The sequence below is a fragment of the Panulirus ornatus genome, chromosome 9, assembly GCF_036320965.1.
Source record: "Panulirus ornatus isolate Po-2019 chromosome 9, ASM3632096v1, whole genome shotgun sequence".
NCBI lineage: Eukaryota > Metazoa > Arthropoda > Malacostraca > Decapoda > Palinuridae > Panulirus > Panulirus ornatus.
In genome coordinates, this window is record NC_092232.1 from 50,162,557 (window position 1) to 50,234,645 (window position 72,089).

Genomic DNA, 72,089 nt, shown 5'->3' on the forward strand with positions numbered 1-72,089 from the left:
CAATAATAATGATAAAGAAATACAATGATAATTATCATCATCACTTGTCATTCTGTTAACCAGTTTTTCCATCAATTCCTCTGAAATATCACAGATTTCCTTTTTCAATTTTTGCTTGCAGTCACCTTCGTACGACCGTGTGTGTTCCTTCCCATGCTCTGAGGGTTATATAGATCATGCACGCTGTCCATGGCTCCTTCAGGTGTCTGGTGCCATGTACGGTGTTATCATGCATGTCTTCCCGGAGGAGGTGTAGGGGGGGTTAAAGGTCTCTCCTTCCCTCCACTCTCGCTTGTGAAGGAAGGAAAGAAGGAAGGAAGGAAGGAATTGTGAAGTCTTTGTCATGCGTTGGATACCTAGTGCATTCGCTGGGCTCGCGCACGTGCGTGCATGCGTGCATGCATGCAACAGCACGGGGGATCCAGGCTGTATGTACAATGTGTGTGTGTGTGTGTGTGTGTGTGTGTGTGCGATCACAGCACTGTCGTCGGAAGGGAGAGAGAGAGAGAGAGAGAGAGAGAGAGAGAGAGAGAGAGAGAGAGAGAGAGAGAGAGAGAGAGAGAGAGAGAGAGAGTAACAGATGGGCAGACGTACGGTCGGAAAACGAGAAAAAAAATGAGAGAGAGAGAGAGAGAGAGAGAGAGAGAGAGAGAGAGAGAGAGAGAGAGAGAGAGAGAGAGAGAGAGAGAGAGAGAGATGGACAGACGGACGGTCGGAAAACGAGAAAAAAAATGAGAGAGAGAGAGAGAGAGAGAGAGAGAGAGAGAGAGAGAGAGAGAGAGAGAGAGAGAGAGAGAGAGAGAGAGAGAGAGAGAGAGAGAGAGTGGGAAAGGGAGTGGAGGAGGGGCGGGTGGGCGGGCGGGCGGAACAGAACTGGTCACAACACGTGAGAGGAGTTGGGTAAGCCACACGTCTGGCACAGATGGTCGACCAACAAGGCCAACACCTCCGTAAATCAACCTCTAATGCTCGTAAATTATCCGGAAATACGAGATGTTGTGGGATGTACAACACACGGAGACCCAGCCCGGGAGAGAGAGAGAGAGAGAGAGAGAGAGAGAGAGAGAGAGAGAGAGAGAGAGAGAGAGAGAGAGAGAGAGAGAGAGAGAGAGAGAGTAGTGGGAGAGGACAGGTGGGGGGGAGATGTGAGAAGTGGGAAAGTAAGGTAGAGTATGAGGGTGTGTTAGGTCAGGACGCTTAGGGAGATGTGAGAGTCCATGGAAGGGGGCAAGTAACAGGACAGATGATGGCTCGTAATAAGATAATTATCTGTTGATAAATATAAATAATTAAGACTGATAACAGATGAGGAAAAACAGAACAAAGTGGAAGGCACGTGCTTATTACCCACCTCTCCCTCTGGCTCAACTGTCGGCAATTACATGATGTGAAATATTCCATCCAGTACTGTGGTCATAAGATACTGCCATGGGAAGTTTATAGGGAAGTAAAGACTGGAAAAGAAAAGAAATTTCCTTATCAATTTGACGATATAAGTTCTGCAAGCTGGATTATGAAAAGATAGATTATCAAATCCATGGAAAATGGTTTTTTTTTATTGATAATTAGAAAATGTTTTGTGAATTATCTGTCCAACTTCGATTTAAAAGTATTTATCAACTTTGCATTGAACACACTGGGAAACAGCTTAATCCAGCGCTCCATCGCTCTATAGGCGACAAAAAACGCTTTTTTCGCTCACATTGGTACTATATCTCCTTCAGTTTCATCTTTACACCGATATTTCTGGTTAGCGAGTCTTTGTTTAGGGTGAAGACATTTTTCCCAATGACGTGTTACTGAAATTACTTAGTACATTGAACACTTCAATAGTTCAACCTCAGAATCAGTGCTTCTTGAGAGAGATTATAGTGCTACAAATCAAGTCTTTCCTCATAAGGCTGATTTCTGAGTGAAGTGGCTAGTTTGATCGCTCTTCTTTGAACTTGTTCGAATGTCTTCTCATCCTTCAACAGTTTCGGTGCACAGAACTGAACGGTGTAACTCAAACGAGGTCAAACCAGGTGAGTATTTAGAATACTCTATTTTGTAGTATACATTTCTAGCTATGGAACCCAAAACCTAATACTGGTATTATTATATGTAGATGGGCACTGTTTCCCATATTTGAGGTCAATATTAATAATCACTCCAAAGTCCTTTTGATCTCTATTTTTTTGCACTAAAGTAAATAGACTGGCATTTGCCAATATTGAAAGCCAACAGCCATGACTCTTTCCACCCTCGTAATTCATCTGAATCTTCAGAATCTTCAGGTAGTCTCCCTTTGAGTTGGCTGTGTTTCACAATCCTGTGCCGTCGGAATATTCGAAGACCTTGCTGGTGTAGTCTTCTCTCCAGGTCACTGAGGAATCTAACTGAAGATTTAATGGGGTCTCAGGAGTGAGTCTTGGGGAACTCCACTTAGACCCTTGAAGCCAGTTAAATGATTTCCTCATGTGATACCAGACTCTGCTTCCGTCGAGCAAGCCAATTCGCTGTGTACACATAGATTCAGTCTCTCTTGCCTTGAGATTTGAATCTATTTAGCAATCTCCGGTGTGGTACTTCATCAAAAGGTTTTACGAAAGTGAAAGTGTATAACATCAAAAGGGAATTTCGAGTCCCACTTGGTCATATACATGTATAAAACTCCGTCACTTTCGTTAAAAATGACATTTCATTTCGGAAACCATGTTGATGGTCGGTAATGAATTTATTTTCCTGTCGGAATTCAATGATTATGTCTCTGTTCTTTGTGATGGTTTACCCAGCGCGAAAGTGCGGCTGATGGAGCACTAGTTCCAAGCGCATTTTCTGTCAGTCTTTAAAAAGTTGCCGTTGCTATAGACGGAGGCGAAATAGTAAAGCAGAAGGCTCCTCCCTACCCACCATTCCCTCCGGCTCACCAGCGTACAGGGGAAATAGCTATGAAGCAACACCATGTAATATCGAGAGAGTGTACTGACGTGGGAAGTTTATAGGAAAGTATGAATGGAAAACGTTCTAATCTACTTACAGCCACCAATTACCCTTAAGAAAGAAGAAGTTCAACCATTAAACTGAAAGGAAACAAGAGATACGTACATATTATCTTGTTAATCTTCACCAGGGCTTATCAGACACGATTCGTTTCTTAGTCACTGATAACGGATATCATTAAAGTATTTGTCTGACTGTGTTTTAAATGCACTGATATATATATATATATATATATATAATCTTCACCTTGGCAAACATCATCTGGAGGTAGTGTAAGCCAGGGTTCTATAAAGTTATCGCTGTAAAAACGTTTGCCAACGTTTATATGACGTATTCTTCTTATCTTATATCTTTAAGTCATTATGTCTCTACTTGACGCAAAAAGGAAAGTGAGTTGCTTTATCAAAATTAGTTTGTATTTTGAGAAATTGTATCAGATCTCAGAGTCTGTGCAATCTTAAAGATAATATTTGATGCATGAGTGTTTCTTCAAAAAGATTTATTTTTTTATTTCCTGGGGGACGAAATTAGTTTTGTTCCGCTGTTCTGTATTTCTCCTAGTTTTTCTCCGTCTTTGGTAAAGGTTAGTATCCAGGAATGAACACCTTTAAACGCGATCTGACTTAGGCATTCTAAAGGTTTAAAGTATCGAGTCTTTTATACCTTATGTACATATCTCTGGAAAGCTTATTTCATCGTATGCAAAATGGCGTCGCTTCGTAAATTTTAAGTCACCATTGACGTCCAGGCTCAGTTATCATGACTGACCCCTATTCCAAGCTCTTTCTCCAACTGTGTTTTGATGGTGGCTCATCAGACATTTCATATCCGCATTTGACCTTAATATCTAACATCAGAAGTCAATACCTCGTATTTGTCCACATCGAAGTCGTGTTTCTGTCCACACCAGCTTGTCTCTCCGTTTCTAAGGTGAGTTGAGGTCAGGTAGGGAGATATAGACGGTAAGGTAGGGAGGGATACATTCAGGGTGAAGGCAGACGGGGTAGTAGACGATAAGGGAGATGATAAAGAGGGGTGGGGTAGTTACAAAGAGGGAGATACCGAAGCGAAGGGAGGAGAGAGGTAGTTAGCTGGGGGTGAGAACAAATGGGGAGATACGAAGGGTATGGGAGGTTAAGGTGGGGGTGGGATGAGTCTATATGGGGTGATACAGAGGGTAGGAAGGAGAAGGAGTGAGGTTGGGTGAGGACACTTACCTACCTAGTGGGGAGGTGTATTTAAGGTCATTGCTGATAACGCGCTACAAGTGACCTTTTCTTATCTTGTAGTCGAGGTCTGGCCAACCATTTTGCACGTACGACATACATATTTGGCACCAGCGAGCACGAAAGTGCACGTGTCTGCTTTGAAATGCATCTACCGTGTCCCCGTCCACTCTACCACCTTGTCTACATCCGTCTGAGTCTCCTGTTGTCTACTTTCGCGTCGTTGGCAAATTTCGAGGTTCTGCTAGCGAGGGGAGGGAGTGTGAGGCTAGATGAAGACAGGTAAGATGTTCATCACAGGGAGGAGAGAACGCATGGTCTGGGTATAAAGGAGAGTGAGGGTAGACCCGCGGATGTGTGTGTGTGTGTGTGTGTAACGGGGCTGTGCTCAGAAGGGTAGGGGAGGCGGACGGAGGGTTGGAGTGGTGTGCGTAAAGCAGGACAGCACACAGTAGAGAGGGACGATGTATTCATGGGAGATCCAGTGCACGGGGAACAGGACGGTGCACTCGGGGCGCGGCGGTGTTCACTCGGGGCGTGGCGGTGTGCATCCGGGGCGGTGAGGTGCACTCGGGGCGTGGCGATGTGCACGGGGCGGGGCGCTGGGCATGTGTGCAATATCAAAAAACTAGCCACAGAGGACACCCAGTCTCCCTCATTGTGGCTGACGAGATAAATGATCATTCGTAAACTGAGGTTTAAGATATTTTTTTCTTTCTTTCCTGTCTCTCTTATCTTGGCCCCGGTACTAACGGCAGGTGGGTCCAGAGTCCGGGGGTGTCGAGGCTTGCTAGGGTCCAGAGTCCGGGGGTGTCGAGGCTTGCTAGGGTCCAGAGTCCGGGAGTCGAGGCATGCTAGGGTTCAGAGTCCGGGAGTCGTTTTTTGCTAGGGTCCAGAGTCCGGGGGTAGAAGGTTGCTAGGGTCCAGACCCTGGGGGTCGAGACTTGCTAGAGTCCAGAGTCCGGCGGTCGAGGCTTGTTAGGGTCCAGAATCCGGGGGGTCGAGATTTGGTAGGATCCAGAGTCCGGGGTCTCGAGGTTTGCTAGGGGCCCAGAGTCCGGGGTGTGTCGAGACTTGCTAGGGTCCAAACTCTGGGGGGGTCGAGTCTTTGCTAGGGTCCAGACTCTGGGGGTCGAAGGTTACAAGGATCTAGGGTTCTAGTCCACACTTCAGATATTACGATGATCAAACTTGCCAAAATATGCAACCATACAATCGCACAATACAGAGAAAATTCTACACTCGTGGGGGCTCAGTGCTTAAACTATATCCACTATCACAGACCTATTTAAACTCCTATACGCCCCCCATAGGTCACATACTCCCACTTTACTTTATCCTCGCCATCCACCCCATCCCATAACAGTCCCATTGAACATCTATCCCAACAAGTCTCTTGTTCTAAGTTCATGTTAGGTCCTCTGGTTGTTCCATCCCCACATCTGCCCGAGTTTCATAAAGTCTTATGAAACTGGTTTCGAAAATGAGAGGCTGTGATCAGATGACCCCTTACTCTTCTCTCCTCCATGATGGGCAAATTTAAGGCCTGTAAACTCGCTCTGTAATTCACCTCTCTGATTTCTGGTGTCATCTCTTTGTTACTCTCCTCTGGACCTTCTCTATTAGCTCACTTGTGCTTCTTTAAGTGCGTTGGCCAAAGTGAGATGGGCATTCTAGTTATGGCTTTATGTAAGCTATGAAGAGCTTTCTTATCCATATACCTGAATGCTGGTCTAATGTGTGTGTGTGTATGTGTGTGTGGGTGAGCGTGGTGTGTAACCATGTACATATAAACACATAACAGGAACATAGACGCTAGTGATTCCCCCCCACAACCCTGGTCGCTGCCACAGTCACCCCCAGTGAGCTCATATATCCTTCGTTCTGTGTTATCACCTGATAAAAGTATGACGGCAGACAGCACTGAGATAAAAGAACAGAGCCGTCGCCAAACCTGAACGTTTTTTAGTTGATGAATATCTGAGGAAAATTAGAGAGATGTTATGCTAATGTGAGCAACATCTTCTTTAGCCCGGGGTCGAGCGCATAGGTTTGATAGGGAGCTGTGGTTTCGGTGCATTGTACATGACAGATAGAGAATGGATGTGAGCGAGTGTGGCCTTTCGTCGCCTGCCCCTGGTGTTACCTCGCAAGCGTGGGAAACGATGGTCAAGAGAGAGAGAGAGAGAGAGAGAGAGAGAGAGAGAGAGAGAGAGAGAGAGAGAGAGAGAGAGAGAGAGAGAGAGAGTGTATGTGTGTGTGAATGTATGTGTATACAATGGTCATAATTCTTAACATGGTTAAACAAAGCATTTGATTCTCGTCCTGTTCTTATACTGTATTTATGTTGCTTAAGTCTAATATAAAGAGCCCTACCAGTCTGCCCAACATAAAACATATTACAGTTTTTACAGGGGATTCTGTAAACACAGCCAGCAGAGTTTTCTGGTGAGTTTATGATTAAGATATTCTTCATAGTATTGTTATTGCTGATGGCTACATTTCCATTAAAGGATTCAAGCAACCTGGAATGTAATGTAAAATTATCACTACAAGAGAAAACTAAAAGATTCTTGGTATCAAGGGGAGGTTTTGGTTTAACTCCATAAAATGATTTTTATGCCAACTTAAGAGATTTGTCAGTGAAAGATCTAGGATACTTTAACTTGGATCCGATAAAATATATACCTTCTCAAACCCATAATTAATAAATCATTACCACTGTATTGAGTGGAGTAACGCTAATTCAGTTATCAACTGTAACTCCTTTACCACGAGAAATATGATTGATCTTCTATCATTATGTACACAACGAACTGTAACATTGATATTAGATGATCTGGATAGCTTTATCATAGGCAAAATTTGTAAACAGTTTCCTCTCTTGTCCACATAATAAGAATTGCTATGATAGGCATGATGCCAGGCTCGAACACTACCATCCCGCAACGTTTGTTTACCAAAGGCGTCTTAGCAACGTCTCTTCCTTGTATATCAACTGAATGTTCTACGTCTTCTCTCTCATTCTTGTATCTCCCCTAGACGATGTGATCATTACACGAAAGTGCACTTGGGAACTTATCGTGTTTCATTTCCCTCGTGGGTTATATGCCTACACTTGATCACGCGCACCACTGTGATCTTTTGCAATATATATGTATATATATATATATATATATATATATATATATATATATATATATATATATATATATATATATATATATATATATATATATACTATCACCAGATACCAAGGCAAAGGCTATCGATACATTCAACTCCTGGTCGAACAGACACTTCAGTGATAACAGATATCAGTGAACGAGGCAGCTAATGTCTTTTTAAAATGCCTGTGCGACAATGTCAGTATTTGAACTGTTTATATATTTTACTCAGGAGCTGCTGAATCAGTGTCTGTCTTTATTCGTTCCTGTAAAGTAACCTGTAAGATATTTCTGCAATATATGTTGTTTCTTTATTGATATTTCCCTGTCTCCATCTATAGTGGTGGGTGGGGAAGGAGCCTTCTGCTGGACTATCCTGTCTCCATCTATAGTGGTGGGTGGGGAGGAGCCTTCTGCTGGACTATTCTGTCTCCATCTATAGTGGTGGATGGGGAGGAGCCTTCTGCTGTACTATCCTGTCTCCATCTATAGTAATATGTCCTCGTGGACAATCATACTCCATCCGTCCATTGACTATGTTGCAATCTTGCTGAAGGTGTGAGCAACTCTAGGCGGAGTTCGGTAACACCAGATTACATATATATATCAACAAGCAGTTAAGATATCATTTGTTTACCTCCATGTGGAATCTGGTGTGTAGTGTGGGTTGATCTGGGTGGGGTGTGGTGTGAGCCGTGTGTGGGGTGTGTGGTGTGAGCCATGTGTGAGGGCAGGGTGTGGTGTGAGCCGTGTGTGGAGGGTGTGGTGTGAGCCGTGTGTGGTGTGAGCCGTGTGTGGTGTGAGCAGTGTGTGGGGGTGTGGTGTGAGCCGTGTGAGCCGTGTGTGGTGTGAGCCGTATGGGGTGTGAGCCGGGTGGTAGAGGGGATCTCACGCGTGGAGTGGCAATATTCAGGGACCCGCATGTTGTGTAGGCTACGGCCGGGATCATGTGGGAGGCGAGGCGGCCAATCATATCGCTCCTCGCTTGGGTAATTACTACTGCCGTTACTGTCCTCGTTACTACCGCTGTTCCTGCTGCTGCTGTACTGCTGTTACTACTGCTGCTACTACTGTTACTACTGCTCCTCCTGCTGCTGTGTTGTTACTTCCTGCTCCTGCTATTATCATTGTTGCTGTGTTGTTACTTCCTGCTCCTGCTATTATCACTGTTGCTGTGTTACTACTGCTCCTCCTGCTGTTCCTACTGCTGCCGCTGTTACAGCCGCTTCTGCTGTTCCCGCTACTGCTTCTCCTGCTGCTGTTTATCTATAGCAACAGCTGTCGAAGCTGCTACCCTCCTCACTACAGTCACATGACCCTCACAACTACTGTTCTTCTAGCTAACTCTCCTCCTCCTCCTCCTCCTCCTGCTGTTCTCTCCTCCCCACACACACACAGCTGGGCCTTGTTGCTGCTGCTAAACCCATACACACCCCCACACACCCACACATCCCAGCCTCCCACTCCCACAGCTGCTGTTCAACTCTCCCTCCCCCCCCAGCAGCATCACTGTTCAACAGACTCGACCAACAACGCGAGATGAAACCTTTTAAATGACAGCTGTCGTCGTGATGCTGTGACATGCTGTTCACACACACACACACACACACACACACACACACTCTCTCTCTCTCCTCCCTCCTCCTCTCCACTCCCCTTCCCTCTCCTCCCCTCCTTCCCCTTCCTCCTCTTCCTCCTCCTTCTCCTCTCCCCTTCCCCCCAGACTTCTGCTCCCCCGTACGGGCAAAACTCACCATTCACCTTGAGTTCAACCAATGTTCAGATGGCATGTGTTGAACTCGTACGCCCATGGCCGTCTGAGAGGGGGGGGAGGGGGGGTAGGGGTCTGGGGTGCTTGTGTGCGTGTGTGTGTGTGTGTGTGTGTGTGTGTGTGTGTGTGTGTGTGTGTGTGTGTGTGTGTGTGTGTGTGTAGTCTACATTGCATAGGGGGGTGGGTTAAGAATGGAGACCAGATGACTGGTTAGGATGGGCTCATTCCCCCAGGTAAAGTCCCACTCCCCCAGGTAAAGTCTCAACACCCCCAGGTAAAGTCTCACTCCCCAGGTAAAGTCTCACTCCCCCAGGTAAAGTCTCACTCCCCAGGTAAAGTCTCACTCCCCCAGGTAAAGTCCCACTCCCCCAGGTAAAGTCTCACACCCCCAGGTAAGGTCCCACACCCCCAGGTAAAGTCCCACACCCCCAGGTAAAGTCTCACTCCCCCAGGTAAAGTTTCACTCCCCCAGGTAAAGTCTCACACCCCCAGGTAAAGTCCCACTCCCCCAGGTAAGGTCCCACACCCCCAGGTAAAGTCCCACACCCCCAGGTAAAGTCTCACTCCCCCAGGTAAAGTCTCACTCCCCCAGGTAAAGTCTCACTCCCCCAGGTAAAGTCTCACTCCCCCAGGTAAAGTCTCACTCCCCAGGTAAAGTCTCACTCCCCCAGGTAAAGTCTCACTCCCCAGGTAAAGTCTCACTCCCCCAGGTAAAGTCTCACTCCCCCAGGTAAAGTCTCACTCCCCAGGTAAAGTCCCACACCCCCAGGTAAAGTCCCACACCCCCAGGTAAAGTCTCACTCCCCCAGGTAAAGTCCCACACCCCCAGGTAAAGTCTCACACCCCCAGGTAAAGTCCCACACCCCCAGGTAAAGTCCCACACCCCCAGGTAAAGTCCCACTCCCCCCAGGTAAAGTCCCACACCCCCAGGTAAAGTCCCACACCCCCAGGTAAAGTCTCACACCCCCAGGTAAAGTCCCACACCCCCAGGTAAAGTCCCACACCCCCAGGTAAAGTCCCACACCCCCAGGTAAAGTCCCACTCCCCCCAGGTAAAGTCGCAGGGGTCATTACTTGGTGACGGTCAGCCAGTTGTTTATGTGGAGGGCGTCACCGGTGCGTGACGCCACCGTCACACGGGGGAGGAGACACCATCACACGGGGGAGGGGACACCGTCACACGGGGGAGGGGACACCATCACGCGGGGGAGGGGACACCATCACACGGGGGAGGGGACACCATCACACGGGGGAGGGGACACCATCACACGGGGGAGGGGACACCATCACACGGGGAAGAGGACACCATCACACGGGGGAGGGGACACCATCACACGGGGGAGGGAACTACAGCACACGGGGGAGGGGAACACACGGACCATCACGGACCCACCTGGATTGAAGAAACCATTAGCTAGGGCCCGTGATGGTCTGAAACTGGAGTAGATAAATGTGAATATCGAACTTCCGTGAAGTGATGCGATCTTATTATCATTACAATTATCATTATCATCATCATTATTATCATTGTTATCATTATTATTATTATTATCATTATTATTTTTATAATTATCATCATTATTATCATTGTTATCAGTATGATTATTATTATCATTATTAACTTGGGTATAACAAATAAGATAATATTTGAATATTCACGTAGATATGTTAATATTTGAATATTCACGTAGATATGTTAATATTTGAATATTCACGTAGATATACCATGTTCCTCTCTCTCTCTCTCTCTCTCTCTCTCTCTCTCTCTCTCTCTCTCTCTCTCTCTCTCTCTCTCTCTCACGTGGCGTCACAGACAGTACTAACCCCCCCCCCCCCCCGTCGTCCGCACGCGCGTTCCGTAACGCTCGCGTAACGCACGCTTGCGTGAGGTGGGGGGGGGAAGGGGGGGGTGATCGTGACGAAAGGAGGAGGGAGGAGGGAGGGGCGTCCGGCGTCTGGGGTGAGGTGAAGGGGTTAGGGAGGTGTGTGGGGCGCCCCGGGATGGGTGTGGGGGCGCCCCTGGGATGGGTGTGGGGCGCCCCCACACGGTCAGGGTGGGTGTGAGAGACGTGTGTATTTCCGACACATGGTTAAATGTCTGGCTATAGCGCACCAGCTCGCTCCCGACTCCCACGTGGCGGCCACTTGGCTCCCCGCCCGGCCACGCCCACCGCTCCCTCTCCGATTCCGTGAACACGACTTCGAAAGCATATATTAATCATACCCGTCCATCCGTACGTCTTGATTTTACCTACTATACCTCAATTTTATTATAAAACTACGTTTCTAACTGTAACAAACATTTATTAATAAGAGTAACGCGTCAAGGATTTATGAGATCAAATATAATCAAGGTAATCAACCAACGTGGTAGGAATCGGACGCCCCTGGCTGTTTTCAGCGCGTCAGAGGGGGCGGAGTCTCGTTATTTATTCGACCAATAGGATGCACGCCAGCCTCACCTGCGGGGTTGCTGAAGGGAATGATGTGCAGAAGGTGTCATTACGCAGACAAATAGCAGGTATTAGGTAACGACGGCGGTGTTGTGGGGCGCACTCATGTGTGGGGGGGAAGAACTGCCTCTGTTTATTGCCCGGCCTCACGACCGCCTGGCACGCTAACCCCGACGGGCCTCCTCCTCCGCCTCCGCCTCCGCCTCCGCCTCCGCTGCGCTAAGTGATTCCATCCACCAACACTGCCTGACCACCTCCTCACCACCACACCCGACCCCCCTCTGCCCTTCTCTTGCCTGACGCAACTGCTTCACGTCCCATGCGTCATTTTTGCATGACCTGCGAGGCGGCAAAAATGGCTCCTGGTAATTAACTCTAACGATGAATAGTTTTATCGTTGCGCTCAAGATGGCTTCAACTTATTACCTGTAAACAACAGATTCTCTTTTTCTTTTTTTTTTTTTACACAGGAAGTATTTTCCTTCATTATGATATCATCAAATCACACATTTAACAGTCCTTCAAAAACACACATTCAACAGTCCTTCAAAATCACACATTCAACAGTCCTTCAAAACACACATTCAACAGTCCTTCAAAACACACATTCAACAGTCCTTCAAAATCACACATTCAACAGTCCTTCAAAATCACACATTCAACAGTCCTTCAAAACACACATTCAACAGTCCTTCAAAATCACACATTCAACAGTCCTTCAAAATCACACATTCAACAGTCCTTCAAAATACTCACCCCCATCACTTCATCACTACCTGTTACCATTTCCCCCCATTTATCTCTCCCTCACCCCACCACCGATGTCCTCATTTGCAAGAGAGAGAGAGAGAGAGAGAGAGAGAGAGAGAGAGAGAGAGAGAGAGAGAGAGAGAAGGGGAGAGAGACTATACGATACGAAACGACTGGATCGGAGGAGGGAATATATGGGTATTAAAGAAAAAACGCATGTGTCTACTACGTGTGAGGGGCGTTGCACAGGACTATGGTTAGCGTGTGAGCCAAAAGGATTAGGCGACAATGTGATCCTGCGTGAGATGCAAATACATCCAAGGTAATTCATGAAGACAGATGAGAATGATACAAGGATAGACCAGATGTCAGAGACGTTGGTGCTGTGGGGGGCTATTAGGAGTGACAAGGATGCTGTTGTGATGAGGCATATGATGGTGCTTATGGTAGATAGAGTTACTCAAAATCACACACACACACACACACACACACACACACACACACACACACACACACATGTAGGAGGAAACTGAGATGCGTAACGAAGTGAGTGTGTTTTGTTCAAGAATATTTTCTCGTTCTTTATTTTCCACATCAAGGCCGGGCCTTAATTGAAATATAGAGAGGATTATGAAACGGAAAAAGACAAAGGAAAGTATCAACGAATGTTTGAAAAAGTGAAAAAACCTGTCTTTTGAAAAGAGACAGGTCAAAGTTATTGGGAAAAACATGAGATGGTAGAGAGTTCCAAAGCTTGGAGGTGTAGGGAAAGAAACAGGTATCAAAACGGCCCACTCTTGAGTTGCTAATGAGCCATACAGTAATCATGTCACGCAGTTGCTTACCGAGTATTGCGTGGTCTAGCTAGTGGTGGGGGGCACACAAGCAGCCAGCTCTCGGGGGCAAAAACCAAAATAATACCTATAGAAGAGGGGAAAGTGAACCAACATTGCGGCGTAGGGCAAACGGGGTCAAGTTTTGAAGTAAATATGGGAAAATTTATAAGTCACTCATCTGCAATCTTCCAGTACGGTACACACACACACACACACACACACACACACACACACACACACATATATAGATTTATATACATTTTCCAGAAGAAGGAACAGAGAAGGGGGCCAAGTGAGGATATTCCCTCAAAGGCTTAGTCCTCTGTTCTTAACGCTACCTCGCAAACGAGGGAAATGGTAAATAGTATGAAAAAAGTATATATATATATATATATATATATATATATATATATATATATATATATATATGGGGTTGTTAGGGAGGTGAATGCAAGAGTTTTGGAAAGAGGGGCAAGTATGAAGTCTGTTGGGGATGAGAGAGCTTGAGAAGTGAGTCAGTTGTTGTTCGCTGATGATACAGCGCTGGTGGCTGATTCATGTGAGAAACTGCAGAAGCTGGTGACTGAGTTTGGTAAAGTGTGTGAAAGAAGAAAGTTAAGAGTAAATGTGAATAAGAGCAAGGTTATTAGGTACAATAGGGTTGAGGGTCAATTCAATTGGGAGGAGAGTTTGAATGGAGAAAAACTGGAGGAAGTGAAGTGTTTTAGATATCTGGGAGTGGATCTGGCAGCGGATGGAACCATGGAAGCGGAAGTGGATCATAGGGTGGGGGAGGGGGCGAAAATTCTGGGAGCCTTGAAGAATGTGTGGAAGTCGAGAACATTATCTCGGAAAGCAAAAATGGGTATGTTTGAAGGAATAGTGGTTCCAACAATGTTGTATGGTTGCGAGGCGTGGACTATGGATAGAGTTGTGCGCAGGAGGATGGATGTGCTGGAAATGAGATGTTTGAGGACAATGTGTGGTGTGAGGTGGTTTGATCGAGTAAGTAACGTAAGGGTAAGAGAGATGTGTGGAAATAAAAAGAGCGTGGTTGAGAGAGCAGAAGAGGGTGTTTTGAAATGGTTTGGTCACATGGAGAGAATGAGTGAGGAAAGATTGACCAAGAGGATATATGTGTCGGAGGTGGAGGGGACGAGGAGAAGAGGGAGACCAAATTGGAGGTGGAAAGATGGAGTGAAAAAGATTTTGTGTGATCGGGGCCTGAACATGCAGGAGGGTGAAAGGAGGGCAAAGAATAGAGTGAATTGGAGCGATGTGGTATACCAGGGTTGACGTGCTGTCAGTGGATTGAATCAAGGCATGTGTAAGGGGGTGGGTTGGGCCATTTCTTTCGTCTGTTTCCTTGCGCTACCTCGCAAACGCGGGAGACAGCGACAAAGCAAAAAAAAAAAAAAATATATATATAAACGTGTTACGTAAACCTTAGGAGATTCGAACTAAGGTATCTTCATCTTCCTTGATCTCTCTCTCTCTCTCTCTCTCTCTCTCTCTCTCTCTCTCTCTCCCTCTCTCACCTGTGTATATCTCACATGTCCATCTCTTTATCTCTCACAATAATGTTCTCTCTCTCTCTCTCTCCCTCTTTTTTCCTTCGTTCACTTTTGGTCACATTCTCCGCCTGTGGTGTGTGTGTGTGTGTGTGTGTGTGTGTGTGTGTGTGTGTGTGTGTGTGTGTGTGTGTCCCAATCACCAGATCTGGTACCAAAACAACCACACCCTCTGATCAAGCTTGTGTGACTTTATATCTTTATATGTACTTATTATACAATGTGGGTTTGTTCTTTTTTTTTTCTTTAAAATGTGAGAAAACTCATTTTCGAAAAACACGACGTTCACTCACTCACCTCACTCACCCAAACTTATAAAAAAAGCTTCGCCACACGACTATATTGCTAGCAAGCTTTATATGTATAATTCCCCCTCCTCCCTCCTTCCTCTCCTTCACCTCTCTCTCTCTCTCTCTCTCTCTCTCTCTCTCTCTCTCTCTCTCTCTCTCTCTCTCTCTCTCCCAAGCTTCGTTTTTACACCCTCTCCTCTGTACCTGTTGGTTCACTGGCACTCCCTCACAAGCCCCAGTTCTCTGGCCTACATCTCTCTCTCTCTCTCTCTCTCTCTCTCTCTCTCTCTCTCTCTCTCTCTCTCTCAACCCCTCCCCCCCCAACACTCTTGGACTTCCAGAAATCAAATCCGGGTCTCAGCTCTGCTTCCCCTCCACTTCATGCCCCGGCATATGTGGACCTCATGTGGACCTCATATGTGGACAGCATATGTTACATGCTGTTACGCGTTACATATGTGTACTACTTGTGACAAGCTGGGTTATATATATATATATACATATATATATATATATATATATATATATATATATATATATATATATATATATATATATATATATATATATATATATATATATATATATATATATATATATATATATATATATATATATATATATATATATATATATACACATTTCCTTGTTTATCGCCACACTTCTACTTTACCTTAAGTATACATCAACATCACATTCTAACCAGCGACTTACCAACGCTTACTTTTTCCTTTTTTTTCCCTTTGATATTCCTGTTTGACGTCATGAGCCTCATGCCAGGCAGCCAGCCAACCAACCTGCCCACCCTTGCTCCCACACCCACCTGAACTAGTCCAGCACCACAAGAGATACAGTGATAATATCATCAACTCAAAAATTAATCTAGGGATCAATTTTTAAAGAAATGTTTCCCTTTTTTCAACAGTTTTTGAAATATGTTTGTTTTTTCTCTTTTTCAACACAGTTTTGATACATGTTTTCAAAATGTTTTTTCTCTTTTTCTACACAGTTTTGAAATGTATTTTCAAATTTTTTTTCTCTTTTTTTTCAACACAGTTCTGAAATATCTTTCAATTTTTTTTCTCTTTTTCAACACAGTTTTGATATATGTTTTCAAAATGTTTTTTCTCTTTTTTTCAACACAGTTTTGAAATATGTTTTCAAATTTTTCCCCTTTTTTCAACACAGTTCTGAAATATGTTTTCAATTTTTTTTCCTTTTTTTTTCAACACAATTTTTAAAAAAAAACATGTCATGGGTAATACCCTGTCACATTGTCACATTGTCATGTCAAAAATCTTATGCCAGTGATTCTGTCATGGGCATTTCTTGTCAGTCATGTGGTTCCACAATGAGATAAACCTTCGAGGCTTCGAGATATGATAACACGAGATAAACCTTCGAGGCTTCGAGATATAATAACAACACGAGATAAACCTTCGAGGCTTCGAGATATAATAACAACACGAGATAAACCTTCGAGGCTTCGAGATATAATAACAACACGAGATAAACCTTCGAGGCTTCGAGATATAATAACAACACGAGATAAACCTTCGAGGCTTCGAGATATAATAACAACACGAGATAAACCTTCGAGGCTTCGAGATATAATAACAACACGAGATAAACCTTCGAGGCTTCGAGATATAATAACAACACGAGATAAACCTTCGAGGCTTCGAGATATAACAACAACACGAGATAAATCTTCGAGGCTTCGAGATAAAACAACAACACACGAGATAAATCTTCGAGGCTTCGAGATACGACAACACGAGATAAACCTCCGAGGCTTCGAGATATAACAACACGAGATAAACCTTCGAGGCTTCGAGATACGACAACACGAGATAAACCTTCGAGGCTTCGAGATATGACAACACGAGATAGACCTTCGAGGCTTCGAGATATGACAACACATGATAACCATGGAATACATGACTTAATCACGACACTCCATAACAACCCGATTCATAATTAGGGCTTCGGGTAATGATTAGCACAATATATTCTCTCACCTCCCCTCACCTCTTGATTTCTCTCCTCTTCCTTAAGAAAGAAGAAAGAGAAGGAAGGAATGAGGAATGAAGTAGATCAAGGCTGTATAGAAAACACTCCATGTTTTTTTGTTTCAGTGTTTTTTCACTAAGGAAATGAAGTTGTCCAAAAAATAATCCATGTGTTTCTTTTTTGTTTCAGTGTTTCTTCGCTAGGGAAATCAAGTTGTCCAAAAAATAATCCATGTGTTTCTTTTTTGTTTCAGTGTTTCTTCACTAGGGAGAAAAATGTATGATGTACACAGGTCAATACCTTCGAGAAAGACCTCCTCCTCCTCCTCCTCCCTTGCACTCGAGTCTCTAATATATTGTGGTCAATATTTCCTTCCTTGGTTAACGAGTCCTTTAACTACCTCGTCATTCGGTTACCTCGTTAACCACACGGTAAACAAACGACTTACTGGCTATTCTCTCCTTCTACGATTAATATCTTCTTATCATTTCATGTTACAGATGTTTCGTGATTAAGATACCAGTTCTGATTCTATTCAGGCCTATGGTTGGCCTCTTTGCCACTTCGATCCTATGGTGGGCACCATTTCCAGCGTTCGATCCTATGATGGGCGCCATTACCAGCTTTCAATCATATGGTGGGCGCTATTACCGACGTTCGATCCTATGGTGGGCGCCATTTCCAGTGTTCGATCCTATGGTGGGCGCCATTTCCAGCTTTCAGTCCTATAGTAGCCGCCATTACCAGCGTTCGATCCTATGGTGGGCACCATTTCTAGCGTTCGATCCTATGACGAGGCACCATTTCTAGCGTTCGATCCTATGACGAGGCACTAGTATGAATGTTCAACCCCTGTGGTGGATTGTGCATGCCCCGGCCGCCCTTTCTAAATCCCTTAGTCTTCGATCTTATAGCTATCGCCTCTATCAAGCGTCCGATCCTCCTGTGATCGCCAACTAGAAGGTGTTGGATACCAGTACTTAAACCTCATTTTTTTTCTTATATTTTTTTTTTCCCCCGCCTCTCCACTGCAGTACCAGGATCTCCCTGACACACCCACCACCTTTTACCGAAATGCTTAAAGGAAAACTTTGACCCAATCCTTGATCTTGTGTTCACCCGCTCGCGTGGCACTTCTCGTGCGCGTTTTTCTGAACGGGTCGTGCCTTTAATGTGGCTCCTTCCTCACGCCTTACCATCATTAATCACTTCAATTTTACTTCGCGTCTTCCAGCCAAACTTCGTTGAAAAACGAGTTTCTTGTCTTATAATTCGTGTTTTTTCTTTCTTTTGAGTGACGGAGGGAGTGAGAGAGGGCTGGCTACCAATCCTTCCGAATATATATGTATATATCAAAGATGAAACCCCCTCACTGATAAAATCCTGAAACTTGGACCTTCCTGAAATTCTGATGAACGAAGTCTTATATTTTGATAGTTCCACCACACCCTTCCCTCCCTCCACCATTTTACCATCTCTCTCTCTCTCTCTCTCTCTCTCTCTCTCTCTCTCTCTCTCTCTCTCTCTCTCTCTCTCTCTCTTTCTCTCTCTCCACCTGCAGCCTCCCACGCTAATCAACACGCCTCCTCTGTCCCATTCCCCCCCCTCTCTCTCTCTCTCTCTCTCTCTCTCTCTCTCTCTCTCTCTCATCTACATACAACAATCGTAGGATGTACACCACAATTTCGAAAAGTTCAGAAAAAATAAAAAAATCGCTTTTCTTTTTTTTCTTCTTTTTCTTCCCCTTGATTTGACCAGAGATCAAATTCTCGAACAGCCGCCGACACCAGCGCCTTCGGGTATTACCTCATTATAAACCTTAAGATTATTATAATTCTTGTTGTAAAAGTTGTCGTTTTTCTCTTTATGCTTAAAGTCTTCGCGTCGAAGAAGAGGGAGGAAGGAAGGAGGAGGGAGAACACCCAATCTCTTTTCGATGCTTTCATATTCGTTCAACCGTGCGTTCACTTTGTTTCCTCCACACCTGACTCCCTCTCCCTCCCCTTAACACCACACTCAGTGCCTCTTGTCTTCCCTCTGTGTTATCACTGTTCTTGCCAGTTACATTATATCCTCCGCCTTTCATCCCATCACCTCAGCTACACCAAGCCAGTGCCCCCATTCTCTCTCTCTCTCTCTCTCTCTCTCTCTCTCTCTCTCTCTCTCTCTCTCTCTCTCTCTCTCTCTCTCCAGGGCTTCAAGGAACATCTGTCCATCTGGCATGAACCTTTCATCCTCTCTAGTAAAAGAAAAAACTATAACTCCTTACTGTGCATGCTAACTATTCTTCAACAACTGATTTACTTCACACCAAAAATAATTCGTTTGTCTTCTCAATATGTTCATTCTCTTGTATTCCGGGTTCCACAAATCCCATTCTCCAACATTTAATCTTCTCTTTTCGTATATTCTTCTTTGTTCTTTTCAATTCAAACTTTTCTGGAATATAAAGTCTGCACCTCTAAAATCTTATATGGCATCTAATCTTTGTACATCCTTATTCCACTATGTTGTACCCTCTAGTCCAAAGTCAGTCCTTTCATTTCTATAGCCTTTTGAAATTCGTGTTTTGTACTGTGTCTCATAACCAATTACCTTTCCATCAGCTCCCTCTCAGACACCCATGTCTACACATTACTCCTCTTGTTCTCGTCTTATCATCATCCATATTTGGCTTATTTACACGACCAGTCTTGCGCCAGCTAAAGTAAAATTCATCTTATGTATCATCACATAAAGATGTGTAAATCCCCAGCGACATATACCCTTTATTGTCCTTATACTCTACACATTACATCCCATGTTCAAACATATGAAGGCCTTTTATTCCCATTTTCTACTTGTACGTCATGTTTAAACATCATTCGTATTGAAAGCCATATACTTAAAATTCCATTATCAACAAATGCTTTTGTTCTATGCATCATTCTGGCATCATCATTTCCAACTTAGACTTCATAATAACCCATCTTTCTCCCTTTCTTCTTATCTCCTGCTTATTTATCCTTAATCCCCTATCACAGGTTCCTTCTCCCTTAAACATCTTGTTTACGATCTGCAACCAAAAAGAAACCCCTAACCTCCTTCATCTCTCTCTCTCTCTCTCTCTCTCTCTCTCTCTCTCTCTCTCTCTCTCTCTCTCTCTCTCTCTCTCTCTCTCTCCTTGCATGGCGCCAATGTAGATCTTATGGTGAATATAAAGCTAAGGCAATTATGCCCTGTATTTAACAACTTAGGTATCACATATTTCCGTAAGCTACAATCTTTTTTTTACGAATTCGTCATCGTTCTGTAGAAGTCTTATGCCCTCTATTTTACAATCAGCTGTACCTTGCAAGAAGCTGAATTTCACAACCTCTACGACAGGCCAATCAAAACCTCACAACCTTTATCACAAGCCAATCAAAATTCACAAACTGTACAACAAGCCAATCAAAACTTCATAACCTTTGCCACAATCGAATCAAAACTTCATAACCTTTACCACAATCCAATCAAAACTTTACAAACCTATACCACAGTCCAATCAAAACTTTACAACCTTTACCACAACCCAATCCACATGTCCACATTACCCCATAACTTCACTTCACACGCACTTCACATGCACACACACACACAACCTTTGTTGTATAAATCTACCAGCTCCTCTCGCTGGCATATATCTTTTTGTCCCTCTTCCTTGCCACTGACAACAACACGAGTCATAACATGTTGTGGAGGTGGTTGTTGGTAGGCGATCGAGTACATCCCAGCCAACATGAAAGTGATGTGGAGACTCATGTTTGTAGAGTTGGGATCATTAAACTTGAAGGCCAGTCATTGGCGGAAACAGGGACTCCAAGAGGTTCAATTGCATCTCAAACACCTTTTCAGACTTTCATCTTCATCTTCACATTCACACGAGAGTCAGAATCCGTATAGAAATGCGACATATATCCATTTTTCTATGTTATTTCGGGAAAATTTCAGACCTGTGTATCTTTCTTTTTTCCTTTCGCTGGCCAAGGTAGCTATCACGGAGGTCGCTCGCGTTCTTATCTGTAGCCATAACAGTCGTGGGATGATCAGTTTAGACTCGTCCAAAGTCTGTTCCTACCCCAACGTAAATGGCTATCTTTATTCCCGTCTGTTTTTAACTCCTCTCTTTTACGAGTTGCAGACGACACCATCAAAATCCCTCCCCGCGCCCGCTCTCTCTCTCTCTCTCTCTCTCTCTCTCTCTCTCTCTCTCTCTCTCTCTCTCTCTCTCTCTCTCTCTCTCAACAACTCTAGAGCCATCTTTTCCCCCCCCCTCGACTTGTAACCCAAATCTTCCCGTCATTCTGATAGCATCTGTGTGAACCAGATATCATTTCATTTCGTGCTTGAAGGACCCCAGTACACGTAGGAGCCTGAAGGAGAGCCATCTTGTGCCCTGTGGTTGGCGAAAGAGCCTATGAAATGCACATTAATTCTGACAAGGGCCAGAGGAAGTTACATGAAACGCTCTTAATTCCACATATTCTTTAAGTTCCAGATGTGTTACATAAACATGGATATAAAAAAGAAAAAAAGAAGGTACTAACCTTCGCTGCTTCAGTTTCAGTCTTAATCACAGTTGTTAAGATACACGTATGATTTACGTTGGCGAGTTCTTTGGCGAGGACTTAAGCGCAATTGTGCCGTACGGAGCCTGGTCGTGCAGTATAATTGGTAGCCTAGTATAGCCTAGTGGCGTAGTGAATGAACGAAAGCTGGTCAGTGAGTTACTCCCTCATCAGTGTGTCTTTAATGTCATAGACATAAGTAAAAAAAAAGCATTTCAGATCTCGAGTACATGTTTACAACCTACCCCTAACACTGTTGTCACGTGTGGAAGCTATAGGATGGTGATACCTATGATTCAAATGGAAAATATCCGACGATACATTTTTAAAAAGTACGCTACGGTCAAACCGGCTCCTACCCATAGACAATATCATTTCCCTGGTTCTCTTTACGTGCTCGAATGTCACGTAGCGTTCTGAAACGGTAGGAAAAAAAAATGATTAGTGTATTTTTCATAGTGTTCATACAGCTCCACGCCCCAGACGTTAACATTAACAGTACACAGAGAACACAGTACACTGAGGTCACTCTGAAACTCGTGGACTGCGATGGGTATCAATAGAATCAAAAACTCCGCTGAGAGGTTACTACTCTCTCTCCATTTTCTATATCAGAGTTCTATGGATGGTAAACTAATCTTTTAAGTCTTGTTAGTCTTTGTGTGGCAAACATCACAAGCTTGCATCTCTTCAGGTGGCCTAATTTCATTTTGGCATGTGTAAGAAAGACGTGGTAAACAAGACGGAATTGGACTGAGAAAGACTTGCAATAAGGCAAGTCTAAATGGGCCATAGAGAGTGGGCGAGGGGGTGGAGGATACTCGGAGAAACACTGCTTGTACGTGGAATGTGCTTGAATGTGCGTATGAGAAAGAGCAGTCAGTTGTGGAAGGAGAATGTTGAATTGCTGGTAGAAAACAAACAAAAAAAAAAAAAGTTGACGAGGCAGTATCTGCAGGGAAGGAATGCGAGTGATTGGAATTATACAAGGAAAAGTGGCAGGTCAAGAGAAAGGAACGCTGGCTGAAAAAAAAAGAGCAAAATGAGAAATGAGATGATGGCGTACTGATTAACATCAGGGAGAATAAGAAAATGTTTCGGGAAGAATGTGATTAAGTTGATGGAACAAAGGAACAAACGGGAAGCACGAACTAAAGGAACAGTAAAGAAAATTGTAATATGCAAAGGATGTGAAAGACACAGAGAGAATATTCACAAGAGCTCTTGAATGGGTTAGATGACAGGATGGCTAAATGTAGTATGTCCAGGAGGAGGTGGTATGCAAAGCCATGAAAAATAGTTTGGTGAAACGAGAGGAGGTATTGAACCCCTTACGTAATAGGAAGTGAGGCAAATCGTCAGTAGTGGATGGGGATGAACTTGAGTTTCTCCTGAAAGGTGGTGACAGTGTTACTGACTGGTATGGTTCACGGTGAGGTGTCTTGGGACAAGTAGAACACTTGGCAAGGGAAAGATAAATGCAGATGCTAAAATCACAGAGCTAGACCACACAATATTAGGCAAGCTGCTGCGTCACATGTTTACTGTGTGGCCGTTAGCAACTCAAGGGTGGGCCGTTTTGATAATTGTTTCTTTCCCTACACCTCGAAGCTTTGGAACTCTCTACCCTCCCATGTCTCTCCCAATAACTATGACCCGGCACATTTCAAAAGACATGTTTATCATTTCCTCCCAAATTCATAGATACTTTTTCCCTTTACTCAAACCCACTATATCTTCATTAAGGCCCGGCTTTGGTGTGGACTTTTGTCCACGACCAGAGCCTCCAACATAAGAAAAAAAAAAAGAAATTTGTTGTATACGTGGTAAGTTGTGTGGGAGAGTAGTGACAATGAATGTGACTGTGCAGAAACAATGGTGGTCTCAGGTGTGGTAGAGGATGCGTGGACCAGGTGTTTCTTTCAAGAATTTGCTTGAGAGAGAAAAAAAGAAGTGATTCCTAAATGGTATTTATGGACTGGGAGAAAGTGTACGTTAGGGCTGACAGAGATGCCTTGTGGAAGGTGCTACGAATATAGGGTGCGGGAGGAAAGATGTTAAATGAAGTAAAGTGTTCTAAGTGTGGAAGGAAGGCGTGCGCACGAGTGGAAAGATAGGAGGACGAATGGTTCCAGTTGAAGATGGTTCTACGTCAAGACCGAGTGTTATCACTATTCTTATTTAATGTATTCATAAACGAAGTGGGCAGCAAGAAGTTTCTTCTCGTCTGGGACCTTTCCACTCCACAAGAGTCCATCATATCCCTACTGCTGATTGCTGCTCACCTTTGCAGAGTCAGGAGCCACGTGAAAGGGGCCCTGAGGGCATATCATTGATTCATATACAGATGCTCGGGAAAGTACTTCTGTCCTGTGTGAGAAACATTTACCCGATGCCCAGAGCTATGCCCACCTTACACACACCAGGTTGAGGCGCCTCGTCTTACTCTCCGTCTGCTCAAAGTTAGACTAACAAGTCAGCTTTCAGCATGCAACCGATGATATAGCCAGTCTAAGAAAAATGGCAGCCAGCGAGTTAATTACTGTCTCACCGCTTGGACTTCTACCACCGTAGGAGTCCTTGAATCTCTCTTGGTCTTTCTTTAGGCATCTTGAATCGTACAGTCGTCTGTCGCATCGTCAGCGCTGCCTGTCGTAGGCAAGATCCAAAGGTGATATCCTTTTTTCGCATGATTAAAGCACGGTCTTTCATAGACTCTGATGGTCGTGAGTTTTGAGATTTTGAGAGGCTTTGGAAGGGTTCTGACATGAGGGACTGTTCTCCAAGCGCCTCTCACTCCTCTATCATCTCTTACATCAGACTTTTCTCTCCGATCAGTTCATCTCTGTCGATGGATCATCTCCTCCTCCTTCCTCCCAGTAAGAGCGGCGTGCCGCAAGGTTCTCCTCAGCTACCCACCCTGTTTCTTCCTCTCGTGAACGATCTCTTTGCAACGGTGATTGATCATAACTTCGTCATTGATGACTCTGTAATTTTCGACTTACTTTAAGTCTCTTTCATCATCGCCTCTTATTGCTACGTCTCAAGTCCGCTACTTCGAGCAAATCGAATTTGGAGAAAGAAAGATTTCTTAATGAATAGATATCACCTCGTGATGGCTTGAAACTTTTCAAACTCAGTTTCTCTTCCAGGAAACTCCTCACGACCTCCCATCTCACCGGTAAAAAAAAAACATCCTTGATATCACCGTAAAATCTGATGTATTTCGAATCCAACTCATTAAACATATAGCCAAGTCTGGCTGTAAAACCTTATAGTTACTGCATCTATACAGAGGACAGGTCCGTATAGAGTGTCAGATCTCATCTCTGGAACGGCTCTATACCGCATATCTACCCTACACTGTTATGTCTCGGGTGATACCACTTATTAAGTCTCCCCAATCAGGGCTCAAAACTCGAGATCCTCCTCTTTCCTCCCTTATACTTTCTTGGTTCTATTTCTATCTCCTGTAGACATTATTTCGGTCTCGACTTACGAGTGTTGGCTGCTTGCGTGTCTCAATCGTTTGCAATCCCAAGTAATATCTGACAAAATCCTTCTGTATTATTGCGATAATTGCTGAAGAGTGGGTCAGACTTGCCGACCAGCAGCGAAGTGCACCAGGGAGATGACAGCGTTGGAGCAGATCGTCCACCGAGCGACGACTACACCAGCAGGATAACCGGTAATGGGATCGGAACTCACGATTGTCACTTGTTAACCCTATCAGCTCAAGTCCTTCATCTATCGTGTAGGGTCACAGAAGGTCAAAACCCAGCCGTAACTCCACTGCTACCTCTTGTTTTCCTTTGGGAAACTGCATGTACCAACTCCTCCAGCCACTCTCCCACATAACTCCTACAGATAATTTTATGGTAGATCCTAACGTTAGTTCCTCCACTTAGTATACTGAAGGATCTTCTTCCGATGGTTTCTTCAGGCAGTTCACTCTAGTTGCCCCAAGACTATTCACGCGAGCCACTAACCCATTCGATAACACCAGTTGTAAACCCGGAACTGAATCCACCACTTAACTTCTGCAAGTGGCTAGTCAGTCAAGAAGAAGAGGCCTCAAGCTGTCTCAATTTTTTTTCTTGGTAGGGAGGCGTTGGTACGGCGAGCACTATGCAGCTCTCCAGTGTCCTCTGGCTTGACTTGAGGGCGTTCGTCAGTCACAGTAAGAGCATCTTTTAACTTTTGCTATCCACATCTGCCGTCTAGAATCGGGTGTTCGTGCAACGTATGATTCTCGAAAACCATTTGGGAGGAAGAAAAAAAAAAAAAACTGAACCCTTACACCTGTTGTGGTGGTGTTCACTGTGGAGAAAATACAATTTACTTTTTTTTTCCTCTAACCCCTGGCGATTAAATGTAATTTATTTTGCGCAGCAAATGTCGGGTTATCTGACGAAGGCTGTGAATTCTAACAGTAAGTGTTGAGGTATCTGACGAAGGTTGTGAATTCTGACGGTAAATATTGAGGTACCTGACGAAGGCTATCAACCCTAGCACCAAGTGCTTAGGTACCTGACGAAGGTTGTAGATTCTGACGGTAAATATTGAGGTACCTGACGAAGGCTGTCAACCCTAGCACCAAGTGCTTCGGTACCTGACGAAGGTTGTAGATTCTGACGGTAAATATTGAGGTACCTGACGAAGGCTATCAACCCTAGCACCAAGTGCTTAGGTACCTGACGAAGGTTGTAGATTCTGACGGTAAATATTGAGGTACCTGACGAAGGCTGTCAACCCTAGCACCAAGTGCTTCGGTACCTGACGAAGATTGTAAACCCTGGTAGTAAGTGTTAGGGGTACCTGACGAAGGCTATCAATCATAACAGCGTCTATCTATGTGCCTGACGAAGGCTGTCAACCTTGACACCAAGTGCTTAGGTACCTGACGAAGGCTGTGAACCCTGGCAGTGAACGTTAGGGTTACCTGACGAAGGCTGTGAACCCTGGCAGTGAACGTTAGGGTTACCTGACGAAGGCTGTGAATCATAACAGCGTCTGTCTAGGTACCTGACGAAGGCTCGTAAGCCCCTGAACGAGCTTTGACAGCGAGCATCGATGTACCTGACGAAGGATGGAGCGTCATGATTTGGATAACGTATAGTTAAAGGTGTCGTCCATCTTATACACGTTAAGCTTGGAAGTTGTGAGTTGTGAGTGGGCGAGGATCCAGCCTCCGCCGTGAACTAGGTCACCCAGGGTGAGGTAATGCAAGAGGCGGATGGAAGAGTGAGAGAGCGCCACTGGGGGAACGTAGAACACAAGCAGAAGTAGATATCTGTGTGAATGAATCTTTTAGGATTTTCTTGTCCAGCACACTCGAGGACGCTACACCACGGGTGTGGGAAATGAGGAAACTCATGACTGGAAGCCAGAGTTAGAACATGTCCTTTTTTGATCATCATTTTGGGGTTAATACTACTTGTGTCAATATCTTGCCCCCACCTTGATCTTAAGCCCTTTCTAAATCAGGTAACTAGTTACTATCATGATCTTAAGCCCTTTCTAGATCAGGTAAGTAGTTACTATCACGACTTCCCAGTTTTGTAACATCCGTCATACCTCACCTGTATATTTTCAGACGAAATTTTTCTATCATTATCATTATCATTATTATCATCATTAACTCGAGGGATGCCATGATGATTGTGAACGTATTGTAGCAATCATAACCATCCAATGGCTTGTTCACGTGGCTGGTATTACTGATTACTTCATCTTTAATGACTCCCTTTCCTTTGATGTAGATACTGCAGTAATTTCGTAGGTTTTTGAAGTGATTTGCATATCCGTATGAGGTAGGAGCGCCTTGAGCGTACAGGTGAGGGGGTTTGGAGTATAAGGGAGAGGGTGTGTGGTGTGTTGTGAGGCAGTTTTTCGTGAGAGAGGTGAGGGCTGGCAGGAGGCAGGTGCGCCAGCCAGCATAAACTGCCACACCTGACACTCATCGCCTTCTTGCATACCGCCCAATAGCACCTCACACACACCTCACTCCTGTGCCTCACCCTGCCCATCTCTGTGTCTTATACTCGCCCGTCACTGCTGTGCCTCACACCATGACACCATGCTGGTGGTAGCGGAGATTCCCCTGAGGCAAAACCCTTGGCCTGGGAGACACCAGCAGGTCCCCCTGAGACAAAACCCTTGGCCTGGGAGACACCAGCAGGTCCCCCTGAGGCAAAACCCTTGGCCTGGAAGACACCAGCAGGTCCCCCTGAGGCAAAACCCTTGGCCTGGAAGACACCAGCAGGTCCCCCTGAGGCAAAACCCTTGGCCTGGGAGACACCAGCAGGTCCCCCTGAGGCAAAACCCTTGGCCTGGGAATGTCTGGAGGATCCCCCTGTCTCGCCTTGCCTCAGGCCAGGTCGACCCAGGTAACCCATTAAGCGTAACCAGCTGCGCAAAAATAGGGCAGAGGAAGGGAGGAATGCGGTGGAGAGCGAGAGAGAGAGAGGGAGGGAAGGTTAGCGAGGGGGTGTGGGATGGTTGGGTGGGAGGGCTTGAAAGAAGGAGGAGGAGGAGGAGGGAAGGTTGAAGTGGGTGGGAAGGGTGGGTGTCAGGTCAGTGGTCTCCAGTGTGTGTTACTTCCTGCTCGACCCGCTCGTACCATTAAGCGTCAACCAACAACCCTCGCTGAGGTAGTTTTAGGTCACAGATCCTTCGACGTGGTCCTTCGACGTGGCCCTTCGACGTGGCCCTTCGACGTGGTCCTTCGACGTGGTACTTCGACGTGGTCCTCAACGTGGCCCTCGACGTGGCCCTCGACGTGGCCCTTGACGTGGTCCTTCGACGTGGCCCTTCGACGTGGTCCTTCGACGTGGCCCTCGACGTGGCCCTTGACGTGGTCCTTCGACGTGGCCCGTGGCCCTCGACGTACCTTTGACTCCATCTGATGTACACCGAAGGCGAGATGACGCAACTGGATGAACCCACCGCGAAGCTCGTCTCTCGTTCTAAATCACACGAATCACGTCGTTACACCGAAGGTATATCGTTAGCGGATAGGGTAAACGAGTCTAACTGGTCTGTTTATGGATTTCGACCAGGTGGAAGGTCGAGGACGAATGTGGGTGTCGCCCTTACGAGCCACACTCCAGTAACAGGGCATCTCAACCACCCAACCCCCCCACTCTCTCCTGGATTTCCATATCAATCACACGTCAACTGGAGGAAGAGAGAGAGAGAGAGAGAGAGAGAGAGAGAGAGAGAGAGAGAGAGAGAGAGAGAGAGAGAGAGAGAGAGAGAATGCGCTATGCGCGGCATCATACGCAATCTCTCGCCTGTCCTACGAAGCGTTCCCAAGCGTAATACGCCTATTTACCTGGAAGGTGTAACAGCCCGTAATGGCTTGGGAGAGGGAGGGTGTCCCTGTAGGAGAGGAGGAGGAGGAGGAGGTGAGGGCAGCTGACCTAGTTTTTGCCCCCGCGCGTAAACAAGTGACGATTGCCGTCGACCGCTCTCTCTCTCTCTCTCTCTCTCTCTCTCTCTCTCTCTCTCTCTCTCTCTCTCTCTCTCTCTCTCTCCGACCCCCGTTACGGTGTGACGCGGGAACCCTACGCTGGTGAAATGAGTCGCCAGCGAATTCTTCCCAGTTTATCGTGATGTCAGTTTCTTTCTTTTCTTTCTTTCTTTCTTTGTTTCTTTCTTTTCTTTCTTTCTTTCTTTCTTTCCCGGCGTACGTTTTTCACAGGAGTTTAAGTGAATGCTTGATATTAACAGTCTCATCAAATGTCTTACTTCATTCAAAGCAATTTTCCTTCGATATACAAACTTGTATTTGTGTACAAAAATCTTCTCGTAAGTCTTCAAAATGTGATGAATTAAACAGATAATCTGAGTATATAGATTTTGACGTATATATAATATAAAAAGATATATATCCCTCACTCATCTTTCCTTCACGAACCACTCGAATATACGTAGAGAATTGGAGAAAGCTGATGGCGTATGAGTTAGCCATGCACACACACACACACACACACACACACACACACACACACACACACACACACACACACACACACACACACACACAAACACAAACACACATACATACACACAAAACCATAGAAATTACATGGAAATTACATAGTCCTCAACAACATCTATAGCAAAGTAAACTGGGAAATGGAGTACTGGAGCAGAGAACCAGAGCAGGTGAGGTAAAAGGAGCAGAGACGTTCTACGAGGTTGGCAGTAGAAATGTAAACACTTTTAGCCTTAGAGACACAGGAAAGAACTAAACATGAAGATTCATTAACACACAGAAAAACTGTAAAACATTTATATAAAACTGTAAAACTGTAAAACTGTAAAACTGTAAAACATTTATATAAACAGTAAAACTGTAAAACTGTAAAACATTTATATAAAACTGTAAAACTGTAAAACGTTTATATAAAACTGTAAAACTGTAAAACATTTATATAAAACTGTAAAACTGTAAAACATTTATATAAAACTGTAAAACTATAAAACTGTAAAACATCTATATAAAACTGTTAAACTGTAAAACTGTAAAACATTTATATAAAACTGTAAAACTGTAAAACTGTAAAACATTTATATAAAACACAAGACTCGAGTCTTCCACACAGATTCCACATTTGTTTTACTCGTTGCTCAACAACCACCATGGCCATGATGGCTGGTGTGGCCACTTGGCACGTGAGGTGTGGCCACCAGCAGGACACACACACACACACACACACACACACACACACTGGCCACAACATCTCCGTCACTGAGGATCTCCCGCCGCCTCTCCCTGACTTCTACAACCTCCTGCCTATCCCTGACCTCTACAACCTCCTGCCTCTCCCTGACTTCTACAACCTCCTGCCTCTCCCTGACCCCTACAACCTCCTGCCTCTCCCTGACCTCTACAACCTTCTGCTTCTCCCTGACCTCTACAACCTCCTGCCTCTCCCTGACCTCTACAACCTCCTGCCTCTCCCTGACCTCTACAACCCCCTGCTTCTCCCTGACCTCTACAACCTCCTGCCTCTCCCTGCCCTACACACACACCCCTCCCTGCCCTACACACACACCCCTCCCTGCCCTACACACACACCCCTCCCTGCCCTACACACACACCCCTCCTCTCCCTGCCCTACACACTCCTCTCCCTAGCTCACTGGCCAATGTACAGACCACAACAGCACCATACTGTACTGTGCTCTCCATTACATACAACATTAAGAAACGTCTTACCTTTGGTCATGACAGTAATCCACTGGAGACCCTCACTTGGGCTGTTTAACTATCGTCACAACCTCATTATGTTTACCTCTTGGCCATAACAAGTTGTTCTCTCTTCACTTATCGTTTCCAAAATATTTAAAGTAAATTTCTGCCCCATGTCTTTGCTGTAATCTAAGCAGATCATGAAGGGAAAACAGAGGTTTTGGTCTACCACAGCACTAACACTGCACAATATGAGGCCACACAACACTGTAGATAAGTCATTACACTCGCGGGTCACACACACACACACACACACACACACACACACACACGCGGGACACCAACGCTAACCTCTTCCTGCAACACTATATCATGACCCAACTGACGCTGCACTGCTGGCACGGGCGGCCAATAGCCTCCCTCACACAGGTCCAATACAGTCAAACGACCAGACGAAACTATCAACAAGCAGTTACACTCCCGTTGTTACTTCTCCTACCGCTACCCTAGCCTATCCTACCTCACCTTTACCCTAACCTACCTTACCCTTACCTTACCCTACACCTTCCTGATGAATGTACCCTAACGTTACCTTAATGTGTCCTCACACAACGGCGCATCATGAGTGAGACAGTTGGGAGGTAAACAATTGCTTGTTGGTCATTCTCTGTATACAGGCGGGTGTATGGAGGAGGCGAGCAGTAGTGTGGGAAGACTTGGTGGCTGAAGTAACTTCATATGATTACTGAAATCAATAACAACCAGGCCATTGGTTAAAATATACCGCAAAAAATTTTAGACATTTAAATAAACGTAGATTTTAGCCAGTAAGTTTTAATGCCCGAATGACTTTGGCATTTTGTATGAATTTAGGTATATAACAGAATTCCTGATTTAAGATATAAGGAACTATATATATATATATATATATATATATATATATATATATATATATATATATATATATATATATATATATATATGGGTTGTGAGCACAGAAAAAAAAAGTAAGTAGTGTGTGTATGCAGTGTGGAAGTTGTATATTGGACATGAAAGGTTTTGTGATATGCTCAAAAGGTTTTGATAATGTTGGGTATACGGGTTTCGTTTGGAGTGCAGAAGAGAAGGGATAACGCTTTCATGTCTAGGGGAGTGAAGTTCAAATGGACGTACGTATTTCTGGTAGAGTGACGGTTCGATTCTAGGCTGAGAAGGGATAACACTTACATGTCTGGGGAGTGAAGTTTCTAATGGACGTAAGTATTTCTGGTGGTTTAATTCAAGGCTGAGAGGGCAGTTGCCTTGTTCTTGGCGAATCACTTGGATATGGATGTGTTCTGTTATCATTGTGTTTACCTCGGGATGGTGGCTCTGTTGAGTGTTGGTTCCTAAAGTGTGAGGTAAACCAGGGTGAGGTTTACATTTCCACCTCATTCCTGGTGGTTAGCTCTGGCGAGGCTTGGATGACAGGAGTCTAACTGATGTTGCCAAGGTCTGAGGGCGATGCACATTCAAGTGAGACTGCAATGGATGCAGGTAGCTTTGTGCCTGTTGGGAAGGTGCTGAAGGGTTGCTGGGCAGCCGGTGATTACTCTGTGTGGTTTGCAGATGTAATGGTTTTTGTTTGTGAAACGGTGTGTGCGATCAGATTGGTGAAGAATGATATAGTGTGGAGGAATGGGTTGGAGAGGACACTGAGGAACTCTCTTCCTCGTCCAGATCAGGGACTGAAAAGGGTTCTAATAGCATTTAGGTTGTTATTGTCTTCTGCTTTGAGGGATCTAATAGCATTTAGTTTGTCATTGTCTTCTGCTTTGATGTCTATGGTGGGGGACGTGAATGTCGAGTGTGTTTCCTGTACGGTCGGTGTTTGAACGAGTGTTAACAACTCTCCCCCATTCAAGATCAGCCAAATTAACCAGGTAACGTAAGTGACAGAGAACAGCAGTTTCACTTACATCTACTACTTCCAGCTGTCGTGTATAACGAAACGCAAGCCTAGGATGTAGCTGTCGCGTATAACGAAACGCAAGCCTAGGATGTAGCTGTCGTGTATAACGAAACGCAAGCCTAGGATGTAGCTGTCGTGTATAACGAAACGCAAGCCTAGGATGTAGCTGTCGCGTATAACGAAACGCAAGCCTAGGATGTAGCTGTCGCGTATAGCGAAACGAAACGCAAGCCTAGGATGTAGCTGTCGCGTATAACGCAACGCAAGCCTAGGATGTAGCTGTCGTGTATAACGAAACGCAACGCAAGCCTAGGATGTAGCTGTCGCGTATAACGAAAGGAAACGCAAGCCTAGGATGTAGCTGTCGTGTATAACGAAACGCAAGCCTAGATAGGATCGATTATGGTATGTTTCGGTAGAGCTACTCACAACGTCTGTGGCAAAGTTGGGCATGTGAGGTGAGGCATGGATGAGGGGTAGTGTGTGTGTGTGTGTGTGTGTGTGTGTGTGTGTATAGTGGTGGTGTAGGGGGGGGGGAAGGGGGCTTCTTCGGTGGCCGTCCACCCACCCACTCGTGTCACAGGGGAGAGAGGGAAGGAGGGAGGGAGGGTCGGGGCGAGGCGGAGGAGGTGGATGGGTGGGTGGCTGGCTAGCTGCACTACTGAGAGAGAGAGAGAGAGAGAGAGAGAGAGAGAGAGAGAGAGAGAGAGAGAGAGAGAGAGAGAGAGAGAGAGAGAGAGAGAGAGGCGGGGCTCAGGCTCTGGCTTCAGGTATTCAGTTACCTGTATAACATCTCATAGTACAGAGAAGGAGATAATTACAAGTGGATTACCTCACTGTTGTTTTGACTCCTTCCCTCGTTGTAATTGATCCACTGTGTGTCAGTTGTGGAGGTGAGTGCGTTTTGCGGAGTGCGTGCGGCCCTCCCCCATGAGTGTGTGAACTTGAGTGCAAGTCTATGTGTGTGTGTGTGTGTGTGTGTGTGTACTCTACATGTGCACATACCTGTGTGTGTGTGTGTGTGTACTCTACCTGTGCACATACCTATGAGTGTGTGTATGTGTGTGTGTACTCTACATGTGCACATACCTGTGTGTGTGTGTACAACTGAGTGGATGCGGGTACCTCTGCCTGTATTAGCCATTGTGTGTACCTTCTTGTGTACACGTTTACTGACGTTCACACATGCCAGCTGCCCGTACACATAAAAACGGCCATTTCCCCAAGCTTATTTCTATGTTAGCTAAGCTTTTAGGAAGTGCTTGTGCTTGTGTTTATTTACGTACGTCTGTGCTTGTGTGCTTGTGTTTCTACATGCTTGAATGTGCTTGTGAGTATGTGAGTTTGCACTGATTGCATACATTCATTCATCTGTGAGTACGCATTATTTTTTTCTCTGTGTGTTTTTAATGTTCGTTCACATATATCGGTCGGATTTACATATGGGTTTATGTAAATCATTTTTCTGAAGTTGACTTTTTCCTGTGAAGTTATTTGCCACAATGTGTCTGGGATTCCTTATGTGTGTGTGTGTGTGTGTGTGTGTGTGTGTGTGTGTGTGTGTGCGCGTGAAAATATGGTATGGTGTTCATGTATGCAAGTGTGTTTAATGTTCCCCTCTTATTAAAAGCATTACACCCGTCTTTCTAATGCTTCTCAAATCCTTTTTGTCAAATTCGTGCACGGCTTTCTCTCTGTCCCCGAGTGTACAGAGACCATTACTCTCTGTACAGCTGTGGGATCCCCTAATATGCATGTACTGATTGTACATTCCGCCGCTGTACAGGACCGTCTTCCAATAAGTGTCCAAGAAAGTGGGGTCCGCCCACCTCGGGCCCTCACCTAGAAAATGGATTTGTGTAAACCCTAAAATTTTTAGGACAATTGAATACGACCAAATTCGAACAGCAACCTCTCTAGTTAGAGGAGTGGGGTCGTAACGAGGGTGTCTGTGTGATAGAGGAGAGAAGAGCGACTCATAGATCAGTGTGAGGAGAGTAAAAAGAAAACACATTTTTTTTCGTATATTTAGGTGTTGATGATAACCAGTCGTGGATCCTAAAGCGAGGCATTGATCATGTCTATCCTTACATGTAGCTATGGTATTGCTTTCAACTAAACCCTGAACCATGAGTCGTTTTATTTGTTAACAAGCCCATCGATACGATTGTTTACGTAGATGATTTGTATCCTTAAAACCAGCGCCTAATTTGAATACATATGTAGTGACCCAGTTGGTCAAACTGTCAACATGTTCAGCATATGATTTGAATACAGACGCAATGACCCAGTGTGTAACAATGTTAACACATTCATACTGATGATATATGTCCAGATAGATGTATGTTGTATAGCATGTGTATCATTCACAACTAGGAAGATACATATGTGGAAGATATGTGGCTCAATCAGGGGTTCTGTAAAAGGAGAGCGTGTCAGTAGACCACAGGAGTATACATATATGTATTTCAGTTGACATATGACATGTTTTTGTGATGGATCCTCATTTGGGAGTGCCTTTCTAAGTCAGTTGTACAAAATAAGTCTTTTCTAATTTCGTGTCCACAGTGTGTGTGTGTGTGTGTGTGTGTGTGTGTGTGTACGCTCGTCTAGGTACGACACACACACTGTTTTTTTCACTGGGTATACACGTAGCCACAGTGGGTGGGTGTGTATATTCCTTGACCTCCAAAGAGAGAAAAAATATGACCCCTTAATGTTCACCTTCCTTGTTAAATATCCTTAATTACCCTATAAGACCTTAAGCTCCTTCCCTTATTCTTTATATCCTCGCTCTCTTTTTTTTTTCCCCATCTCCCGTGGGAGAACCAAGGTCAGGTCAGGGTGGGGGAGGGAGGAAGGAGGTCATGTGACCTGGTGTGACCTAGCCTCGGTCCGGGTAGTCACGGGAACCTTCTCACAGGATATCTGACCTGTAGTTAGTGGAGCAAAACGAGAAGCGGACGAGTGAAACCGACCTGGGCCAGTCGGAGGAGGAGGACCCCTCCCTCCTTCCTCGACGGAGGTTTGCAGGAAACGAATCTTTTCAGAACTATTTTTGACTTGGAAATAAGCGTATTAATCTCACGAGAAGACAAGGGAAATAAAGCCGTGAATGCCGTGAATGCCGTGAATGCAGTGAATGCACAATGGGAGCTCCCGGGGAAAGGCAAGACGCTGTGGCCACCTTACCTGAAGCCAAGGTCTTTGTGTCCAGTTTTTAATGTTTTCCGGAGGCCAGACGGACGGACGGACGGGCGGTGAGTGAGTAGACCGAACCTGATCTATTGTGTCCAGCGAAGGCAGAACCAGTGAGCCACCACCTCCATATATCCCCCCTCCCTCCCCCCTATCATAGGTCACCGCGTCACATGCCAGGTCAACTTGTTTTACGATAGACGGAACTGGCGGGGGGGGGGGGGGGGGAGACGGATCCCATGCCCTTAGGGGCCAGACGTCGGGCCCGCACCCCTGACAGTTGTGTGTGGTGGGGGGGGCGTCTCCCAGCGACCCCACTCGCTCTACCTGTAGAAGTAGTGAGAGTTGAGGTACACTGCATACCAGGTCTTATAGCAGTGGACAACACACATACACACACAAACACTCACTCTACAAGGATATCCCCCTTCGAATCTCACCTCACAAAGATGCGACCGTTTCTCAATTCTGTATATTTAACCGTGAAGACTCCACAGTGAGAGCGAGAGGGGGGGGAAAGGGAAAAAGAGGAGGAAATCCTCCAACTCTCCACTTGTGAGCGTCGGCCACAAAGAACTATTAAGTTATCGTCGGGCAAGTCAAGAGGCAAAAGAAGGTCCATGGAGCAGAAGGAGTTTAGGGCTATTGCCAGGATGTTTTAGGTCAGTTTAAGGGCGAAAAGGACGTCTTTTTGAAGGGCCCTCTCGGATCCTATGATGCAAGCCTTTCGTCCCGTCCTTAAAACTGTGGAGGAGGGATAGACAGAGGTCGAACTAGACGTCAATAGAGCGAAAGAAATGATCACCAAGTTTTAGGAGTGAAGTATATGGTCTCGGCGCACATACTGTGCGACTGCCGAGTGAATTCTTGTGGCGCGCTAAGCGTCCCGTGATGGCTGAGGAAGGGCGATGGAAAATGAAATCCGGAAGACATCACTGGCGCCGTCAGAGCGGCCTCGCAAAGACCATCTGGTGGGCCACTTGGTCCTGAACCTTTTTAATGCGTGAGCGGCGGTCCACTGATTGTGTCGGGGCAATGGTCCGCACTTCCTCTCTCTCTCTCTCTCTCTCTCTCTCTCTCTCTCTCTCTCTCTCTCTCTCTCTCTCTCTCTCTCCTCCACCGCGCGCTGCCAGCGACGCCCCAAGACCACTCCGCTGGACGCCGGACGGCCCAGGTCCCGCTGTCGTAGTAGGGGAAGGAAGGGGACGCCTCTGGACATACCGGGTGGGTAGCTGGCTGCCTTGGGCCAAGCAGCGCCGCGCGAGTGAGGCGGGCGGCGGCGGTGAGGGAGAATCACCATGCACAGGTTCCCTCCCAACGCCTTATTTATTACGGACCAAGGCGACAGCTATTCTGGAAGGCGCCACGAAGACCCGCCTCCCGTCTCAGGACCTGGGCGGGGTCCGGTCCTATCACTTAAATATATGTAAGTTTAAAAAAGTTCATCCACAAAGCGTTGGATGAAGTGCAGACATTTCCCTTGTCTATGTCTGTTCAATATGCGACACAGAAATGCGTCCGCAACATATAATCAACTGCAGATCTGTTCAATATGCGACACAGAAATTTTGCCTACGACTTACAGTTTTCTGCACACAAATCCCTTGACTAGATCTGTTCAATATGCGACACAGAAATGAGTCCGTAACAAACAATCAACTGCAGACGGATCCCTTGACTAGATCTGTTCAATATGCGACACAGAAATGCGTCCGTAATATACAGTCAACTGCAGACAGATCCCTTGACTGAATCTGTTCAATATGCGACACAGAAATTTGCCTACAAGCTTACACTGAACTGCAGACAGATCCATTGTCTTCGTCTTGTTCAATATGCGACCCAGAAATTGAGACAATTCATTAACCACAGAACACACGCACAATGGCAGATCCCCTCTGACATGTTTTTCTGCTCAGGGCAAGCATCGCCAGTGACTGAGGGATCTGATGTGTGCATCCAGAAATAGCTGACGGGGTAAGAGGAAAAAAAATGGGATGAGGGAATGAAGAAAATGGATGATTATAGTTGAAGTTTGTTGATGGCCATTATCTGAAAGGAGATGATGGTAAGATGGTGGAGTGTGCGGTAGAGTGCGTTGTGGTAGGGGGGGTATAAGGTGCATTAAAGTGCGTTGATCTCAGGGAAGAATAGCTGTGAGTATACACCAAAAAAGAAAATGGTGTGTTAGAACACGTAGTGGTAAATAAGGAGAAGGTGCGTTCTTGCAGAGTGCGTTGTAGGGAAGGAGAATGCGTCTTCCAGTCGAGTGCGTTGGAGCGAGTAGAAACATACCCCCCCCCAAAAAAAAACCCCACACACTTCCACCATACACCTGTACACACTTCAATCCCCTCTTCCATTTCAAACTCTCCCTTCCCGTTCCACCTCGTCTTCCTTGCCTCCAGCCATCCCTTTTTTTCAAGAACCAAAGTCTTACTGAATCCTTTCCTTCCCAACACGCACACACACACACACACACACACACACACACACACACACACACACACACACACACACACACACACACACACACATACACACTCACACTGGAGGTACGATGACTGATCCCTCTTCCTCCCGCCACACGCTAGCTGAAAACCATACTCAGTTCATCTTCCATCACTCCACACCCACTGATGGTAGCCACTGCTGAGTTCACTCACACTAGAGAGAAGCCCTGATTTTTTTTTTCCACAGTTCCATCACACAGCGGATGGGGGGGGGGGGGGGGGAAACCTTAAGGGGTGTTGCTCTTCGCCACCCCACACACACACACACACACACACATACGCACACTAAAGGGAAGCCTTATGGAGCCCAGTTCGCCCCACAATCACTTCAGGGAATCCCTACTAAAATCCCTGTTTCAACCCCCCACACACTCCCCTGTCACTATCTAAAATGTTATTTCTTCCCTTTTGGTGTCAGCCTCGTCATCCGGTGTTATCCACCACACAACAGCGGCTACGAGAGGAGGTGCAGACGGAGGGAGAATGCAACATCATCATTCCTTGGATGCATCTCACACGATCCCTCAAGATGCGCTCCCTCTATACTGGCCCTACCCAACTCCCTCCGGCGATCGCCCGGGCCCCCATGCAGCAGTTGGTGATGAGGCTGGTAAACACCGTTGCTCGACGACACCATCATCTCCTCCGACACCTGAGATCCCTCGTCCCTGAGTTGCAGTTCGACACCATAATCGAACAGCCACTGGTGTTAACACCTCTGGACAACGTCAAAAAGTTAGATTATATGTATATTACCCTTGGTCCATGCCTGCTTGGGCCCATCTCTCCTTTCCATATTCCAATATTTATGTTCAATTTTGTCAGGGTAATCTAAGCCTTCGGCTACAGGGAATTCGTTACACCTTCTTCCTCATAGTAGCTGAACCAACAGGGGTAACTCAATACCCTAAAAAAATGGCCGTCTTTTTTTGTATGGGTAGATTGGATGGAAGCCTTACTGACTACCCCTTTACCCTACAACCTCTGCAGGAGGAGCCCCTGCTAGGGTTTCTTACCCACACACACCCACCCACACACACAGAGGAGAGGGAAACCTTACTCACCGTCTTCAACCCCACACCCACTACAAGCAAAGCCTTAATGAACCCTCCCCACGCCACACACACTAGATGGAACCCCTGATGGACCAACCCTTCATCACCCTATACACACTAGGTGGAAGCCCTGATGGACCGATCCTCCCCACCCAATACACACTAGGTGGAAGCCCTGATGGACCGATCCTCCTCACGCCATACACACTAGGTGGAAGCCCTGATGGACCGACCCTCTTCACACCACACACACTAGAGGGAAGCCAAGTGCTCTTCCCAAACGCACACTAGAAGGAAGCCTTACTGACCGCTGCGCAAACCAGTCAAGTATGAGGGAGAGTCTCCTGAACTCCTTTCACCCTACACACACACGCACACAACACACACACACACACTAGACGGGAGTGTGGATAAATCTTCTCCTTCACCCTAGACACACTAAATGGAAACCATACTCCGTCCTCTTCAACCTACAGGCCGTCCGCACACTTGAGAGGTCTCAGTGGATCCTCCTAAGCCTATACATACTAGAGGGAAGCCATATTGGGCCCTCACTATCCCATGCATACTAGAGGGAAGCCATATTGGGCCCTCACCATCCCATACATACTAGATGGAAGCCATATTGGGCCCTCACCATCCCATACATACTAGAGGGAAGCCATATTGGGCCCTCACCATCCCATACATACTAGAGAGAAGCCATATTGGGCCCTCACCATCATATACATACTAGAGGGAAACCATATTGGGCCCTCACCATCCCATACATACTAGAGGGAAGCCATATTGGGCCCTCACCATCCCATACATACTAGAGGGAAGCCATATTGGGCCCTCACCATCCCATACATACTAGAGGGAAGCCATACTGGACCCTAACCATCCCATACATACTAGAGGGAACCATACTGGGCCCTCACCATCCCATACATACTAGAGGGAAGCCATACTGGGCCCTCACCATCCCATACATACTAGAGGGAAGCCATATTGGGCCCTCACCATCCCATACATACTAGAGGGAAGCCATATTGGGCCCTCACCATCCCATACATACTAGAGGGAAGCCATACTGGGCCCTCACCATCTCATACATACTAGAGGGAAGCCATACTGGGCCCTCACCATCCCATACATACTAGAGGGAAGCCATATTGGGCCCTCACCATCCCATACATACTAGAGGGAAGCCATACTGGACCCTCACCATCCCATACATACTAGAGGGAAGCCATACTGGGCCCTCTTCACCCAACACGCAACTGAATGAGGCCCCACATAGCCTCCCTCCCCTCCCCAAAACACGGGAGAGGAGGGACCTATTGAGCCCCTCCCCCCTTCCCCCTACACCCCATATTTTTTTCCTCTCTCCCCAGGACGGTGTCCCTCACCCCACACCCTCCCTCTCTTCCCCACCAGCTATTCACTCCCTCTCACCAGAAACTGACCACGACACCTACGCTGTTCATATTATCTTCCTCTCTCTCCCCCCCCCCCCCCCCCCCCCCCCCCCCCGAGGAAGCCAATCTCCTCTCATCCGTAATTGATTCGATTCTCTGCATCAAATCTCATTACACACACACACTTTGTTTTAGGGTTGATTTACTTTTGCATATAACGACCGTCGCCATGCACTGCATGCAACACAGACTAACTATTATAATGAAGCGTTACTGTATTTTTTTTTTCTTTTTGCCCTTTTTTTTTAGGAGGTTTAGCTTCTAAGGTTTCAAAGGAAGTGCGATAACCTCGCCTCGTCATCCACTGATAGGTACTTTCTGGTCTTTAGCTTAAGGGCGTCGCTAACTACTTAGCGTCGCTCTACCTTTCCCTCACTTTACCGTTTTCTGATGGTACTATAGCTGTCTCTCCCATTGACAGAGTAATTCTCTTTGGTTCCCGTTCCTCCTCTAACTCCACCTTGGATGACTCTAACATTCCTTCATCCTCTGATGCTCCTCTTTCTTATTCTATGCCTCTTCCCGTAATCTCTTTTCAAACTCTTCGAAAAACGCTTTTTTTTTTCTGTACACAATCAAGACTTATGGTCCTGATGACATCCATCTCCGTGTACTGAAAGAGTGTGCCTCTGAACTTGCACCTGTGCTTGCTCATCCGCTCCTTTTCCTTCTTGGAAACATGCTTTGATACATCCCATCCCTAAGAAGGGTAATGGTTCTGACCCTTCTACTCTATCTTCCTATTGCTTTGACATCTACCATTTCCAAAGTCTTTGAAATCCCTCCTCAACTCCCACATCTTTGAACATTTTGAAAATCACGGTCATCTAGATCACCAGTATCGCTTCCGTAAGGTGAGATCCACTAGTGATGTTCCTTCCTATCTAACTAATGTCTGGTCATCATCCCTGAAAGATTTGGGGGGAATCATGTGGAGTTGCCCTTGAAATATCTAAGACTTTTGACAGGGTGTGGCATCGGGGTTTCATCTCTAATCTCCCCTCCTTCACTTTGCTCCTTCATATCTAGCTTCCTCTCTGGCCGATCTATCTCTGTGGTTGTTGATGGATCGGCCTCGGTCCTTCTTCTCCACCAACAGCAGTGTGTCCCTCAAGGTTCTGTCCTGTCCCCTACACTCTTCATTCTTCTTTCAACGATTTCCTCTCCTCTACAAATAATCCAATGCACTCATGCGCTGACGACTTAACACTGCATTCATCCACATCCTTCAATTCTGCTCCCTCTTCTCTCACTTGATTTACATCTCGTCTCGACACAGCTTCCTCAATAAACTCAAGACTTGGACAGGATATCTCAGTGAGGGTACACAAACTCTTGCTAAGTTGAATGCCTCCAAAGACCCAATTTCTACCCATCTCTCTATCGAAAACTCCTCACAACTCTCATCTCTCCATTGTATGTGGACTTTGATCCGTGGCTGGAGCCTTGAACTTCAAAAAAAAAAAAAGGAGAAAATACTCCTGAAATACTTATTCTGAACGTAAATAAATGATGCATGGTTCATATCATCATCATTATCATTATTATCATTATATGTTGCCTTTGCATATATCTCCTCCCCTCAGAGTGGAGCTCTGAAGGTGTTTTCCAGAAACACACACACACACAGGTGGCAGCCTTGCGCCGCCCGCCCCAACGACACCTCCAGCAGAATCCTGGACCATCTTTCTTCACACCTATTATCCTCCTTATTCCTCTCCTCCCTGGACATTAAACCTCTCATTCTTCCTCCCTTGTCCGTCTGGCTTCCTCTTTTCATCTGTCTGCCGTCCCGTCGAGACCGTCTCGCGAGGCCGCCGGCTCTCGTTAGCTTCTTTGTTGTTTGGCCAACCTCAGGGGCGGCTGTGGCCGGCGCTACACACACACACACACACACACACACACACACACACACTCATAGACACCATCTTGCCTCACGTTTTTAGTGTTCATCTGCACGCAGGCCGGCTGAATCTGACTGTTCACTAAGTCACACACTCTCTCTCTCTGTCTCTCTCTCTTAGATCTTCCTTTTCCACTACCGCCTTTAAAAGGTCGTCGTGGTCAGGGCCAGAGCAATCTCCCTTGAACGCCCTTTTTTTTTTAAGGGCCCTTGAATCCTCAGGGTTCATACCTTTGTGTTCAGTAAACATATCGTCGTCCAAAACTCTATGACACACGTCTTTTGGCCTAAGATCTGTCGTCTGATTACCATTGCTTTTCCCATGTTTCCTCTCCTGCTTTCATATAACGCTATACACCAAATAATTTCTTTCCTTTGATCGACGATGTAAATTTCTGCCATAAGTCCATGGCGTCTCCTCATCCCCTCTTAGGCAACAGTTTCCACAACTCTGGAGACCTCAACGTAAGGGAGAAGGGAGTGGTCGAACTCCCTCGCCTTCCGATGGCTCAGGTGGCACTCCACTCTTCACATATTCCCTATCTTAATGACCGGGAGTAGATCCCTACCCGCTCTAACCCACACTCCCGACCGTCACGACACCCTACACTCTCCTCCCCTCCAGCACCACCGTCACTCTTGTCTTTCTCTTACCTGTTGATGTTCGTGTTGTAGGTAGACAGACAGACAGACTCTCTCTCTCTCTCTCTCTCTCTCTCTCTCTCTCTCTCTCTCTCTCTCTCTCTCTCTCTCTCTCTCTCTCTCTCTCTCTCTCTCTCATATATATCTCCCCAGGATGTTCATCTGACCACACTCTTTTGTCAAGCCTCGTTCATTCCGCGCGCGCACCTTCTCCTCACACTGCCTTCACTTGGTATCGCTACTGCCACTCCTGATAGAGCAAAATGGACTCATGTTCGATATTCTTCTTTTGGCTTTCCCAAGATAGGTTAGGTTAGGTTAGGTTAGGTTAGGTTAGGTTAGGTTAGGTTAGGTTTGGTTAGCACCTCTCCTCTGGTGATGCTTCCGTCTCTCCTAAGTGGAAACGGAGGGAAATGAATGTTCAGAGAATTGGAGTTTGTGACCCCTTATCCTTATTAAGCAGGATAGAATTTGAAACCTACATCTGGGGAGGTTGTAGCTCTACATCTTGGGAGGCTGTAGCTCTACATCTGGGGAGGTTGTAGCTCTACATCTGGGGAGGTTGTGGCTCTACATCTGGGAGGTTAAAGCTCTACGTCTGGGGAGGTTGTGGCTCTACATCTGGGGAGGTTGTAGCTCTACATCTGGGGAGGTTGTAGCTCTACATCTGGGGAGGTTGTGGCTCTACATCTGGGAGGTTATAGCTCTACATCTGGGGAGGTTATAGCTCTACATCTGGGGAGGTTGTGGCTCTACACACTTATCAGAGTCGAGTCCAAAGCTGCCCGACTTCTCCACTCTCTTGTTTTTTTTTCCTCCTTATTCGACAGATATCAATCCGGTTTCTCTGTCCCCAAGAACTGACTGCATGTGTGCTCCAGCCAGTAAACAGACTAAGTCATACGTGGCAAACCTCATATCTGTTTCTTTCCTTCCAGGGCCAAACCTTGGAACATTTTACCTCTTTAATTCTTTCCAAACAGCAATTTCCCACTTCCTCCAGAACTCTCAAACTATTTCCCAATTCTCTCTCTCTCTCTCTCTCTCTCTCTCTCTCTCTCTCTCTCTCTCTCTCTCTCTCTCTCTCTCTCTCTCTCTCTCTCTCTCTCTCTCTCTCTCTTTCTGTATCTCACTAACCCTTCTCATATTTCAGTTAAGGCTTGGCTTTGATGTGAACCATTGTCCATGGCTGGAGTCTTCCATGTGATATATAAAAGAAGGAAAAAAGGAAAAAAGAAAAGTGCTTTAGTACAGGAATTTTCAGAACAGATCTGCAAAAAAAGAAAATAATCCTCTTTTGATTATGATTTTACTCATGCGCTCCCATCGTACAAACAAAAGAGGAACACAAGAGACAATGCAGTTCTGTGGGACTGTGAAACAACTCTAATGAAAGCTGACCAGACGACCTTAACCAACTCAACCTAAAAATAAGGTCATGGGGGTGATCTTATTCGGGCATTCAAAAGGATCAGAGGCATCAACACTACAGCTGTAAGGTCGTTTTATACGACTCGATTGCATTTGACGAGGATACAAAAGCGGTTGGAATGCCCTGTATGTTGAAGGAGACAAGAGTCGTCTATTGTTTGGAGAGGATGTGTTAGATTAGGCTATACCTTGAAGAACAATGGTAGTTCGTAGTAACATTTCGAATTGTGTTGGACGAATGTATTGTTCATCGCCTCGTTGGCTCTGACATGGCTAAGAAGAATTTCCTCCCACGTTTTATATTTGTTAGTTTTCTCATTCTACTCTCGGTCCATTGTCTCCAATTTCTTCTGCCAACACAAACAGCTTCGAGAGAATCTAAATGGCTGTTCCCTGTTTGGATTACTCTGTAATCCTTTCTAGAATTGGCGATTAATATGGATCATACTTCAAACATGTCACTGGACGAATATAATCATTAAGATAAGACTTGATACTGAAGTGTCAATTCAGTATCTTGAGAGATAATCATCATTGAACTGTCCTGTAACTTGAGTATTGAACACTGATCTATCCATCATCTCGAAGACTCAACACTGATCTATCCATCATCTCGAAGACTCAACACTGATCTATCCATCATCTCGAAGACTCAACACTGATCTATCCATCATCTCGAAGACTCAACACTGATCTATCCATCATCTCGAAGACTCAACACTGATCTATCCATCATCTCGAAGACTCAACACTGATCTGGTCACTACTGCTGGTGGTGTGGTAGATGGTCATTACTGCTGGTTGTGTGGTAGATGGTCACTACTGCTGGTTGTGTGACAGATGGTCACTACTGCTGGTTGTGTGGTTGGCAGCGAGTGTTGGGGGGGAGGGTGTGGGGGGGGGTCTGCCTCCACCTTGCTACCTTCTGCCCCCGACCCATTCCCACCTCCCTCCCCCCCCCCCCACCTCCTCAAAGGTCACGTGCTCTGGCCTCTATCATTAACCAGCTGACCAACACACAACCTCAAATTGAACCCATCTGTTGTTCCATGACGACAGAGAACCACCATTAACATCGCACGACCAATGAGGTTGTCCCAAACGTCACACGTCATTCTTTGACGTCACTTTGCTTGACGTCACTTAGGGGAGAGACTTAAATACCAAAACATTCTCAAAATTCTTTGGTAATTCTCATTATGAGAATCTATGGCGACACGAGTGTAGGTAGCACAGAAACCCAGGCATTCGCCCTTGTCTCTTTGCCATGCGCCTGTGCACCACACGATGGGGGTGGAGAAAGGGCATCGTAAAGGAACCAGTGGCACACTTGTCCCTCACTCAAATCCTTCCAGGGGGGAGACACACAAGGAGGTGTCGTTGGCCTTCAATATGACTCTTCGGGAACCCAACCTGTGTTGGCAGAGTCTCCGCTGCCGGCGACTCCCTGGTCTCTCTCAAGGTCTTCAAGTGCCCTAATGATTTTTCTTTTGGACCTTGTGTGAAATGTCTTCGTGTCATAAGAAGAACCTTTGTAAATGTAGTTCTGCGTGGGCATTGAAAGAGACAAGCTAGACACACAGGAGGTGAACTTGACAGACGGTCTTCACGCCACCTTAAGCACAGCTGGAACAACCGCCCCCCCCCTGATTAAACTGATAAAGGAAATGAGACGATAACACGAATGAATGAAATGATAATTGATGCAAATGATATATTTTCTTATCTAGTCATCTCTCAAATTATCTATTCATTTATCAATCTATTTATCAGTATGTTTATATCATTACCAGACGATTTTTGTTATTCATCTCTCAAATTATCTATTTATTTATCAATCTATTTATCAGTATGTTTATATTATTACCAGACGATTTTTGTTATTCAGTGGTGCACATTGAACACTGATCCAACCCTCTTCCATAGCGATCAAGGCTGCGCACCGCACAGGAGCAGGGAAGTGTGTGAGCCATTTGTTAGACAAGAGGTGTAGCCAGAGTGAGCTAGGGGATTCCTTGCTAGTAGCGAAGTATGAGTGACCAGCACCCACTCATCTCTTCTCATTTGTCGTCCACGTCTCCGTCAGGCTCCAGGTATGTATACCTGTGAAGGACCTTCAATGCTTGGCCCCCGGTGAGGCGTCACACACGTCCACCATTTCACAGTCACATGAATGTGTTTCTCTCCAGTGGGGCATCTTGTCCCCACTATCACTGCCATTTCCCCACCGCCTCACCATTACTTTCAGTGCTACTACTACCACTACTACTACTGTTGTTACTACTACTACTACTACTACTACTACTACTACTGGTGTTACTACTACTACTAGTACTACTACTACTACTACTACTACTACTACTACTACTACTACTACTACTACTACTATTACTACTACTACTACTACTGCTGCTACTACTTTACTACTACTACTACCACTACTACTACTACTATTGTTACTACTACTACTACTACCACTACTACTACTTCTACTACTACTACTTCCTACTACTACTACTACTACTACTACTGTTACTACTACTACTACTACTACTACTACTACTACTACTACTATTGCTTCTTCTACGATCACTACTCCTATGTACTTGATGATACATCTACAAAAGACTTTGAGGCCACCAGGTCACTGCTATGTACAACTCCCTCTATAAAGATTCTTTGCTCAACAGCTTTATTCTAAAAGGGATCCTTGTGTATCAAGGTTCACAGGTAATTCATTTGGATAGCTTTTGACTCCACACGAATCTCAAATTAGAGATATAATGCCAATGAGAATTTCCAGTATCTCTAAGACTTAGAGAGAGATATATAATGCCAATGAGAATTTCCAGTATCTCTTTAAGACTTCCAGGAGACGAGAGGACGATGGAAAGCTGTTTTTTTACTTTTTTAAAGTCTTATGTACTCCATCGCCAGAAATACTGGTGCCTCCCAGGACGTAACGACCTTCCTGAAGGCGGTCTTTTGCTCCTGACGCAGTTTGGATGCACCTGGTTTTCCCACCCAAGGCATATACACATCGTATTCTCAGGGTCTGATCTTGATTTCTGTACGTTACATATACATTATATACATTTTAGGTACAGATGTGTGTGACCTGATTGAGGAGGTGGCAGACGGGCTCCGCTGGGCGAGGGTGAGGTTCCTCCCCTCGCCTGCAAATCCAGGAGATAATTCTTATCAGTTATCTGCTCCAGCAGACAGACTCACCCCCACCCCGCCAGCTGCTGTGACCGCTGACACTCCCCGTCAGCGAGGGGGGGGTGTGGGGGATGTGGTGTGGGGCCTTTGGCCCTACCCCTCACATCCGGTATAGGGTCAGGTCACGTCAGGTCACGAGGGGAAAACGTATTTTTGCCCTCGTCTCCAAATTAATGATGCTAATCCTGCAGGAGTAACCCACCCTCCTCTCTTATTGTTATCGCCTGGCGGTAGGCCAGGTCCTGATCTAATTGGTGGCCTTGTGTAGAAAGCCAACAGACCTCTCCTCGTGTACCCCAGTGGTCCGTCCGGCTGCCGAAGGAGAGGATACATCGAAGACCATGACCTGCTGAAGAACAAATGAGACAGCGAACCATATCGTAGCGAACGATGTGGCTGAGGTGCTTTAGATGTTAGCGATCATATGTTCTTGGGATCTGGCGACGTGTTGATCGCTAGCTGCTGTTCACGTCCAGAGACATCTGGTGTTTAAGTATATCCCTACAGACTATGACTTCGATTACATTACGACTAATTCTCGTAAAGGAAGCAAAGATTATTATAGACCAGCATAAGCACCTGATATCTCTCCAACACCTAAGATATAACCTTGCCGAACGCGATGTCGTAAATGGTGAACTCATGGCGAATGATAGCGTATACGAAGAAGAGTTGACCCTCTCGTGTGTGTTCCCTCCCTCCTCTCCCCGTCCAGCAGGAAAACATTTTCCTCGTGTTTATATATGTGTGTGCCTGGCTCCCCTCACTCCCAGGTCAGGTCGAGGGAAGGCCTGTTTTCCCCCTCTCTCTTTGTTTCCGTCCAGACCGAAAATAACCAGAGGATGCTCTCTTTCCCTCACCCTTCGTCAGGTCTCCTCCCGTACCCTTCGTCAGGTCTCCTTCCCTCATTCTTCGTCAGGTCTCCTTCCCTCACCCTTCGTCAGGTCTCCTTCCCTCACCCTTTGTCAGGTCTCCTTCCCTCACCCTTCGTCAGGTCTCCTCCCGTACCCTTCGTCAGGTCTCCTTCCCTCACCCTTCGTCAGGTCTCCTCCCGTACCCTTCGTCAGGTCTCCTTCCTGCACCCTTCGTCAAGGCCCTTTCCTCCACCTTCTTTCAGGTCTCCTCCCGCACCCTTCGTCAGGTCTCCTCCTCCTCCCTCCTTCAGGCAAGGTCGCCTCCAGCCCGCCCGGGAAATAACCACCAGGGAACCTTTTTATTCCACTAAGAACGACCAACGGCTCACCAATAATCCTACATATTGTAGACTCACTCACAAGACAACGCTACCAGGAGAGCGACCAGTATACGCTGCTAGGAGAGCGACCAGTACGACGAGGTCGAATCAACACCAAGACGACCAGGTCGACCAGAACGACTTACCAGCCATAAAGACGACCCCCCATTGTGATGATGAGGACATCCTGACGTAAGTCGTATGTCACAGACAACAACAGACAACGGGCAACAGACACCCACAGATGGCCATCACAGACAGCAGACTCTACACACACACACACACACACACACAGGCACACACACACACACACACACACACACACACACACACACACACACACACACACACACACATACACATACACACCCAGTCATTCCTGCCACAGAGAATATATAGACCCCAAGCACAGACGCCAAAGCAAAAGACACCAAGTTACTGCTGGCACAGAGGTAGACCCCGAGACACAGACGTGGGACGACAGACACACAGCCATTGCTACGACCACACCAGAACCAGGAAGACCACAGTAGAACCAGGAAGACCACAGCAGAACTAGGACGACCACAGTAAAACCAGAAAGACCACAGCAGAACCAGGAAGACCACAGCAGAACTAGGACGACCACAGTAAAACCAGAAAGACCACAGCAGAACCAAGAAGACCACAGTAGAACCAGGAAGACCACAGTAGAAGCAGGAAGACCACAGCAGAACCAGGAAGACCGCAGCAGAACCAGGAAGACCACAGCAGAACCAGAAAGACCACAGCAGAACCAGGAAGACCACAGCAGAACTAGGACGACCACAGTAAAACCAGGAAGACCACACCAGAACCAGGAAGACCACACCAGAACCAGGAAGACCACACCAGAACCAGGAAAACCACATCAGAACCAGGAAGACCACACCAGAACCAGGAAAACCACATCAGAACCAGGAAGACCACACCAGAACCAGGAGGACCACATCAGAACCAGGAAGACCACCCCAGGACCATCTGGATCTCTCCCCTCAGCCTCAGCATAACACACACACCCACACACACAACCATCCCATTTAGCACTGTAATATGAATGACGTGTGGGTCACAAGGGCGCTCACAGGAGGTTGTAAGTTGTACTCATAAACAGGTCGGGATTATATGAGAAACTAGGGGTTGGGGGGGTGCGGGGGGGGGCCCTCATGAGCCTCCTAATCACCCATGACGCTCACTCACTCATTTCCAGATGAGGCTTTATGGTCTGTGAGGAGAGGGCTGGGGGATGGGTGAGGTTACTACGCCGTAAACACGAGTCTGAGAAAACTTTACCAGAATGAATGAATGATTTTGCATAAGTGTGTGTGTGTGTGTGTGTGTGTGTGTGTGTGTGTGTGTGTGTGTGTGTGTGTGTGTTACTGGTCGTAAAGTACTTGCTGATGATGGTGATGGAGCGTTACACGCGAAGGGTGTCTGTCTACATCTGTTGATGTCTCCTCCTCCTCCTCCTCCTTCTTCTTCTTCCCCATGGAACAGATAAGCTGTGAGAGATCTCATTCTTCCTTCATCTTTTCCCTCCTCCTGTAGCCTTCCTTCATGCAGGAGTCATGTGTACAAAACACCTGCAGAGCCATGATTTCTTTCTTTCTTTCATTCTTTCTTTCAATTACACTTTTTTTTTTCTATCGTTCGAAATGGCCTTGGTTGAGACACATGTTTCGTTCGCGTCATATCAGTCACTATATAAGAATATATATATATATATATATATATATATATATATATATATATATATATATATATATATATATATATATATATATATATATATATATATATATATATATATATATATATATATATAATTACGATTATATCTATAATTATCCCAGGATTCCTTTGTAAGAGAGAGAGAGAGAGGTTCCTAGGTGTTGCTACCCAGGAACTGTTATGAGAGGCTGCTCCTGTAGCTACAAGGCTGCGCTACATCCAGTAGCAGGGAAATGGTGGACTCCTTTCGAGTGCTTAGTTCATCGACCCAGACTGTACTGCCAGTGATACATACATACATACATACAGAGAGAGAGAGAGAGAGAGAGAGAGAGAGAGAGAGAGAGAGAGAGAGAGAGAGAGAGAGAGAGAGAGAGAGAGAGAGAGAGAGAGAGAGAGAGAGAGAGAGAGAGAGAGAGAGAGATTGACCTCAAAGGACAAGGCTAAAGAGTGCACAAGCAAGTATTTACCCTCGTCTTCAGGCATTTACCATACCCCGAAGGGGACCCTCCTCAACAATCCAACGTGAGGAACCTCCTGCAGAAGGCGCTGTAGGAATACAGCCATTGGCTACACCGTGCAAGATGAACGGAGTTCCAACACCCTCCTCCTGCTTGGCGAAATTGATGTATACAGCACCAATTGATGATCTCTGGAATGTCGTCAATTCTTAAAGCCAGGCAAATATTCTCGCGTCGCTATCAATATTGTGTGTGTGTGTGTGTGTGTGTGTGTGTGTGTGTGCGCGCGCGCAGCACGAGACAATGGGGTTCAGTCGTGCAGGTCCTCTGCAGGCCTGGCTCACAGCCACCGGGACTGGAACCCACAAAACGTGAATGCAAAAGCGGAACGTTCTCTCTCGATGCCCCCGTTCGAATGCGACCATCTGAGCGATGACACACGTCGCCCTCACCCACCACCAGCACCACCTCCTCCTCCTCCTGCGGCCTGCAGGCTGTGGCCCTTGGCTCTGCTGCCCTGGGCCACAGTCGTGGATCTCGAGGGTGAGGAGGAGGAGGAAGGGAAGGGAGGGGTAGTTCTCCTCGAGCAGCCATCGAAGTGAGGTGCGAGGAGACGGAGACGGGCGCTAGAGGGAGAAAACCGTCGAGACGGACGGAGATGGCAGCTAAGAGGAGGCGTGGAGCAGGAGGTCATGGATGGAAAGGTCAGACGTTTACCAGGGGAGGGGGGGGGGAGGTGTTGTGGAGGGGGGGTTTGGAGGGTTGGGGTGAGATGACGGGGCAGGTTGTAGGTCACGGAGGGGGGGAGGGGAAAGCAAGTGGATAATGATGAAAGTAAAGAGGAGTAGGTGAAAGGGATAGTCCCTGGGAAGGCTTGGTGAAAGGGATAGTCCCTGGGAAGGACTGGTGAAAGGGATAGTCCCTGGGAAGGACTAGTGAAAGGGATAGTCCCTGGGAAGGACTAGTGAAAGGGATAGTCCCTGGGAAGGACTGGTGAAAGGGATAGTCCCTGGGAAGGACTAGTGAAAGGGATAGTCCCTGGGAAGGACTAGTGAAAGGGATAGCCACTGGGAAAGGCTAGAGGGTCAGTAGACGAAGAAGCGTGGTTAGCTGGAGGAGGAGGAAGAGGAGGAGGAGGAAGAAGAAGAAGAGGAAGAGGAGGAGGAGGAGGAGGAAGAGGTGGAAGAGGAGGAGGAAGAGGAAGAGGAGGGGGAAAAGTGAGACGAGAAGAGGAGGATGAAGAGGAAAATATTGCCTGTGAGAGGGGATTGGAGGCGAGAATATAAGGCACAAAAAAAAGAGAAAAGAACAAGGTGAAACAGTTCGAGATTGTGATTAACGACGGGGAAGCGGCTGCAAGTCCAAGAGATTACGATCAACGACACTGAAGCAGCAGCAGGTCCAGATAATGATCAACGAGAGAGAGAGAGAGAGAGAGAGAGAGAGAGAGAGAGAGAGAGAGAGAGAGAGAGAAGCAGCGACTCTAAGATTATGATCAACGACAGACCAACCACCAGCTACCGATTATGATCAACGATAGTGGAACCCACTATCACCTGCAGAAGCAGAAGTTCCCCATTTCTTCTACATTCCCCATTTCTTCTACATTCCCCATTTCTTCTACGTTCCCCATTTCTTTTACGTTCCCCAATTCTTCTACGTTCCCCATTTCTTCTTCCTTGACTCATTTCTTCTACGTGACCCCATTTCTTCTTCCTTGACCCATTTCTTCTACGTGACCCCATTTCTTCTTCCTTGACCCATTTCTTGTTGGTGACCCAATTCTTCTATGTGACCCCATTTCTTCAACGTTCCCCATTTCTTCTTCCTTGACCCCATTTCTTCTACGTGACCCATTTCTTCTACGTGACCCCATGAACGATACAATCCCTTGCCTGGTCCACTGAGGAAGTTCACCATCAAACATGATTTTCAAGAGAAAAAGAAAAGATAATACGACTCCATATCTTTCTTTAGAAGGTTATGAATGGCAGGGGCAATGATAGCTTAGAAAAATAATTATGTGTAGTTGGAGAAAAAAAGAAAAAAGAAAACAGAATCTGTGTCTCACTAGCTATATTACACAGTCAGCTGTGTTCATACCCAGTCGTTTACCCTCCTTCATGACTGGCGTGGTTTTCCTAACATAGCTAGATTGTCGTATACCCTCGAACATGACTGGGCGTGGCTTTCCTAACATAGCCAGACCATCGTATACCCTCTATCATGACTGACGTGGTCTTCCCTAACATAGCCTGGCTGGGACTTCAGAGACGTCTGGTTAACATAGCCAACATAGACTCCCGAGGTCTTGGCTTATAGATTCTCCTTAATTCACAACTCACAGAGTCACCCTAGTGTTATAACAACTCACAGAGACACCCTAGTGTTATAACATGCCTCTGCTCGACCTTGTGGTTCTGAGTGAGTGCCTTGTGTTAAGTCTACTGAATGGGAAATTATGTTGAATTTGGTAGGGTAAAAGAAGCAGTTATTGAAATATACTGTGATCTACTGGAGCTATTACACACACACACACACACACACACACACACACACACACACACACACACGTCTTCGTATGGATTCGAATCTGTGACGTTGTAGTCGGCCCACACTCAACCCAGATGTTCATCCTCCCCTCAGAGTCTGGTCGAGAATGGTTGCTTTGGTGTGTGTGTGTGTGTGTGTGTGTGTGTGTGTGTGTGTGTGTGTGTGTGTGTGTGTGTTACGTATCCTACTTATCCCACTTCTGTGCTGCAGTGGAGTCTTGTGACCCAAGAATCTCAAGGACCCATGTTCGAATCCTGTTAACGGGGCAGGCATTTCACAACCAATTGTTCATCCTGTCCTCTGGGTATATATATATATATATATATATATATATATATATATATATATATATATATATATATATATATATATATATATATATATATATATATATATATATATATATATATATATATATATATATATATTATCCCTGGGGATAGGAGAGAAAGAATACTTCCCACGTATTCCCTGCGTGTCGTAGAAAGCGACTAAAAGGGGAGGGAGCGGGGGGCTGGAAATCCTCCCCTCTCGTTTTTTTTTTTTTTTCACTTTCCAAAAGAAGGAACAGAGAAGGGGGCCAGGTGAGGATATTCCCTCAGAGGCCCAGTCCTCTGTTCTTAACGCTACCTTGTTAATGCGGGAAATGGCGAATAGTTTGAAAGAAAATATATATACATATATATATATATATATATATATATATATATATATATATATATATATATATATATATATATATATATATATATATCCCCACAACCACACAACCACATAACTACATAACAACTCCACTCTTCCTATGTATGAAGGAGATGCTGGTGTCAGCTGGAATTCTTCCTGGCTGCGCTACATGCAGTAGAAGGGAAAGATAGACTCCCTTGAAGCCAGAAGATCTTTCACGAGACTGTATACTCCCAGTGATACAACTTCGTTAAGCTGTACTATTATCTGCTGTGTAACCACGAACAAGTGGGGTTCGGATAGAGTGAATTGGAGAATTGTGGTATACGCTGGGCGACGTGCTGACAATGGATTGAATCGTGGCCTCTGATAAGCAGCTGGGGTAGACCATGGAAAGGTCTGTGGGACCTGATTGTCTTTACGGTCTTGTGGTTTTGGTGCTTTATTTAACGACAGCTGAAGAGTGGATTGTGAGCAAGTCAGCCTTTTTTCTTCATCTGTTCCTGAAGCTACCTCACTACTTCGGGAAACGGCGAGTAAGTAAACAAAAAATGAATGTGTCCATGTACAATCAGGTATCAGCTGCAGTGGAGTAAATAATCATCATGGCTTTTATGATAACGATGATGATTATAATAACAATAATGATAATGATAATGATAGTAATAGTAATAACGTAATAATAGTAATAATGATATTAATAAGTAACAATGATAATGATAATAATGATGATGATAAGGATAATGATAATGATAATAATAATGATAATAATGATAATAACAATAATGATAAAAAAGAAGAATTATTATTATTATTATTATTATCATTATTATTATTATTATTATTATTATTATTATTATTATTATTATTATTATTATTATTATCATTATTATTATTATTATTATTATCATTATTATCATTATTATTATTTTTATTATCATTATTATCATTATCATTATCATCATTATTATAGGAATCATTTTCATCATCAGTATCATTATAATCACCATTATTTATATCATTGCACACACACACACACACACACACACACACACACACACACACCTCACGGGCTACGTCAAATGTGGGATAGCTTTGCCTCAGCTAACCTTCCCTCCTCCTCCTCCTCCTCCTCCTCCTCCTCCTCCTCTGGTCTACTTTCACCTGAACGTTTTTCATCCCTGTTCCACACCAGCTCTCCTCACTTCCTCCTGCGCCCCTCTCACCCACACGACGTCATCACACACCCCCCATCCCATCCCCATCCCCTCACCCCCTGCATCCTCTCCACTCTCACTCTCGCCTCTCTCACAGGGTGGAGCGGGTGGGTTGAGTGGGGGGAGAGGAGGGAGAGGGGAAGAACGATATTGACGTGAAGAGTGTCTCTTCCTTCCATTCCCTCATGAAAAGCAGAGGCTTCCTCATTTATGAGTCTGTGTACCAGATCTCCCATACTCTCTCTCTCTCTCTCTCTCTCTCTCTCTCTCTCTCTCTCTCTCTCTCTCTCTCTCTCTCTCTCTCTCTCCATCGCCTCTCCCTTTCCCCATTCCCCTCCATCACCAGTCTTTACACCTCCCATCTCTCTCACTCCTCTCACCCATTTCCGCCACATGACACCCCTACTATTTCCTTTCCCATTCAGATCTGTCTCTCGCCTCTCTCCCATCCCTCTCACCTCCCTATCCATCACATCTCCCATTCCATTTGCCATCTCCTTCCCCCACCTCCCCTCTTCCCTTTACTTTTCCATGCCACAGCTCTCCCATCCTTCTTACCCCTCACATATGTTTGTTACCTCTCTCTCTCTCTCTCTCTCTCTCTCTCTCTCCCACCATTCAAATCCCTCTCACCATCTCACAGCTCTCCCCCAACTCAATTCCCTCTCACCACCTCACAACTGGCCCCCAACTCAATTCCCTCTCACCACCTCACAGCTCGCCCCAACTCAATTCCCTCTCACCACCTCACAGCTGGCCTCCAGCTCATTTCCCTCTCACCACCTCACAGCTCGCCCCCAACTCAATTCCCTCTCACCACCTCACAGCTGGCCCCCAGCTCATTTCCCTCTCACCACCTCACAGCTCGCACCAACTCAATTCCCTCTCACCACCTCACAGCTGGCCCCCAGCTCAATTTCCTCTCACCACCTCACCCCGTATTACATCTTCTTTTTACTCGTCTGACCCCTGACCCCTGTGTGCCAATTATTATGTCCGGGGCTCGTGCTGGCCCCAGCCACACGACTTAACCTCCCCCTCACACTGCCACTCCCTCATCCCTCCACACCTGGCATCACTCCCTCATTCCTCCACACACTCGCACTCCCTCATCCCTCCACACTCACGCTCTCTTATCCCTCCACACACTCACACTCCTTCATCACTCCACACACCCACCATCACTCCCTCATCCCTCCACACACCTACCACCACCACTCCACCACCACTCCTCCTCTCCACCTCTCCACCACCTCTCCACACAACCCACCGCATCACCACCACCGCTCCAAGCATACGTCTACCACAGGCCCGTCTGGCGTGATCCCTCTTTCACAAGAGGACGGTCGGCCAGGAGGTCTTGGCATGGGCTATATCCTGCTGAGGAAGTGGACGAGCCGACCACAACTTCCTGATGGGGGGGGGGGGGGTTGACGTACATGGCTACAGACGAAGGACGACGCTCCTGCGACAGCCCGAGGGTGGTGGTAGGTGGACACGTCACCGGTAAACTCCTCTTCAGGGTGCTGACGATGCTGACGAAGGGGCCCGTCCTGGAGACACTCCTAGCCTGATTGGCGCAAGTGGTATAGCCCCAAGCACATGGCAGCCAAGGGAGCTGGGTTACTTTGCCTTGCTGTCTACTTCGAGCGATACAAGAGAACCTTGTCCTTCGCCTTAGTTTTGATGGGATGACAGTCATCGCAGCCACGAAAAGGGGACTTGGATACCACAAGTGAGAGCCGTTTTGAAACTCCAGTTAACTGAGGATGTGATGACGAAAGGGAAAAATGTTAATCATTGATGAAAACTTTTCGTTGAGGAGGGACGCGCCCTTCGCTTGGCCTAGGGTGGAGAATTATGGTCAGTGTTTGGATGGGGAGTCGAGTGAAAGCTCACTGGGAAGGCCAGGTACAGAAGCTCTATGGCTGTATCTCTCCGCCCTCATCTCTTCCCCCTCCGCAAGGTCGAACGCTTCCTTGAAAGGCCAGCTCTACATTCCTGACTGTATTCCCTTCCCCCTCTGCAAGGTCGAACGCTTCCATGAGAGGCCAGCTTGCTTGTGGGAACTGTCATCGCTCCCCCGAGGGGCTTGGGGGGGGGGAACACTGGCCTAAGCAGAATGACTCGTAACGCCAGCTGTCGTCTCTATATCGGGCGCCATGACTCGCCTCGACGCAGACAGAAGATTATCCACGGGGTGGGGGGGATGCGTCCCCAGAGCGTCTGAGTTATAGATGGACGCACGACACTTGGTCGCTGGTGGAGATGTGCGCCTCGACCAGACCACCACCACCACCATCAGCAGCAGCAGCAGCCTCGCCAGCGAACCAATGACAAAGCGAATCACACTACGAAACCAGTTGTGATGCGTGAAGGAGACTTTCCCTCACACCTCGGGGAATATCTCTGGCAAGGCTCGCCACGAAGGACAGGGTTATGGTGCGCTGTGGTATGAAGCTGCGACAGACAGAAGGAGGAGGATGGAGGAGGAGGATCGTGGTGGTGGCGGTGGTGGTGTGGTAAGCTACACGCCTCAGAGCAACCGCGTTTAACTCATCGCTCGAGGAACTTGTGACCTGAGTTCGACACTCGTCCCAGATGCGACGCACTCAGGTCCCTGGTGACCCGACTGGAGGCATTGGAAACTTAGGTCAAGGGGAGAGTGGTGCTGTCATCCACGAAGCCATGAGTCAACACAGTAGAACAAGTGACTCAGGGAATCCGACATAGGGCGACGCTTTTCTGGACGCTGCTTCTCCAAGTTCCTCTTATTGATGTGGTGCCACAATACTCTACTGGAACTTACACTAGTGAGGGTGTTATACCAGGCATCTCTACCACTGTCTCAAGATGCCTACACAGCCAGCTACAGCAGGTGTTACTATAATCAAGGCACCTTATCTTATTAGGAACTGGAGGTCCATTCTGAAGTCTCGTAGTTCGCCATTAAGTCTTCTGTTATCTGGTTCCTCCATGTACTGTCTGCCTGGTAACTTCGTTTCTTTTTTACGTTGGAGACTCCAGTCACGGACAGATGTCCACATCAAGACCGGGCTTTAATTTGAATATAGCGAGATTAATAAAGAAGAGACAAAGGAAGTATTTTCGAGTTTTAGAGAATGTGAAAAACCTGTCTTTTGAATTGTACCAAGTCATATTTATCGGGAAAGACATGAGAGGGTAGAGAATTCCAAAGCTTCGAGGTGTAAGGAAAGAAACAGTTATCAAAACGGCCCACCTTTGAGTTCCCAACGGCCACACAGTAATCATGTAACACAGCGGATCGCCGTGTATTGCGTGGTCTAGCTAGTGGTGGGGGCCACACAAGCAGCCAGCTCTCGAGAGCAAAACCAAAAGTAATACCTATTGAAGAGGGAAAGTGAACCGACATTGCTGCGTAGGGCAAGGGGATCAACTTAGATCCATCCGGTAAGGATTCACAGCTAGAACCACCCCAGATGTGAGAGCAGTACTCCATACAAGGACGAATCAATCCTCTGTATAAACGTAGCAACTGTTCTGAATAGAAATGTCGACATATAAGCAAGACTCCCCATGGTTTTTACTGACAGACGTAGCGGTTTCCGTAATGTGGGGTATCCGAGGTAGTGAGTGTGGATGTCACAGTAATACCAAGTATGATCGTAAGAGTCAAGAGGTCGACTCACAACCCCGTCCAAGGGAGAGAGGAAGTTCTGAGGAATTTTCCGATAGAGAGACGAGTATAAGATCTATAACCTTGCTTTCCCATGAACTCCCACATACCCTCCCTGACCCCCCTTCCCACATCTTCTCCCTGCCGCTCACTTCCTATCTCTCCCGCAAAACCTACCCTTCCTGCCTCATCTCCCCCAACCTTGCCTCATACCTACCCTCCTTGCCTCCTACTTCCCATTCCTGTCTCACACACACACACACACACACACACACACACTCTAACAATAGAGCGTTTGACACTGTCCCACACAGGAGGTTGGTAAAGAAGCTGGCTCTTTAGGCAGGAATGAAAGGCAGACTCCTTGAATGGACGAGAAAAAGAATCTCTATAGTGGAAGGGACCAAAAGGCGCATGCCAGAGAAAACCTCTCGAAATGGGGGTGAGGGTCACCAGCGACGTGCCACAGGGATTCGAACCGAGAACCATTTACACTTCTTGATTTTTACAGATAACTTGCCAAAGGGACTGGACAAATCATGACATGTCTGCTGATGATGCCAAGGTCATGAGGGAAAAGAGGAATGATGAGGATTGTAATCAACTTACAGGGGAGCCAAGACAACGTTCTGAGATAATCTGTAACACGGTCAGTGAAATTCAACCTTAGGAAATGCGATGTAATTAGGAGTGAACAAAGTGAAAGAAATCCTTCATATCAATATTGACCAGCGGGGGAAAAAAAGGTACAGTAGTGTATGTTTCAGAGAAACTCGGGAATCGCCATTGTACTCAAGCCATCGCCAATACCCCACCTTAGGAGAACTGTGGACACAAACTCGTCTGCTGGCAATTGTTAGACGTCCACTCCACCACATGGATGAGGAAGTGTTCGGGAAATTATCAACAGCATACATGTTTCTCAGATTTAGTCACCACACTTAAAGGAGTACAAAGAACTGATGGAGAAGGTAGCAGAGGAGGACAGCGAACATGAAACCACGAGTGTCAATCTCTCTCTCTCTCTCTCTCTCTCTCTCTCTCTCTCTCTCTCTCTCTCTCTCTCTCTCTCTCTCTCTCTCTCTCTCTCTCTCTCTCTCTCTCCGTAGTTCACATACATCAACCATAGATAGCAGTCATATACTCCCTGTATCTATCTCACACTCCCCACCTCTTACGCTCCCCATCTTTCCCTCACGCCCTTCCTACCCTCCCCTCCCGCACGCTCCCCACCCCTGCCTCACTCCATCACTCCTCCTGCCTGGCCCGTGCTGGGGGCATGACCCTTCCCCCTCCTCACCCCGTCCGCCATAGGAATGCTGTCGTCCCCTGTATGACGACCCTTTGGTGGCCAGTAAGTCGTGTAGGGCATCCGGTGTCGTCATGGGTCGCCCCCTGCTAGCACCACCAGCTCCTCCTCCTCCTCCTCCTCCTGCAGAAGTAGTTGCTGTGTCCGTATTCAAGCACCCCGGCATGTGCCAAAGGACCAATCACTTAGCACTGCATTGTCTGCTTGCTTCCTCTTTTTTCTTGGACCAATACGTCATAAACTCTTTATCATTTCATTTCTTCAGTTCCGGCGCAAGAGATTTCCAGGAGAACCTACTGACGAAGGCGTAGCGGCGATCGTCCGAAAGAGGATGTGGGTCACTCCTGCCGGGGGGGAGGATGGCGCCTCCGCTCTCTTCCTCCTCTCGCCCTCTCCCTCCCTCCCTCCGTCAGAGTTTTTGTTCGTGTTTGTTTAGCGAGGTCATCGGTCCTTCACCGGGGACACTCCCCTGACGCAGGCCTTTTATATTGCCTGTCACACAAGCACGCGCCACCCTCCAGTCAGCGTGGAATTCATCCTCTTTTTTCCCTCCATCCTTTTAATCACACTTTTGTGTAAAAAGCGGAACATGACGCTAAGCAAGTCATGTGACCTGTTCCTCCACAGTGGGCCCCCCCCCCAGCTGGACGCGCCCCTCACTGCCCTAAAGCGTGTCAGGCATAATCCTCCCCAAAAATCCCTTAAACGCATCCTGTGGCGTCCTTATTTTCTCATAACCTGACCCCGGCATTTTTAGCTTGACCCGACACGTGCAGCCACACACACCGTCGACGCCAGGCTCCCTTACCACCACCACCACCTCCACCGCCCCTTCTAACCCTCCCAACGCCACACACACACACACCACCCACACCCTCTCCTGCCTCACGCCCTCCCGACCGTGTATTACATACCCGGGCGATTTCTTCAATCAGGCATTCTATCTGGTACCTGAATTGTATCAGCCTATACAACAGCTAGTTGGGTACTTAACTTGGTGGTTAAAATCTACGTTTAATCAAATGTCTGAAGTTTTTTTGTGGTATATTTTAGCCAATGGCCTGGTTGTTATTGATTTCAGTAATCATATGAAGTTACTTCAGCCACCAAGTCTTGCCACACTACTGCTCGCCTCCTCCATACACCCGCCTGTATACAGAGAATGACCAACAAGCAATTGTTTACCTCCCAACTGTCTCACTCATGATGCGCCGTTGTGTGAGGACACATTAAGGTAACGTTAGGGTACATTCATCAGGAAGGTGTAGGGTAGGGTAAGGGTAAGGTAGGTTAGGGTAAAGGTGAGGTAGGATAGGCTAGGGTAGCGTTAGAAGGAGTAACAACGGGAGTGTAACTGCTTGTTGATAGTTTCGTCTTGTCGTTTGACTGTGTTGGACCTGTGTGAGGGAGGCTATTGGCCGCCCGTGCCGGCAGTGCAGCGTCAGTTGGGTCATGATATAGTGTTGCAGGAAGAGGTTAGCGTTGGTGTCCCGCGTGTGTGTGTGTGTGTGTGACCCGCGAGTGTAAAGACTTATCTACAGTGTTGTCTGGCCTCATATTGTGCTGTGTTAGTGCTGTGGTCGACCAAAACGTCTGTTTTCCCTTCATGATCTGCTTAGATTACAGCAAAGACATGGGGCAGAAATTTACTTTAAATATTTTGGAAACGATAAGTGAAGAGAGAACAACTTGTTATGGCCAAGATGTAAACATAATGAGGTTGTGACGATAGTTAAACAGCCCAAGTGAGGGTCTCCAGTGGATTACCTGTCATGACCAAAGGTAAGACGTTTCTTAATGTTGTATGTAATGGAGAGCACAGTACAGTATGGTGCTGTTGTGGTCTGTACATTGGCCAGTGAGCTAGGGAGAGGAGTGTGTAGGGCAGGGAGCGGAGGGGTGTGTAGAGCAGAGAAGTGGAGTGTGAAGGGGAAGGAGAGGCAGGAAGGCTATAGGGAAAATTGGTCGACCGACAGACAAAGTACGGGGACTAGTAAGTAAGGGCTGTTTGACTGACGGACATGGCTGACCAGGGTGTGCTGAAGTGGTTCGATCATACAGAGAGGATGAGTGAGGAAAGATGATACGATGAGGATGAGTGAGGAAAGATGAAGTAAGACACACATGTCAAATTATGGAGGTTGAGACGTAAAGGGAGATGGAAGGTCAGAATCAAGGAGGCTTTGAAGGTATTAGGGCCTGAATATTTGGCAGACTGAGAAGGACGCATGGGATAGAATGAATTGAATGGATGTGCTATAGGGGGGAGGGGGCGCCTTGCTATATGAGTGGGCTGATTCACAGCATATCAAGCGACCAAAGGCGTGTAGAACAGTATTGTGGGTCTTGCTTGTGTGGATGGTTTCAGTACATTAAACACGAATGCTGTGAACGTGGACATCTGAAAATGGAGGAGGTTGTTCATCTGATCTGGGCGCTACCTCGCCAAGGTAGGAAAGGCAGTTTGTGTGTGTGTGTGTGTGTGTGTGTGTGTGTGTGTGTGTGTGTGTTTATACCCAGAATAGCAAGAGAAAAAAAAAAAATCTATATTTTCTAAAATCGGAAAGAAAACGGAGGCAGCGCCTGGCCTGGCCGGCAGTGTAGGCAACCCGCACGACGTTTTTAGTGCTTCCTGCTGCACCCCCCCCTCCCGCCCCAGCCATTATCCACGGGGACCGTGAAATGGACCAGATATTTGGCCCCGGGGGTGGAGGAGGTTGTTACAACCCCCCCCTCAATACCCAGATTAACCTGGAACCACTTCTTTTTGACACGAGTCCACACGAGTTCACAGGAAGACGCGGAAGGGGTTAAACCCTCCTTCTTCTTTCCTCCTCTCTCTCTCTCCCTCATCACCCTCCTCCTCTTCATAGACGCCTCCCTAACCCGATTATATGAATGAGCATAAGTCCCGACAAGCGGAGGAAGTGGTTTAGCATTGTGCTCCCGCGTATGTTTTAAGGGATTTACGCCCGAAAGGTGAATGTGGGTAAGACTATATTATAAAGTGTTTGATTCTTTTTTCTCTTTCGGGTTGGGATAATTGGGTGGGGGACAGAGGGGTAGGGAGAGAGAGAGAGAGAGAGAGAGAGAGAGAGAGAGAGAGAGAGAGAGAGAGAGAGAGAGAGAGAGAGAGAGAGAAGGAGATAGATAGATAGATAGATAGATAGATAGAGAGAGAGAGAAGGAGAGAGAGAGAGAGAGAAGGAGACAGATAGATAGATACATAGAGAGAGAGAGAGAGAGAGAGAGAGAGAGAGAGAGAGAGAGAGAGAGAGAGAGAGAGAGAAGGAGATAGATAGATAGATAGATAGATAGAGAGAGAGAGAGAAGGAGAGAGAGAGAGAGAAGGAGACAGATAGATAGATACATAGAGATAGATAGATAGATAGATAGAGAGAGAGAGAGAGAGAGAGAGAGAGAGAGAGAGAGAGAGAGAGAAGGAGAGAGATAGATAGATAGATAGATAGAGAGAGAGAGAGAAGGAGAGAGAGAGAGAGAGGGAGACAGATAGATAGATACATAGAGAGAGAGAGAGAGAGAGAGAGAGAGAGAGAGAGAGAGAGAGAGAGAGAGAGAGAGATAGATACATAGAGATAGAGAGAGAGAGAGAGAGAGAGAGAGAGAGAGAGAGAGAGAGAGAGAGAGAGAGAGAGAGAGATACATAGATAGATAGATAGACAGATAGATAGATAGATAGAGAGAGAGAGAGAGAGAGAGAGAGAGAGAGAGAGAGAGAGAGAGAGAGAGAGAGAGAGAGAGACTGGTTGACTGGTCTTGAAGGCCTCCTCGTTTCACTGTACCGATATATGTCTATTGATCTATCTATCTAATTCAGTATCATATCCCTGTGCCTGATACCACGTCATGCCATGTAAGTATTGGCTGACAGCTGTGACATCATCAAACCACCGTACAACGAACATCAAAACCCTCGTACAACGAACATCACCAACGAACATCACAAACCCACCGTACAACGAACATCACAAACCCACCGTACAACGAACATCACAACCCTCGTACAACGAACATGACAACCCCCGTACAACGAACATCATCAAACCACCGTACAACGAACATCACAAACCCCGTACAACGAACATCACAAACCCACCGTACAACGAACATCACAACCCACCGTACAACGAACTTCACAAACCCACCGTACAACGAACATCACAAACCCCGTACAACGAACATCACAAACCCACCGTACAACGAACATCACAAACCCCCGTACAACGAACATCCGTACAACGAACATCACAACCCCCGTACAACGAATATCACAAACCCCGTACAACGAACATCACAAACCCCCGTACAACGAACATCACCAACGAACATCACCCCCCCCCCCCACATACAACGAACATCACCACAAAACCACATATAACGAATGTTACGAAACCTGTCTCGTCAAATGTGTAACTGTTGCTCAAGATAATGATCACATTCATACTACATCTCCCTCCATCTTTGCGTTTTGATCACTCTCACTGGTCGAGTTTTATCACTTTCTCTACTAACTCATTTATCAGTTTGATTCTTTACTAACTCAGTTATCAGTTTGATTCTCTACTAACTCATTTATCAGTTTGATTCTTTACTAACTCATTTATCAGTTTGATTCTTTACTAACTCAGTTATCAGTTGATTCTCTACTAACTCATTTATCAGTTTGATTCTTTACTAACTCATTTATCAGTTTGATTCTTTACTAACTCATTTATCAGTTTGATTCTCTACTAACTCATTTATCAGTTTGATTCTTTACTAACTCAGTTATCAGTCTAACTCATTTATCAGTTTGATTCTTTACTAACTCATTTATCAGTTTGATTCTTTACTAACTCATTTATCAGTTTGATTCTTTACTAACTCATTTATCAGTTTGATTCTTTATTAACTCATTTATCGGTTTGATTCTTTATTAACTCATTTATCAGTTGGATTCTTTACTAACTCATTTATCAGTTTGATTCTCTACTAACTCATTTATCAGTTTGATTCCTTACTAACTAATTGATCAGTTTGATTCTTTACTAACTCATTTATCAGTTTGATTCTTTACTAACTCATTTATCAGTTTGATTCTTTACTAATTCATTTATCAGTTTGATTCCTTACTAACTCATTTATCAGTTTGATTCTTTACTAACTCATTTATCAGTTAACATAGAGTCAAGCCCAGGTCATGTGCACAATAAGAGGTAGTTAAGATAAGGTCAGTATGTATGTAGAGGACAGACGTAGTCATGATAGCGACAAGAGGCACGGATAGATAGTTAGGGGCAAACAATAGACAGGTGGAAGGAAACAGTAGTCAGGAGCAAACATGAGATAGTTTGTAGCAAACAATAGACAGGTGGAAAGCAAACAGTGGTCAGGAGCAAACATGAGATAGTTAGTAGCAAACAATAGACAGGTGGAAAGCAAACAGTAGTCAGTTAGGAGCAAACATGAGATAGTTAGTAGCAAACAATAGACAGGTGGGAGCAAACAGTAGTCAGTTAGGAGCAAACATGAGATAGATAGTAGCAAACAATAGACTGATGGAAAGTAAACAGTAGTCAGATTGGAGCAAACATGAGATAGATAGTAGCAAACAACAGACAGGTGGGAGCAAACAGTAGCCAGTTCGGAGCAAACATTAAATAGTTAGAAGCAAACAATAGACAGCTAGCAACAAACAGTAGATAGACAGGAGCAAACAATAGACACAAAAACCGGTAAATAGTGAGAAGCAAACATGAGATAGTTAACAGTAAACAATAGACAGCTAGCAACAAACTGTAGACAGATAGGAGCAAACAATAGACACAAACAACCCGGTAAATAGTTAGGAGAAAGCAGTAGATTGTTGGAAACGCCTAATCAACAATCAGGAACAAACAAAAGATGATTAGCAGCAAACAATAGACATTTGGGAATAGAAATGATAAAAAAAAAAGCAGTTCTGAATCCAGTCACACAAGGGGCCCAGTATAATGAATGGTCGGTCGACCAGGTTATCTAAGTAACATTCGACCAAAGAACTGGTCGAATACAATTCGAGTTGTCATCATCTGTGGGAAATTCTGTTCGACAATACGGTCGACCATGTTGGTCGAGTTAGAGGCGACCAGTGTACAAGACGGATACACGACCAGAGTCTTGGAGGGACAAATGGTCGAAGATTTTGGTGGTACACTCGACCAGATTGTTGGAGGCACTGACAACCATAGTGTTGGAGGTACACACGACCAGACTGTTGGAGGCACTCACGACCAGACTGTTGGAGGCACTCACGACCAGACTGTTGGAGGTATTTAAGACGAGATTGGTGGAGGCACAGATGACAGCAGTGTTGGAGGTACCGCAGACCACCCAGACTGTTGGAGACACAGATGACCACAGTGTTGGAGGTACCGCAGACCACTAGACTGTTGGAGACACAGATGACCAGAGTGTTGGAGGTACCGCAGACCACCCAGACTGTTGGAGACACAGATGACCAGAGTGTTGGAGGTACCGCAGACCACCCAGACTGTTGGAGACACAGATGACCAGAGTGTTGGAGGTACCACAGACCACTAGGCTGTTGGAGACACAGATGACCTAACTCAGAGAGAGAGAGAGAGAGAGAGAGAGAGAGAGAGAGAGAGATGGCCCGCGAGCTATGCCACCCCCCCCTCCCTCCCCACCCCCCAAGCAAGGTCCTTCCTCTTCCCCCTGTGAGTTAGGAGACCTTCCTGCTGTGGGAGAGGGAAGGGGGGGGGGTGTAACTGGGATGCTGAAGCGTAATTATAATCTCAATATCACAATCAGGCTCTCGCTGTGGTGGCCGTGTGAGCACTGGCTACACCTTCCCTTGTGCCAGAGGTCGCTGTGAGAAGAAAGCTTTCTTTTCAAGCTTTTCTTCGAACGCTTTCTTTTCAAGATTTCTTCAAAGCTTTCTTTTCAAAGCTTTCTTCAAAGCTTTCTTCAAAAGCTTTCCTTAAAAGCTTGATCAATTTGACCTTCGGTCGTCTTATCTTTCCTAAACTGTTAAGATGTCAGGTCATGGTGGAGAGATGAAAAGGTCGAATCTAGGGAGGAGGGGCAAAGACATGGGGCAGGAAGACATCCCCCACACACAGACAGACACACACACACACACACACACACAACACACACACACACACACACACACACACACACACAGACACACACGACACACAGACACACACACACACACACACACACACACACACACACACACACAGACACAACACAACACACACACACAACACACACACACACACACACACGACACAGACACACACGACACACAGACACACACACAGAACACACACACACACACAGACACACACACAGAACACACACACACATACACAACACAACACACACGACACACACACACAGACACACACACACACACACACACACACACACACACACACACACACAGACAAGACACAACACACACACACACACACACACAGACACACACACACAGACACAGACACACACATACACAACACACACACACACAAGACACAACACACACACACACACACACACAAGACACAACACACACACACACACACACACACACGACACACACACACATACACAACACAACACACACAGACACACACACACAACACACACACAGACACACAACACAGACACACACACACACAACAGGTTTATCAGGTGGTCTGGCACTGACCATTATCAGGTGGTCTGCCACTGACCATTATCAGGTGGTCTGCCACTGACCATTATCAGGTGGTCTGCCACTGACCATTATCAGGGTCTTCGTATCTGAATGGGGGGGCGCGTGGGGGGGCGGGGGGTTGTTGAGGGGGGGGGGGGAGTTGAAAAAAAAAATATCTATTCAGAACCTGATCTACCAGACTGTGGTTTACTGCACCTTGCATCGGCTGTCAATGGGACGTATGAGAATGTGACAGGCGGGGTCATTAGATTTACCCACTTTGGCCAAAAAAAAAAAAAAAATGGAAAAAAAATAGAGAAAATTCATCTCGCAGTTGTGCACACTCAGCGATTCTGGAACCAATTATCTAGACATCATGAAGATGTGGATGTCGAAGGCTGGGGACGTTCCTCACCCAAAATGGAGAAGGAGAAGATAAATATATGAAAAAAAGTATGATAATTTATTAAAAGGCTTCGAGCAATGGATCAAAGATGGGTACAAGGGCGACAGTTCCCACAAGGGCGACAGTTCCCAGATGTGTGTGGATGACACTGTGGTGGGATCGGTCGTTGGAGGTCGTCCTCGAGTGGTGGTGGTGGTGGTGGTGGTGGAGAAGGAAGTAGTAGTAGTGGTGTTGGAGGAGTAAGGTGGAGGAGGAGGTGGAGGATGACACTGTGGTGGATCGGTCGTTGGAGGTCGTCCTCGAGTGGTGGTGGTGGTGGTGGAGGAGGAAGTAGTAGTAGTGGTGTTGGAGGAGTAAGGTGGAGGAGGAGGTGGAGGATGACACTGTGGTGGATCGGTCGTTGGAGGTCGTCCTCGAGTGGTGGCGGTGGTGGTGGAGGAAGTAGTAGTAGTGGTGTTGGAGGAGTAAGGAGGAGGAGGAGGAGGTGGAGGAGGAGTGGGGGATCAAGTGAGTATCGCGTCACCCGGGCTTCTCACAGAGTTAACTCTGGCGTGCATGGCCAGCTCCGGACGTGGTGTGTATTCACACACCCTCCCCCGTGTCTCGAGATGTCGTGTGGGAGAACAACGGGGTGTAGTGAATGGGGTCAAAGGTGTATAAGCTAGGTCATAGGTGCAGGTCATTAGGTAAGGCGTGAGGGGAAGTTAAACAGCTTCGGAGCAAAACATATCCCATTTCTTTTTTAACCATTTGAAAGAAAACTTCTCAGGTGTGCTACATTACACCTGGGTGTGTTGGGTGTGGATAACACAAGAAATTACATATCTGACGTACACCAGAAAATAGAGAAGAGGTGTCGCATGAAAAGGGGAAGACGTGTGTTGTATGACACTGAAGGTGAAGGGGGATTGGAGTGTATCGGGTTAACCAGTCTGGTTTGAAACAGCGAGGCAGGGGAAGGAGCCAGTTGACCTACGTACAGTGGTAGCAAGTGAATGGTCTGGGTGTGGTCGGGTGGGGGGTCCTCGTGCGTGCCATGATGAATGAGATAATTGAGTCATTAGCTCCGTGAATGAGTAATGGGTGCGTGCTGAGTGAGTTGCAGGTAGTAGAGTCCTTGATAGACGAGACTATTAAGGGAAGATAGAATTGGTCAGCACCAGGTGTCTTGAATCAGGTTGCAATAGACGAACCAAGACGAAAAATATCAGAGGTTCAGGAAATGATCCATGGTGTGTGTGTGTGTGTGTGTGTGTGTGTGTGTGTGTGTGTGTGTGTGTGCGTGTGTGTGGGTGTGGGTGGGTGTGTGGGGCAAGTGAGCAGCAGGTGTGGTGACAGGTGTGGTAGAGCGAGAGAACCCTCCCCCCTTGGGTGAGCAGAGGAGAGGCGAGGGTAAAGCGGCCGAACATTATCATACATTTAGCTGTATGTCTCTCTCTCTCTCTCTCTCTCTCTCTCTCTCTCTCTCTCTCTCTCTCTCTCTCTCTCTCTCTCTCTCTCTCTCTCTCTCTCTCTCGTCCATGGCTCTATGATCACAGCTACCCAGTGAGGGGTTAGGAGTGTGTCCGTGAGACTCATAACCACACCACATCCCATGAGAAGGAGTCGCGACGTCGAGTGCCGCGCCACACACATCCTCACAACGAAGAGGGTGAGGTATGAGGGCGGGGCGGGGAAAAACATCATCACTCAGTGTTGACCCACTCGTCAGCGATGCTCCTACACACACACACACACACACACACACACACACACACACACACACACCGGCAGACACAGGTCCACTGGCCCGGCATGACTTGCTGGCGGTGACGACCCCGACTGTGGCTCCCAGAGGGTGAGGGTGTGTGTGTGTGTGTGTGTGTGGTGCGGGCGGGCGGCGGGAGGGGGTGAGGAGAGTGTGTTTTTGCCGCCCGGTGTGTAATAAATTGGAAGTGTCAGACGCCGGGCAGAACTCCTGACGGTGTCAGAGGCGGTTCCCTCCTCAGGGCGACGCGCTCTGATTACGCTGTTCGTTCGTGTATTTACGACTTGGAGTGGACCCTGACCCCTTGGTTATGTGTTTTTGCGTGGGGTCCCCGGAGAGCTCATAAGTTCCATTATTCACATGATTAACTGTAATCTACACCCGGTTCGTGGACGATGGAAGGCGCTAAATGTACATTACAGACTTGCGTTGCGCTGCGCCATTCTTTTTCAAAGTCCTGAGTTCGTATCACACTGCTCTTTTATTAATATGATCTGAGTGATTCAATTTATTACGGATGTAACACGCTCTGGTGTGTGTGTGTGTGTGTGTGTGTGTGTGTGTGTGTGTGTGTGTGTGTGTGTGTGTGTGTACCTGCTTGGCACAACTGAAGCTCCTCAGCTCAGGAGGTATAAGACAGTCAAATTACATCACTTCCCAGTGATTACGTTCATGTAATCGCCTACTCAGTGTGCTATGCAGGGAGGGAGGGAGTTCTTCACGCGTGTGGGGGGCGGGCACACACCCCCACACACCTCGCCAGGGGAGGCACACCCCACAACCTTCATCTCTATAGACCTTCTCTGCTACTCTACACAGCGGTACACTATATTTCTCATTGCTTCGTGCCTTCACAAGTTCGTCCCCATATACCTGGTGCCATTCACTCAGCGCGGTGGTGCTAGAAAGTATTTCTCGTTGGCATTTCCAACAAGATTCTTGTTTAATTTCTTCTTGTGACTTGTGGTTGTCCTGTCCTCGTATCTACCAGAGAACTGGTTGTCCTCTTCTCGTATCTATCAGAGAACTGGTTGTTCTGTCCTCGTATTTAGCCAGGGGACCCCTGGGAGTGTGTGAAAGCCTCTTCGTTGCTGCCTGTGACGTAACTGGTGACGTAGGCTAAGACGTAATCAACGT